Source organism: Hyperolius riggenbachi, chromosome 6 (genome assembly GCF_040937935.1).
Source record: "Hyperolius riggenbachi isolate aHypRig1 chromosome 6, aHypRig1.pri, whole genome shotgun sequence".
NCBI lineage: Eukaryota > Metazoa > Chordata > Amphibia > Anura > Hyperoliidae > Hyperolius > Hyperolius riggenbachi.
Window position 1 is genome coordinate 277,051,876 of NC_090651.1, and position 72,089 is coordinate 277,123,964.

A 72,089-nucleotide genomic window follows, 5' to 3' on the forward strand; every position below is an offset into this window, starting at 1 on the left:
ACAGGCTGGGCCTTGATTAGAAGGACTCGGCCCCCGAGCGACGCTGGGGTAGGTCCAGTCTTCTGTACGCCACACCACCCTGTGCTGCACTAGCCCCCCCTGAACCCGGCGAAAAGCAGGTTAATGGGGAATGGGCATCCCCTGCAGGAGAAGTACTCCTATGTAACGCCCCTTTCCTGTTTCTAAGAGCCTTCTCACTGGCTTTCCTCTGCCTGTTCCCCACCTCTTTCCCACCCCTACCATGCCAATCATCCCTTTGTGCTCTGTAGCGTTGTAACCCCAAGGGTCACAGAATCAAAAGTGAAGAAATACAACACATAGGAGAGGTGGGAAGAGGTCGTAAGGGATGGTGTCTGATATGGCCACCCCTCCCCCAAATTAGGTCGTATGCTTTTTTTTAAACTTTTGTGACCAGCTCGGGTTCTCTTTGAGGTCCTCTGGTGATTAAAGCTGCTGTGTATAAACATGGCAGGATTTCATGTCACTGAAATTACTTTTCACCAAGGAAATAACTGCATGAAAAAAATACATTCTAGGTGAGAGTTTCATAAGATAATCAAAAAAATAATACATTATATTACTGTGTACAGATGATCACATTAAAGTAATTAGAAAAAAAATATTTGGTGGCTTTGAGTTACTGCACTCTCAGTGGACTTTGAGCCACACAATTTAATACATTTAATGAAACTGTTTCTTTTCAGCATGTCTGCAAAAATATCCTGTGTCTTCCTTGTCCCTCCCTCCTACCATTCTCAAGGTTTGCAGCTGTGTTCCTCTTCATGCAGGAGTGTGGCCTTATTGTGCCCACGTGTGTTTGGCCACACCTGTGCAGTAGCATGGAATGAATCATGTCAGAGCACTTTTGGCTTACTGCACAGGTGCGGCCATACTCATGCAGACACAGTATGACCACATTTATGCATGAAGAGGACAGTCATGATAACAAATCCGACAAGCTCTTGTTGAATTTCTTTTTGGGGTCCACATGCGTCAAAGGTGGGGGCCAAGAGGACTTGGGATGCCTCTGCAGGATTCAGAGACTTCCCTCTTCTTAGGTAAGTATTTTATTTTATTTTTTATTGTTGTAACCTTGATTACACTTTTTAACGCAATATTTTTGCAATACTTGATTACAAAAAAATTTACTTGAAAAACAGTAGAAACATAATGTATTTATATACTAAAATCTATTGTGCAATCATGGATGTTCACATGCACCTTGACAGGGAGATTCTCAAAAGCCTGAAATATCTATGTTCGTGCATTTTTATATGAAGAAGCTGCTTTGATTTTGCAGTGTATACATTTTTGGCAGTTAATGTTCTATATCAGATGCACACTAGCCTTTTTCATGCAGCATGAGTTGAATCATGTCAGTAAAAGAAAAAAAGGAGCAAAGCAGAACAGCTCTGTCTAGTAGCTCTTCCATCTGTACCTCACTTCTTCTGAATCCAGGCACTTGATGACATTGTTTACAAAGGGTTCTTTGGAGAAGCATCATCAGAAGACAGACCTCATCTGACATTTATGGAGTCATGTGAAGCAGAACATAATGTTTGGTGTATGTCTTTCCATCAGGTTCCTTTTGAAATTTCATAAGTTGCAAAAGAAAATAGGGAAGGACAATAAAAGTATTTTTTATGGATACTGAGAAACAATGCTGACAGGGGTACATTTTGTAAGTGAGCCTAGGTCCAGGTTAGAAGCATTGACTATACAATTTAGGGATGGCCAGAATTGCTAAATTCTGAATTCGAAAAAATGTTGAAATGTCATACAAAATTCTGTGTGAATTTTGCAAATTCCGAGCTTGTATTGAAACATTGCAAAATTATAAGTTATTGTGCATATATATATATATATATATTTGCATTAACCATAAGATATTATGGTTAGTATAGATTTTCAGAAATATCTTGAGGGCCTGTCTCCACTTGTGCGTTGTGATCCCGTTGCGGAAAACGCGTCAACGAATCCACATGCGGGTGTGGATTCGTTTGCATTTCCATGCAGATTTTCACATGGAATCGCTTGCGGTTTGCGCTATGTGATATTAACCATGTCAATGCCGGCAAGGATTGACATGGGTTTTCATACGACCCCCCCCCCCCCCCGCAGAAACTCCGGGAAAACCGCAAGACTAACATGCTTGCGGTTTTCCTATTACTTTACATTAGCGGCGATTCGCGTGCGGGTGTGCGGCATGTGAATTCTGACGGCTCTACCGTGCAGATTTTTTTCTGCACAGCAGACCGCACAGAATTCCTGACAAGTGGAAACAGCCCCATCCACTTGCATTGGTTATGCGAATCTGCATGCAAAAACGCATGCAGATTCGCTCTAGTGGAAACGGGGCCCTCACAATAGGTTACAATTTTACTTTTGCATGGAATTTTCTCATTTGTGTCCCTTGAGCTTGCTCAACAGACTTGTTTCACTATTTATGTGAAAAAAAAAACATTTGTGCATTACACACACATAATTTTGCATTTTGTTTGAAATTTATATGTTGGATTTCTGTGAATCCCATCTGGAGCTCAAAATTGCAAAATTGTAGCTTACTTTTGTCTCCTAAGTTTTCTCCGAGGTAATTTTTCCTAGCGTATCAATAAAATGCCTTTCAAGCCACCAGCAACCAAGAAAATGCTCAGAATAATTTTGACAGTACTTTTTTTGCCTACTTTTTGGTATTTTTTAAATTGTATATATATTTAGCCACCTCCAAAAGTATAAGTTAACTTTTATTAAAATAAGGCAAGCTATAGCCAATTTCTAATACTTTATATTTATATTCACTATATACTAAAGATGTATTCCATTTTTAAGAGTTTGTGTATTGTTTTTATTTTTTGTTTCTAGTTGTGGAGAATATATCTCTTCATCATTGTCAGCTGTCAGAAAGGTAAAAACATACCTCTATGATCATCTCATCCAAAGATTTTTTTTTCTTTTCCTAGTTGCACACTGAAGCTTGTTTATTATAGGTAATGATATTCACCATACATAAAGTAGAAAAAAAAAATGGTAGGTTGAATTTTTATTTTATAAATTATTTTTGGCTGATTTAAATCGACCTATTCAGAACAAAATTAAATACTTTATGACTATGCAATTCATCCACTGCCGCAACATATAAACTATTTGGCATGGATAATTAATGTGGTCCAAGTAATGTCAAGTTACTCCCAGCCTAGACATGGACAATAGCGCTGTGTGGTTAACACAGTGAAGTGACACTGCAGAGAATTGATAATAGGCAAGCTGAAGGCTCCTCACCAGTAGTCTTTCCTGTTGTTCTCCTTTGATAAGCGTAGGAGTATATACATCAACACCCTTATGGGGAGCTTATTTAGAATTCGGTAGAAATGTAGACTAGAAATATCAGAAAATGTGAAATGATTGCATTAAAAACAATGTTTCATCCATATTTTGACAACTCAAGTAGCGAAAATGTGGGCGTATAATTTCACTATATAATTACTACATTTATTTCTTGTATGTACATGTATACCTTAACATCATTGCAGGCAATAACATAATGGAATTTTTGTATTGTTTATGTTTTATTGGCACTCTGTGAATGAGAATCCTAAGCTGAATAAGAGGATGCAGCTTCCACAATTTCTCTATTATTATATTGAGAGTAATTCTCAATAGTTATTAAAATGTGTATGAAAGGCAGCTGTCCATTTTGCATCACGTAGACGCTTCATGCTACCTCAGTTCATCCGCCTTCTGAAAGGTTCCCGTATTTTGGTACAAATAAAGTAGTAACGTACATTAGATATTTATACGTAAATAAACCATTTCTGGAGAACTTTTTTTTTTAAGTATTTTGCACTCGCTCTGATATTTGCACTCGCTCCAGCGATAACGCTAATGGAACTGATATGCTCAGGCAAGAATTTATAGTGAGTTGAGTGACTTCGCCAGTAATGAAATCCACAAATTTTGATGACCCATATAAAAACATTTGAGATTTTTATCGCTACATATACACAGTTTGTTTTTTCAATCCCTTATTTACTACATTATACATACACAGAATGTGCATGTGGAATGCATTTGTGCATTTGTGCAATGTGCATGCAGTGGCCTTTATGGACTTATAGCAGGCAGATCCACAAAAGAAAAGTGATAGTCTTACTTTATGTAAGGCCACCAATTATATGCATACTGGCAAACCTAATTGAACAAGTATTTCCAAATTTAAACAGACCAGTGTTTTCTCCACTCTTCCGTAATTCTGCAGAACCTTTGTAAATCCCACCTGTTGTTTTCAGTGCCCATGTGTTTTGGCTTTTTTCATTTCAAAGATTTTCTGTAAATTTTGCAAATAAATAAATAAAAAAGAAACACGTACTATAATAGTCTACTTAGTACCATATTTTTTACACAATGTAATTAATATAAATACATAAATAAATAAATGATTTGGTCAACTTACTGCAAAATAATTTAAGTAGTCATTTATTTTATTTGCTCTACTTTTAATGTCTGGATACTAAGAGGCTTTCCTCAGCACTGGGACGTAGCCCCCCCCCCCCCCCCCCCCCCCCAAAGAGATCCGCTTCTTGGTGCTTGTCACCGGTGCACACAGGCCCAGTAGTGGCTTTCCCCTTGGGCTCTGGAGGAAGTAGCCAAGCCTGATTAGATCTGCTCTACTGCAAAGATGACCTCATGCCTGTGCAGTAGAGCAGACCCAATCAGGCTTGGCTATTTCTGCTGGAGCCCAAGGGGAAAGCTGCTACTGCGCCTGTGCACACCGGCGACTAGTATTATTATTATTATTTACTTTTGTGTGGGGGACTCAGTGCTACATCAGGCTAGCTGAAAAGGATGGGGGGAGCCTAATTTGGTCCAGAGGCTTACCCCTTCTATGGTAATGTCTGATATTTATTTCAATTGAAGTTATAGGTTTACTTTAAGTATCTTTGGCTTGAGACTTAAAGCTGAACTATAAGTTATACTTACCCCTTTGTCTTTCACAAAGACATGCATGTTGATGATATGGATGAGCGCATACATTTTGCAGGATTCCAAATTTTGACTTTTGTATCCAAATTTCACAATTGCGAGTTAGTCGTTTTGAATCAGGATGATACCATTTTGAGTTGAAAAGCCAACATTTGGAATGTATGGCATTCTAATGTGTAAATTCTGAAAAGTGAAGCAAAAAATAAAAAAAGTTAAATTGCAATAATAATAATAATAATATAATTAACTGTAATGCATTGTGCATATATTTTTTGCACTAACCATAATTAATTATGGATAACACAAAAACATGTTCACAACAGGTTACAATTTTCCTTTAGGAGTTTAATGCAAAACCCATATTCTGTTTATTATGCTTTATTTTATTAAGTTTAGTGAAAAATACCTTCACAATAAATTAAAATTATTTCTCAATTTCACAAAGCAAATTTAGTTGATGACAGGATTAGTAGACACCAGTCTTCAATTAACCTGGAACATCTTTTCCTGTAAAACAGATACAATTGCAGCCAAGCATCTGTGCTGGTGGCCCATAGCAAGTAGTTCTATTTCCTGTTTTAGCTGCAGATTAGCACTGTAACAATGGTAGTTGGAAGGAGATCAAACATTTCAGGGGAAATTAAAAATGATTCCCTCAAATACATTATGTTAAATACAGGGCACCAAGTCACAGATTTCCTGTTCTTCCATGAGAGACTGAAACATGAATTGTGAAATCTGCAGTTCTTATTATCACTCCCTTAAAGAGAATCTGTATTGTTAAAATCGCTCAAAAGTAAACATACCAGTGCGTTAGGGGACATCTCCTATTACCCTCTGTCACAATTTCGCCGCTCCTCGCCGCATTAAAAGTGGTTAAAAACAGTTTTAAAAAGTTTGTTTGTAAACAAACAAAATGGCCACCAAAACAGGAAGTAGGTTGATGTACAGTATGTCCACACATAGAAAAATACATCCATACACAAGCAGGCTGTATACAGCATTCCTTTTGAATCTCAAGAGATCATTTGTGTGTTTCTTTCCCCCATGCACTGAAGTTTCAGGCTGCTCTTTTCTTCCTGCAAATAGCTTTGCCCTTGTTTGTAATTCCTCAGTATGTGAAAGCCCAGCCAGCTCATTGGACGATTTATCCAGCTTGTAAAAGATAAGAGAGAAGCTGCCCTAATCTAAATAACACACAGGCAGTGTGCAGAGAGGGGCCTGGAAGGGTGAGTTCATAGCAGAACCACAACACTGAAGAACTTGGCAGCCTTCCAGACACAGGCCGACAAGTCTGACAGGGGAAAGATACATTGATTTATTACAGAGACAGTGATAGTATAAAGTGCTGCAGTTAGCCAGAACACATTAGAATAGCTTTTGGAACTTGTAGAATGATAAAAAACAGGATGCAATTTTTGTTACGGAGTCTCTTTAATAAGTTGAAAGCTGAATGCATGTTCAAATACATTTAGCTGTACATTCAGCTTTCAACTTTTTAAGTTTGTTTTTGATATATGTTTGCTTCAACAGCTACTTCTCTTTTACTCTGCTATTAGCTTCAGTAAAGCCATGCTAAAAGTACCTAGATAATGATGTTTAAAGTAAAAGGTAAGTATTGTACTTTCCTTTCAAAAATAATCTAGGCCACATATAATAGGTCACATATAATAAGATTATTGACAAGCCCGGATTTACCTCACAGCAGCTTCTAGGCACAGAGGTCCTTACACCCTAGATTTCTCCCTCCATGAATGTACAAACCCCCGCCGAACTGCACCGCAAATGTGCTGACTGTCCCAGCTGTCACTTCTCTCTTACTTCATTTGCCCATCATAGGTAGTTACAGGTGCCTCTTAGTATTAGGTAGCCTTAATATTAAGTATACTGGAAAAGATTTTTTGAGGAGGTGCCCTTGGAATATAGTAAAGATATGTATATATATATATATATATATATATATATATATATAGATAGATAGATAGATAGATAGATAGATAGATAGATAGATAGATAGATACATATATATATATATATATATATATATACACACACATATATATATATATATATATATATATATATATATATATATATATATATATATATATAAAAACTCCAAGGGGTTGCAGCACACAGCTCTAATTTATTGAGCTCAAACAAAAGTTTCACAGCAAACGTTTCGGTTGATCCACAACCTTTGTCAATGCTGATATGTTCAAATCACATGACAGCTTTTATACATGCCCACAAAGGAAATGACATCAATAAAGTCACATGATCCTCCATCTAGGAAGTAAACATCCCTGAAATCACATGTTCTCCCAACCAGGAAGTCAACAAAACATATTAATGGGTACAATATATAGTATTATAAGTCCATAAGTGCACTTATCTGAGTGCAGAACATCATATAAGTATTCAGTCAGATCCAATTTCCATCACGTACAGTTCCTGTAAATATTACAAAAACAAATGCAGATCAAAATCACGATTGAGACCTCCAGGATAAAGACATCCCAACCTATCAATCCAATGAACTTCACGTCTTTTTAAAGCCAGTATCCGATCACCACCCCTCCTCAGTTTTGGGATGTGATCGATAACCTGGAATTTTAAATCTGTGTCTTTATGACCAATCTCACGAAAATGGCGAGCCACTGGTAAGTCAGACGTAGGACTTCTGACAGAGCTCCTATGTTGTGCAATACGATCTCTTACTTTTTGGGTAGTTTCACCTATATACTTAAGCCCACATGGGCATTGCAAGAGATACACAACATAGGAGCTCTGGCAGGTAAGATGAAAGCGAATTTTATATCCATTTCCAAAGGTGGATCCCTTTATAACATGCCGACACTCCGAGCAGCAAAGGCAGGGAAAACTCCCCGCCCGTGTCGGACCCAAAAATGTTTCAGGGCCCTTGGAAGTGGAAAAAGTGTCAGCCCTGACAAGGTGTGTACCCACTGTTTCATTTCTCCTATAGGCTGGTACAGGAGGAAGGGAAAATTCGGGTATTTCTGGATAGGCACTGGCCAGAATGTGCCAATGGCGCCTCACGCTGGCCAGTACCTTACCCGACATCCCATGGAACTGACAGACAAAGGGGAGGCGTGGAGTAACACTGCCCTTGATTTTGGGGGTACAATCTGAAACATAATTTAATTCTTGTTCTAGCAATGAACTGGGGTATCCCCGCTCCGAGAGCTTCTCACACATCAGCTGCGTCGCCCGTTGAGCCTGTGTCTCGTCCGAGACTATCCTGTTGACTCTCATCAACTGGCTCCTGGCAACCGAGCGAAATACAGCTGGTGGGTGGAAGCTCTCAAAGCGGAGAAGTTGGTTCCGGTCAGTGGGTTTACGGTATAAATCAGACGAGAGGGACCGGCCCTGACGTCTGATAGTGGTGTCAAGAAAGTTGATTTCGCTTTTGTCCCGGACAATTTCAAACCCAATATTAGGGTGACAATTATTAAGCTCCTCATGGAAGCACATGAGGGATCCAATGTCGCCCCGCCAGATCGCAAATATGTCGTCTATGTAACGCCACCAGACCAAGCAATGTCTGGCGAACGCTGCATTGGTATAGACGTATTTCATCTCAAAATTGTGCATGAATGCACCTGCAAAGGACGGAGCGACATTGGATCCCATCGCTGTGCCCCGTTGTTGTAGGAAGAAATCCTCCTTAAATCTAAAATAATTATTGTCAAGGACAAAGTGAAACAATGTCTCAATGAAGACCATTTCATTAGCACTGTACTCATCACTTTCTCCAATCAACTTTAGACATGCTCTGATGCCTTCCTCTTGTGGAATGGATGTGTACAGGGAAGATACATCCCAACTCACTAACCAGATACTCTCAGTATCTTCAAACTCAAGTTGTGAAACCCTGTTCAAAAAATCTGAGGTATCACGTAAATATGACCGTGTACATCTGACCAATGGGGCTAATATCCTATCCAATAATGTGGCTGATGGGGTAAAGATTGACCCTATACCAGCCACAATTGGACGTCCAGGTGGTGCAAGAGGATTCTTGTGGACCTTTGGCAGGGTATATAAGACTGGAATAACAGGATGCTGTACCATTAGATAATCACTTAAATCTTTTGATAATACACGTTTTTGAACAGCCTCATCCAATATACATCTCAACATGGTTTTAAGACGGGGGGCAGGGTCACCTGGTAATTTCTTGTATACACGAATGTCATTCAACTGAGAATAAATCTCTTGTTCATAATTCAGTGTGTCCATTATTACCAGGGCCCCGCCTTTGTCAGCAGGCTTAACAACAATGTCTTTGCGATTGCTCAGATCCATGAGTGCCTTACGTTCACCAATGGTCAAGTTATGGCTGCTATAGTCCCTGCAAGGAGTTTGAAGCAAACGTTCAATGTCCTTGGACACTTTAGAGATAAATGTCTCAGCCCCTGTGTAGGTAGTTGGTGGCGTAAAGCGACTTTTTGCATATAAGTTAAACCTGTTAGAGTTCAATGTAATAGAGCTGGCAGCTTTTAATACTCCAGGGCGAAGCAAAAAGTGTGTTTTCAGCCTAATTTGTCTGTATAACCTATACATATCCTGCTTCAATACAAAGCTATCCATAGATGTCTTGGGAGCAAAGCCCAGACCTTTATTTAACACACATACCTCTTCCTGGGAGAGAGTGGAGGATGAGAGGTTGATGATACTGTTCATCGCCGCTGGCTCCGAGTGACCCGGCGTTCCGGCAGGTCTTGGCGTGGAGTCACTGTGGAAGCGGTGGCGGCGGTGTTTCCTTCCGGCCCTGTGATGACCGGGCCTCGTTTGTTTCTGCGGCGTGTAGACGTGCGTTGATACCGTCCTAAAAAACGGGGGCCAGAGGGTGACGAAGATCCGGAAGTTGGTGCAGAAGAGGATGACGTCGGGCGTTCACCACGTGATACACGCCAGTTCCGCCCACCACTCCGATTCCAGTGGTAAACCTCGTTACGTTTGTAATCCTCCTCGTCACGCTCAAACTTGGCACGTTTGCGCTCTTGGATCACGCCCCTTAGTTCACCTAAGGTTTTCTCAATCCGCTCTTTAACGGCTGTAAACTCCTCCAAAGGGAGTGTCTTGCGTAACTCCTCCTCCACCTCAGCTGCACGGGCGTGGAGAACGGGCAGTTCCTTCTGAATATGCGCTATGGTAAGCGTAATTAAATCAAACGAGCACTTGTTCAAAATTTGTGCAAACAAAACTTTAAACTCTTCAGAGTCAGAGAATAAGGTAGGAGACAGTCGCACCCTGAGTCCACGTGGAATGTGGCGTACCCTATGATACTCCGCAAGGGTAACGCAATGCAATTCAAGGGTGAGTTGTTTCTTTAGTAGTTTCTCCCAGGCTCGAGTGTTGACGCTGGGTGTCTTATGTTGCAGGAAGTCTCTGGATCCTGATACTTCTGTTGCAATTTTATTGGCCTCCTCCTGTGTATATGAGAAGGTGCCACTGATAGGAACATTTGTGGCAGTATCCATGTAGAGCGGTGTAGCACGCTGGCCTAGGGCAAAGATATATAGTCCAATGGGAGGTCAGCAGCTTCCACAACTTTGCTCCAAGATGGAGAGGGTGCACGCAACCAGGGGTGCCCAGATCCCGGAAAGTATAAACAAAAACTCCAAGGGGTTGCAGCACACAGCTCTAATTTATTGAGCTCAAACAAAAGTTTCACAGCAAACGTTTCGGTTGATCCACAACCTTTGTCAATGCTGATATGTTCAAATCACATGACAGCTTTTATACATGCCCACAAAGGAAATGACATCAATAAAGTCACATGATCCTCCATCTAAAATTCGCTTTCATCTTACCTGCCAGAGCTCCTATGTTGTGTATCTCTTGCAATGCCCATGTGGGCTTAAGTATATAGGTGAAACTACCCAAAAAGTAAGAGATCGTATTGCACAACATAGGAGCTCTGTCAGAAGTCCTACGTCTGACTTACCAGTGGCTCGCCATTTTCGTGAGATTGGTCATAAAGACACAGATTTAAAATTCCAGGTTATCGATCACATCCCAAAACTGAGGAGGGGTGGTGATCGGATACTGGCTTTAAAAAGACGTGAAGTTCATTGGATTGATAGGTTGGGATGTCTTTATCCTGAAGGTCTCAATCGTGATTTTGATCTGCATTTGTTTTTGTAATATTTACAGGAACTGTACGTGATGGAAATTGGATCTGACTGAATACTTTTATGATGTTCTGCACTCAGATAAGTGCACTTATGGACTTATAATACTATATATTGTACCCATTAATATGTTTTGTTGACTTCCTGGTTGGGAGAACATGTGATTTCAGGGATGTTTACTTCCTAGATGGAGGATCATGTGACTTTATTGATGTCATTTCCTTTGTGGGCATGTATAAAAGCTGTCATGTGATTTGAACATATCAGCATTGACAAAGGTTGTGGATCAACCGAAACGTTTGCTGTGAAACTTTTGTTTGAGCTCAATAAATTAGAGCTGTGTGCTGCAACCCCTTGGAGTTTTTGTTTATACTTTCCGGGATCTGGGCACCCCTGGTTGCGTGCACCCTCTCCATCTTGGAGCAAAGTTGTGGAAGCTGCTGACCTCCCATTGGACTATATATATATATATATATATATACACATTACAGACTAAAAGAGTTTTCTTTATTTTCATGACTATGAACATTATAGATTCACACTGAAGGCATCCAATCTATGAATTAACACATGTGGAAGTATAGTACATTGCCAAGTGTGAAACAACTGAAAAAAAAGTCATATTCTTGGTTCTTCAAAGTAGCCGCCTTTTGCTTTGATTACTGCTTTGCACACTCTTGGCATTCTCTTGATGAGCTTAAATAGATAGTCACCTAAAATGGTCTTCCAACAGTCTTGAAGGAGTTCCCAGAGATGCTTAGCACTTGTTGGCCCTTTTACCTTCACTCTGCGGTCCAGCTCACCCCAAACCATCTCGATTGGGTTCAGGTCTGGTGACTGTGGAGGTCAGGTTATCTGGTGCAGCACCCCATCACTCTCCTTCCTGGTCAAATAGCCCTTACATAGCCTGGAGGTGTGTTTGGGGTCATTGTCCTGTTGAAAAATAAATGATGGTCCAACTAAACGCAAATAGCATGGAATAGCATGCCGCTGCAAGATGCTGTGGTAGCCATGGTGGTTCAGTATGCCTTCAATTTTGAATAAATCCCCAACAGTGTCACCAGCAAAGCACCCCCACAACATCACACCTCCTCCTCCATGCTTCATGGTGGGAACCAGGCATGTAGAGACCATCCGTTCACCTTTTCTGCGTCATACAAAGACACGGTGGTTGGAATAAAAAATCTCAAATTTGGACTCATCAGACCAAAGCACTGATTTACACTGGTCTAATGTCCATTCCTTGTGTTCTTTAGCTTAAACAAGTCTCTTCTGCTTGTTGCCTGTCCTTGGCAGTGGTTTCCTAGCAGATATTCTACCATGAAGGCCTGATTCACACAGTCTCCTCTTAACAGTTGTTCTAGAGATGTGTCATCTGCTAGAACTCTGTGTGGCTCTGACCTGGTCTCTAATCTGAGCTGCTGTTAACCTGTGATTTCTGAGGCTAGTGACATGGATGAATTTATGCTCTGCAGCAGAAGTGACTCTTGGTCTTCCTTTCCTGGGGCGGTCCGCATGTGAGCCAGTTCATCAAGAGAATGCCAAGAGTGTGCAAAGCAGTAATCAAAGCAAAAGGTGGCTACTTTGAAGAACCTAGAATACGACATATTTTCAGTTGTTTCACACTTTTTGGTTATGTACTGTACTTCCACATGTATTAATTCATAGTTTGGATGCCTTCAGTGTGAATCTACAATGGTCATAGTCATGAACATAAAGAAAACTCCTTGCATAAGAAGGTGTGTCTAAACTTCTGGTCTGTACTGTATATATATATATATATATATATATATATATATATATGTGTACAAAATGAGGTGGCTTACCTCTATTCTAGACTCATATTAGGTAAAACTTTTTTTATTAATTAAAAATAGATAGGTATACACATGTAGACAACGCGTTTCACGGGGCTCTGCCTGCTTCCTCAGATCAATAAAACACCTTTTCTATAGCAATGGTTTGAGTGGGTGCCTGTGTATATATATATATATATATATATATATATATATATATATATATATATATATACTGTACATATATATATATATATATATATATATATACAGACATATATCTTTACTATATTCCAAGGGTGCCTCCTCAAAAAAACCTTTTCCAGTATAGTAACACACCTCCAAGTGAGGTGATAATTCCCCCAAATTTGCGATCCAAGCAGATAGAGAGGAATAAAGAAGGAGAGCGACCGCCCAGCTCCGGTAGGGCCCAGGATACCGAGCAGAGGCGTTTTTTTCCGCAAGCGCATTTGGTAGTTGCAGGATAGCAACACAACATTGTGAGTATATGGTCCCACAAATACAAGCACTCAACCATATTAACGATACTGCACCATCAGACTCCTGTCCTCCCTCAAACTCACAGGTCCTGAGACGCCCAATCACAGAGAGGGATTATCAGATTGACCCGGCCCGCTACCTTAATATTAAGTAGCTAGAGGTGCCCACAAGTATTATGTAGCTAAAGGAACCTAAGTATTCAGGAGCTAGAGATGCCCCTAGCTGAAGAGAGATTTTGTCAGTGGAATGCTGAGTTAGGTAAGTAAACTCTCATTTACACTCAGGAATTTGCATATGGAAGGAGGAAGTCACTGAGGGAGGGGACTGAGCCGCCTTTCCATCATCAGGCACCTGTAGGCATGTGCCTACAGTGCCTTATGGTAATTCCGGCACTGATTATTGGCATGTAACAATGGAAGTTGGGTCTGGCCCACTTCATCAGGTGGTGTGCCTGGAAGGAGTGACATACCATGAGTATACAATACACAAGACAATGCATAAATACACATAGCTATAACATAAATATACTGTATATCTAGAAAAGAACTCCCTGAATGGCATTTAGACTCTCAGAAAGTGTTGTAATGGTCGAAAAGCATGTTGGGCTGCCTGGTCTGGAAAGAGGATCCCTGGGTTGATGCCCCCTGGATATTGGTCCTTGTTCACTCTTGGGCTAAGTATCAATCCTTATTTCTTTTGCACTTTTGTTCTGCCAGTACACTTATTCAAGTGCCAGTTCTATTCCAGTTGTGTTATTGCACATTTATTGCACGTATGAATTATATTACTATTACACTTTAAATTATTACCTGCTGGTACAGTACTAGAACCTGCCTATTTATTGAATAATCATTTGTGTATTATTAGATTATTGTGCACAATATAACCTGTAGCACTTTTTTGAAACCCGGGTTTCATCCGGACTGGAGTTTGCTCAGGAACCACTTAGAATACTACAATATATACACCTTTTGTTGATGTGCAATATTATTATTACTGTATTTTTCAGAATATAAGACGCATGTTTTCTTCCCCAAAAATGAGGGGGAAAAGTGGTACGTCTTGTATTCCAAAGATGCGGTAAATGTTGCCCCGGAATATACTTACCGGATCCTGTCGCCGCGATCCTCTCCTCCTTGTCTGGCTCACTTCATCCCAGGACGTCTTGTCATTCATTGTGAAGGTCTTCAGAGCCCCAGCTGCCCGCGCTCCTCTTTGCTGCAGTCTTCGTATAGACTGCAGCCTTGCGATATACACGTGCTGCTGCCATCCTTCCTAGTTACAGCGTCCTCCCCTGATGTCCTCCCTAGTTACAGCGTCCTTCCCGACGTCCTTCATAGTTACAGTGCCTCTGACATCACGCGCACACGCGCGCCGCAGATCAACCAGCAGAGGTCACTGTAACTAGGAAGTACGTCGGAGGAAGGTGCTGTAACTAGGGAGGAAGTTGGGGGAGGACGCTGTAACCAGGAAGGATGGCGGCGGCAGCACGTGTATATCGCAAGGCTGCAGTCTATCGAAGACTGCAGCGAAGAGGAGCTGGGGCTTGGGCTCTGAAGACCCTCACAATGAATGATAAGACGTCCTGGGATGAAAAGAGAAGAAGACTGCTGCTGAAGAGGAGTGCAGCAGCTGGGGCCCTGATGACCTGCATCCTGAATGACGGGGCACCCTCTGATGAAGAAAGCCAGATGGGGGAGGAGAGGATCGTGGCGACAGGATCAGGTGGGATGTTTCATCAGGGTTTAGCGAGTGCAGTGTATTTGGTGGTGGTAGAAGGGGTTGGTTAGTGTAGTGTAGTGTAGTAGGTGGTTACAGCAGCAAGGGATAGTTAGTGAAGTGTAGTGTAGTGTAGTGGGGGCATCAGGGTTAAGTGAAGTGAAGTGTAGTGTGGTGTAGATGGGCAGTGTAGCTTAGATAGTGATAGTTTTGGAAGAAAAGGTCAATAAGACGCCCCTGTACCATAGACGCACCTAGGATCAGTTTTTTTTTCTCCGATTTTTGCCCCCTAAAACTAGGAGCCGGAGTGTCTTATATTCCAAAAAATACGGTAAGTTAAATGCATATGTATACATTTGAAATATATTTGCAGGCAACACAGGATCAGCCATATTAATTTGTAAGTGTTTTTTAACCTTGCTATCCATATGTATTTGTTTTGTTGTATTAAATAAACTTTTGTACTGGTGCTCAGTTTTGCTATCTAATTGCCTTATTTCCCAAGGGAGTTATCTCTTCTTGTCTGAGGTTTATAGTACGCAGACTACAGGTGTTTGGTGCAGGTCTATTTGTTTTCTAAATATATGTCTGCTACATTTCCTTTATATATATTTTTTTTCTTTCTTTTTTTTTTATGGCAATTGATTTTACTCCAATTCAATAAAGATGGTGGTTCAAATGGTGCAAAACTTTGTGCAGACTGCTTTGTCAATATGTATAGAACTGTCCAACTTTTATAGTGTCAGAATATGAAGATGGCATATAATTTAAAGAATTCTATTTTACTTCTGTCTAAAAAATGTTTCATGCAGGACCAGTTCAACGCTCGATGGGGCCCTGGGGGCAAAGGCAACCAGGGTCCCTGAACGATAGTAGTACCGTATCTCACCTGTCCCATCTTCTTCATCCTGCCTACCTCTTGTGATCTAGTGCAGGATATGCATAAACAAACATATGACAAGAGGAAGGCAGCAGGGTGAAAACAGGGAGCACAAATGAACAGGACAGTGCACCAGCCGAAGGGATGGGTGAAATACAATGCTACTATCATGCAGGGACTCTGGGGAGCACATAAGATTTAGGAGGGAGGTCGGGGGCCCGACAGCTCAGGGGGCCCTGAGGTAATTGCCCCCCTTGCCATAATGGAAGCACCAGCCCTGATTTTAGTCATTATCAGTAAATACATGCAGGATAATATATATATATATATATATATATATATATATATATATATATATATATATATATATATATATATATATATATATATATAATATATTCATCTTTACAGTAGTTAATTGGACACATATATTTTAGTTGTATTTTAATACACTGTTATACTACAAAAGCAGACATCATATCCTAACAGCGATTTCTGGTGCAGATATTCCTGTATGCAGATATAAAGTAAAGATTTAAACATGCTATCATTTACACAATCACAAAGGACTCGGTTCATATATTTGGATAGCCCTTTGATTCACTGCTGCCCTGTATGGAAGCAAATTATATTACGCCAGTAATTCTTAGTGCACAAAGCTGCAGTTCCCTGTTTTGATAAAAATGTATACTTTACAGTGCAGAAATCTGTCAGAATCTATGTATTTCAATGATTTATAATTTTACTGATTCCAGCAGAAACCTTTTTGGCTTTGTAGCAGTTTTCTCCAGCACATAAACGCAACCAAACTATTGTGAGTTATATAAATAGATTTTTCCACTCTTGCAGTGTCACAGTCACCCTGGGCTTACATGCTTTTGCAACACAAACTGGTGACACGTGGATTCAAATGTCATGTTCTAACAATAATTTTGGCTAGAGATATTTGCGCAAACTGTTCTGGATGTTACATAAAATTATACCATGACACAAACTGTCGAACACCATTTTTTTTTACCTTGCTTAATTTATTGTTGTTTGAAGCAAAAAGATTTCATACTGTGGTTTTTGTACTACTTCAAGCAGTTTAAAACTCTGACAAAATGTTCAACAAAAATGTGTTTTCCTACTTTTTATAACCCATACAATTATCATATTTGCTTTTGTGCAGAAGTATTAATTTATTTTTAAAGGGAACCTTAACTGAATGGGGGGTAAAGAGTTTCACTTACCTGGGGCTATTACCTGCCCCCTGCAGCAGTCCTGTGCCCTCGGAGCCGCTCTGGAATCCTCTGGTCCCCTGCTGTCACTTAGTTTCGTTTTTGACGACTCAGCAGTCGGCCGGCCACCATGCGTATTATTGGACGCATTTCCTACTGCAATTAGCGCTGTTGCCGACTGCAACGCGTACAAAAATACGCGTTGCCGCATTCTGCACACGTAGATATGCGGCAACGCGTATTTTTGTACGCGTTGCGGTCCACAACAGCGCTAATTGCAGTAGGGAATGCGTCCAATAATACGCATGGTGGCCGGCCGACTGGTGAGCCGTCAAAAACGAAACTAAGTGACAGCGGGGGACCGGAGGATTCCAGAGCAGCTCCGAGGGCACAGGACTGCTGCAGGGGGCTGGTAATTGCTCCAGGTAAGTGAAACTCTTAACCCCCCTTTCAGTTAAAGTTCCCTTTAAAGCTGCTGGTGCATTTTATTCATAACTGTTGTAATTCTGTTGTGAATGCAGCCACCAGTGATTTCTGACCTGTGTTTCACCCCAGGACTCATCAGCTGAAGTACTGCACAGCCAGAGAATGTTTACATAAATGTATCAAGAAAGAATGTGTACACAAGATAAGCTTAACAGCAGTTCGGATGCAGGTTCTCCCTGCAGAACAAAGAGTCAGCCCTGTAATGTAACCCTTTGAATGCTGTTTTACTAAAAAACAAAACATTGTGTTAGTATATTATATGCTGTAAATAATCTTTTAGAGCAAAGAAGAAATTCTGGGTTATATTCCACTTTAAGCTTATCATTTTTGTTAACAGAGTAAAACTTTCAGTATACTTCGGACTTTAACCCCCTTAAAGCAAACCTGAATTGAAAATAAACTTATGAGATAATGATTAGTACGTGTAGTACAACTAAGAAATAGAACTTTAGCTGCAAAGAAAAAAGTCTCATGTGGTTTTCCAGTACAGGAAGAGTTAAAAAACTTCAGTTGTTATCTATGCAAAAGAGCTTCTATAAGCTATTTGACCAATGGGGTTGAATACAGTCCTGTTTTCCAAAGTATTTAAACAGCCAAGAAACAGCGAGAGACAGCTTGAGATCAGGTTTTACTGCAGGAAAGTTAAAAGGGTCATTATTTCTGCTTTGTTGTATAGCTTAAAAGACAGAGTGTGATTTCTAAACTGCAAATATGACAGAATGATGCAATATTATAAAAAAGCTATATAACTGAAAATAAAAAAAATATGCGACTCTTTTCTTTGCTACTAATGTTTTATTCATTAGCCATACTACACATACAATTAATTATTTCATACTTTTTTAACTTCATGTTTGCTTTATTCACATATAAAAAAAAAATTCTGAGAAACTTCAATACACCTCCAAAAGGTCTACATAACTCAATTAATTATTCCCTCTCCTGTAACGTCTTCATACAAGACAGAGGCATACACATAAAACTCAGTTCAATTACATGTATAAGTAAGTTTGAAGGAACTAAATATGATGTTTTTGTCCTGCACAGAATCCCAACCTCAACCTAAAAGAACACATTTGGGATGAATTAGAGTGAAGACTGCAATCGAGGCCTTCTCGTCCAACACCAGTACCTCAAAGCCTTCTCAGGAGAGTTCAAACTGTTATAGCTGCAAAGACTGGACAAGGCTCTGTAATTAAGCCTGTGGATTAAGAATGGGATTTCAGTAAAGTTCATGTGTGTGTAAACTACACGTCACATGAATCAACAGAATAACTTTAAAGGGATACTGTAGGGGGGTCGGGGGAAAATGAGTTGAAGTTACCCGGGGCTTCTAGTGGTCCCCCACTGACATCCTGTGCTCACGCAGCCACTCCCCAATGCTCCGGCCCCGCCTCTGGTTCACATCTAGAATTTCAGACTTTAAAGTCTGAAAATCACTGCGCCTGCGTTGCCATGTCCCCTCGCTCTCACTGACGTCACCAGGAGTCTATAGCACAAGCCCAGCATAGTCTGTGCCTGCGCAGTATGCTCCTGGTGACATCAGCGGGAGCGAGGACACGGCAACGCAGGCACAGTGGTTTTCAGACTTTAAAGCCTGAAATTCCAGAAGTGAACCGGAGGCGGGGCCAGAGCTTCGGTGAGTGGCTGCACGGGCACAGAATGCCTGCGGGGGACCATTAGAAGCCCCGGGTATCTTCAACTCATTTTCCCCCGACCCCCCTACAGTATCCCTTTAAGGGTATCAGGGGGAAAGGGCACCAGAGCCATCTGTGTAAAAAGGGTGCCACATTAGACTTCAATGTTATTTGCTGCGATTAGTGGCTATAATCGTTGAAAATAGCACCCATTATTTCATGTCTGCTATATCGTGTTTATAACGGCTATATCATGGAAATGTTTGCAGTTACAATAAAGGATTTCATTTTAATTATGCTTACTCTATTATTTATTTAACCACTTATGAGGTTGAAGATGGTATATCTACATCCCGCAAGACTTCAGTCCCTGCACAGGGATGTAGATATTTGCTTTTTGCGGCTGATGGCCGCCGCTCGCTCCTGCGATTACTCCCGCGCGGATACTCATCAACCCCTATTAGAGTGGAGATGAATGAATGGGAATGCAGTCTCCATACATTGATCTAAGTCCCTGTGTCAATGATTGCTGGCATCAATGTGTATTTAGTCATTTGTAACTTCCGAAGTAACACGTCCACGCATTACTTCCTGTTAGCGTACTCATAGTACGCTAATAGAAAATAATGCGCCAAGACATCTTGTGGCCAAATAGTAAAATTACACCTAAATGTATTTATTTTTATAAAAAGGAACTTATTTACATTTAAAATTAACCTCTCACCTCCCAACCTCTCTCATAGTTACCTAAATAAATGATGTGCATATTAAAAAAATGGCAAATAAAATAAATAAATACCTTAGTGACTGAACTTTTTTTAAATATGCATGTCAAAAGGGTTTATTAATGTTATTTATGAAATTATGGTCTTGTAATTAGTGATGGATGCAAAATGTAAAAAGTGCACCTTTGTTTCCAAATAAAATATTGGTGCCCTATATTGTACTAGGGACATATTTTAAAGGTGTTAATAACCAGGACAAATGAACATATAGAATGTGTGGGTTTCAATTACGGTAGAACTATTATCTTAAAAAAACACTGGCCGAAAACTAGAAATAATATTTTTTTCCTACTTTTTTCTTATTTCTCCTGTTAAAACGCATTTAGAATAAAATAACTTTTTGCAAAATGTACCACCACAAACACTGGTTCGCACGACAGTCGGGGGCTGTCGTGGAACCAGTGTTTGTGATTTTAAATTTCTGTTTTGCAGCTACCAGGATGCAGTTGACAGGTGAGTGGTTAGGGAGGGGACTGTGTGGGAGATGCCTACACGCGGCGGTCCCTGTAAAAGATGTAATCAATGATTATGTCCAACCAAGCCTCCCACCTGAATGCTAATTTATGCAGATCCTGCTAGATCGGTATGGCAGGCAAAGGGTGTATGACCGTGCACCTGATTGGCTGACTGGTGCCTGCTGACCAGATAGAGGTAGGAAATTGCCTGAACTGGTAGTGAGCAATTGTGTGTTTTGCAAAATGTACCACCCAAAGAAAGCCTAATTGGTGGCAAAAAAAAAAAGATATAGTGCAGTTCATTGTGATAAGTAGTAATAAAGTTATAGGTGAATGAATGGAAGTGGCACTGAAAGGTGAAAATTGCTCTGGTACAGAAGGGGAAAAACCCCTCAGTAGTGAAGTGGTTAATATAATAATGGCTATATTTCTCCAGCTACATCTTGGCCTCATTATTTGTTTCATTTTATTTGTGGCTACTACAATCCACACAAATTTTCACTTATTTTTATCAAATTAAATACCAGTTATATTTTTACCAGTTATACCTTTTCAATATTGCATCTACAAAGATTATTGTGCATACCGTTTATATCTTTGTCATTTAATGCAGCTACAACAATCAGGAGAGGTAAGCCAAATATACCTCTCCTTTTTAGATGGGTTTTAGCTATTTCATATATCATTGGGTGCCTCCACTATCAACTGTTACTCATTACATCTTTGTTGGGAGGTTGTATTTTTAGTGTAGTTCTTACTCCAGGACATACCTAACTACTGTGAGAGTACAACCTCCAAGAATCCTCTCAAGTGCAAACGGGGGCAGAAATGCCGCCATAGACTGCATTAGTGGTTGCAGGTTAATGCAATCAGAACATTGCAAGCGATTTTCTTTACACCTATATATCTACCCTGGTGTATGCATTACACTATTGTCTCCTGGGGCCATATGCAATTCACCTTTCCACCTGTGTTTTCTCCTAGATGATATTTTCACAACTTGTAACTAGAGATGGCCCGAACGGTTTGCCGGTGAACGGTTCCCGGCGAATTTACGGGGTTCGCGATCGCGGAGAACCGCATACTTTACCGGAAGTTCGGTTCGCCCCCATAATGCATCATGAGGGGCAACTTTGACCCTCTACATCACATTCAGCAGGCACATTGTAGACAATCAGGCTACACTCCCTCCCCCCCTTATAAAAGGCAGGCAGCGTCAGGCTTTTCACTCTCTCGTGTGCCTGCAGTAATTAGAGAAGAGAAAGCTGCTGCAGACTCTCATAGGGAAAGATTAGTTAGGCTCTTGTAGGCTTCTTAGCTTGCTCCTTGCTGATTCTTATTGCTAAAAAAGCACCCCACAACAGCTCTTTTGAGAGCTAATCTTGTTCTTGTGATCTATTTTGTTGTTTGTGTATGTGTGTCCCACTGACACTTGTGTTGCATAGACAGCCTTGGTAATTCCTACTGTGTGTGCCACTGCCAGGCCCAGCACATTCAGTGACTACCTGTGTGTGTGCCAGATGCACATTTTAATACCCATCACTGCATATACCTACCTACCTGTTGTTCACTGTGCACCCACCCACCTATGTGAGCTGAGTGCATGCACTGTCACTGTGCCTGTCCGGTACTTGTCTGTGTGTGACAGGTGCACATTGTAATACCCACTGCATATATCTATCTGTTGTTCACAGTGCACTCATCCACCTACGTGAGCGCACGCAGTGTCACTGTGCCTGTCCGGAACCTGTCTGTGTGTGACAGGTGCACATTGTAATACCCACTGCATATACCTACCTGTTGCTCACTGTACACACACCCACCTACGTGAGCACACGCAGTGTCACTGTGCCTCTCCGGTACCTGTCTGTATGTGACAGGTGCACATTGTAATACCCACTGCATATACCTACCTGTTGTTCACTGTGCCCCCACTTACCCATGTGAGCGCACGCAGTGTCACTGTGCCTGTCCGGTACCTGTCTGTGTGTGACAGGTGTACATTGTAATACCCACTGCATATACCTACCTGTTGTTCACTGTGCACCCACCCACCTACGTGAACGCATGCAGTGTCATTGTGCCTGTCCGGTACCTGTCTGTGTGTGACAGGTGCACATTGTAATACCCACTGCATATACCTACCTGTTGTTCACAGTGCACCCACCCACCTACGTGAGCACACGCAGTATGATATACCACTCCGTGCATACCTGTTAACTGCACCTGTGTGACTGCACATTGTACTAGTCAAGTCAGTGCATAACTTTCACTTCATCCCTCCCGATATGGACAAAACGGACAAAACAGGTAGAGGCAGAGGTAGAGGTAGACCCAGAGGAAGGCCACCCGGCAGGGTGCGGTGCTGGCCCAAAGTATAGTGCTCAGAAGAAGGCACGTCCCATCAACTCCCAAGATTGTCAGGACGTGGTTGACTATTTAACACAGAACACCTCATCTTCCACAGCCACCAGCGCTACTACAAGCACCACAGCCGCTGCATATGACACTTCACAGGAGTTAATTGGTGGGGAATTAACTGATTCACAGCCATTATTGTTACAACCAGATGAAAGCGCTAAGCAAGTTACACGACCTCATATGTCTGAGTTAGGCGGTGACACTATGGACGTAATGTGTGAGGATGAGGATGATGAAGTACCTGCTGTTGGTGCATTTTTAGAGGTGTCTGAGGCAAGCGAAGCTGGGCAGGATCATTATGACGATGACGATAATACGGATACCATGTGGGATCCTAAGAGACAAGATGACCAAGGGGACAGTTCAGAGGGGGAGCCAGAGAGGAGTAGGAGGAGACGAGTTGCTGAAAGAAGCAGGGGGAGCTCGTCGTCAGAAACAGCTGGTGGCAGTGTCAGCCAACATGCCCTTCAACTTCAGATACTGATGCCACCATAGTGTCATCACCCCAGGGGGGCTCAGCGGTTTGTAAACTTTTTAGTGTTTCATCCGTAGATCAGAGCAATGCCATCTGTTCTCTCTGCCTCCAAAAATTGAGCCGTGGAAAGGCCAACACCCACGTAGGGACAACTACCTTACGAAGGCACCTGCAGACAAGGCACAAACTGCAATGGGAAGAGCACCAGAGCAAAAGCAGCACACAAAAGCAAAGCCACCCTCCTTATCCTCTTCTTCCTTCAGGTGCAGAATCTTCAGCCGCTTTCTCCCTTGCACCTTCACAGCCACCCTCCTCCACTCCGCCTCTGCCCTTGAGCGGTTCCTGCTCCTCTGCCCACAGCAGCCAGATGTCCATGAAGGAAATCTTTGAGCGGAAGAAGCCAATTTCTGCCAGTCACCCCCTTGCCCGGCGTCTCGCCAGCTGTTACCATACCAGCTTGTGGACTCTGAGGCCTTCCGTAAATTTTTGGCCATCGGGACATCACAGTGGAAGATACCAGGCTGCAATTATTTCTCTAAAGAGGCGATACCCAATCTGTACCATGAAGTTGAGAGGCAAGTGGTGTCATCTCTGGCACACAGCGTTGGGTCAAGGTCAGGTCCACCTGACCACGGATGCCTAGCCTGCCAAGCACTGTCAGGGCAGGTACATTACTTACACAGCCCATTGGGTCAACCTGGTGACCGATGGCAAGCAGGGAGTACGTGGCTGTGTAGTGGACCAACTTGTGATACCTCCACGGCTTGCAGGCAGGCCTCCTGTCACCTCCTCTCCTTCTCCTCCTACTGCTCCTGCTACATCCTCTTCGCTATCATCCTCCTCCTCCTCCTTGGCTGAGTGGCAGTTCAACTGTACTGGCACTGCGATCTCCTCTCCAGCTACACAGCCCCATCTCCCCAGGGCCTATGCTGCATGCCAGGTACGATGGTGTCATGCCATCTTAGACATGTCTTGCCTCAAAGCGGAGTGTCACACTGGACCAGCTCTTCTGGCTGCTCTTAACAAACAGGTGGATCATTGGCTGACCCCGCACCAGCTGGAGATTGGCAACGTGGTGTGTGACAACAGCAGCAATCTCATTTCTGCTTTGAATTTGGGAAAGCTGAAACATGTACCCTGAATGGCACATGTGCTGAAAGTAGTCATGTCAAAGTACCCAGGCTTAGAGGACGTCCTGAAGCAGGCCAGGAAGTTGTGTGGGCATTTCATGCGGTCTGACACGGCCATGGCACGCTTTCCGGACATTCAGAGGAGAAACAACTTGTTGGTGAGACGCTTGATATGTGATAGTCCAACTCGCTGGAATTCGACCCTGGTCATGTTCTCTCACCTGCTAGAACAGGAGAAAGCCGTCACCCAGTACCTTTACAATTACAGTAAAAGGACACAATCTGAGGAGATGGGGATGTTCTGGCCTAACAACTGGACACTGATGCGAAATGCATGCAGGCTCATGCGGGCGTTTGAGGAGGTGACCAACCTGGTGAGTCGCAGTGAAGGCACCATCAGCGACTTGATCCTGTATGCTTACTTCCTGGAGCGTGCCATGCGTAGAGTGGTGGATCAAGCTGTGGAGGAGCGTGAACAGGAACAGTTATGGGAGGAACAGTTGTGGGAGCAATCTTCATCAGAACCAGATATTTCCTCAACACCTTTGGCAGCACAGAGGGGGGAGGAGGAGGAAGAGTCGTGTGGGGAAGAGGAGTCAGACTCGGATGGTGAGGAAGGTTTCTTTGGAGGAGGAGAAGGCGGTGGCAGAAGAACAACCACAGCAGGCGTTGCGGGAGAGGGGGGGGCTCGTGCTTCTCGACGTTCCCGTGGTATTGTTCGTGGCTGGGGGGGGTGATGAGGACTTACCTGATGTCACTGAGGAAGAGCAAGAGGAGATGGATAGTACGTCTGGATCCAGCTTTGTGCAGATGGCATCTTTCATGCTGTCCAGCCTAAAAACTCAAGGGGAATGAGCTGTACTGGGTGGCCACGCTGCTAGACCCTCGGTATAGGCACAAAGTGGCGGACATGTTACCAACTCACCAGAAGGCAGAAAGGATGCAGCACATGCAGAACAAGCTGGCAACTATGCTTTACAATGCTTTACAAAGACTTGAGACTGGGGCAGAGGTTCACCTTCCAGCAGGACAACGACCCTAAACATAGAGCAGGGCAATAATGGAATGGTTTAAAACAAAACATATCCATGTGTTAGATTGGCCCTGTCAAATTCCAGATCTAAATCCAATCGAGAATCTGTGGCAAGGTCTGAAAACTGCTGTTCACAAACGCTGTCCATCTAATCTGACTGAGCTGGAGCTGTTTTGAAAAGAAGAATGGGCAAGGATTTCAGTCTCTAGATGTGCAAAGCTGGTAGAGACATACCTTAAAAAACTGGCAGCTGTAATTGCAGCAAAAGGGGGTTCTACAAAGTATTGACTCAGGAGGCTGAATAATTATGCACACCCCACTTTTCAGTTATTTTTTTTTTAAATGTTTGGAATCATGTATGATTTTTCTTCCACTTCTCACGTGTACACCACTTTGTCTTTCATGTGGAATTCCAATAAAACTGGTTCATGTTTGTGGCAGTAATATGACAAAATGTGGAATACTTTTGCAAACCAATGTATATATATATATATATATACATACTTTATCTATCTATCACACTGTGTAATGTTCCTAAAAAATACAGGCTAGTAGCTAAAATACACACAAAATGTTTTGGGCTGAATTTCTCCACAAGCAAAGAAAGAAAGAAAAATACAAGTTGGAAACAAAGGGCAGACGGGACCACATTTTAGTTAAAAATAGAGGCAACTGGCTTCAGCGGCTGAGAAGGATTCATTATTTCAGATGGCTTGAATGTACTGTAAGCAAGCAGTGCAGAAAAGCAGTGGGAGACACCTACAGGATTCAATGCCTGACTTGTACAGAGAAAGTTATTAGCAGCAGAAAGACAGAGTTTGTAGGGCAAGATTAAAAAGCAATAAAGCCTCACTTAGTATAGCACACATTTCACAATAAGTGCTTAGTGTCCCTTCAGGCAGAATACAAAAAAAAAAAAAAAAAAAAAAAAAAGAAAACGCTGCTATAATATCCCAGAGCTAAAAGTTTTTTCTTTACTATGGATGTCTACATGTTATCGGTAATATTATATTGCTTTACATATGAGACATTAAAAAATCTACACAATTCTCTTTATTTGTTTACTGAGGTGAGATAAAAGTCAGAGACACACACTGGCCAACCAAGCAGGAAAATCAAAATAACAAAAATAAAATTCTATGTTTTAAAATGGTATTGCCATAAAGATTTGTATACCTAAACATTTTTACTGCATGCCTGGTTCTTGGACTTCTCTCTGCCTGGCTACTAGGTCGGGAATGCCAATTTCCAATTCTGCAGAGATTCCAATTTCTACTAATGCCAAATTTAAATTTTCCGATTTCCGAGGAGTTTTTTTTTGGCCATTTTTTTTTCCGCATTTTCTGATCGGACCAATACTCCCGAGTTGACTCGGCATTCTCTGATTGGTCCAATGCTTCTGAGTTTTGTGATTGGGCTAAAATTACAGAGTTGTGGTAATGCAGTATTTGTATAATTTGTATGGATATCCATAATATCTGCATCTCATTGAGCATCACTAGAGGGCAGTGATGCACTCTCCATTATAGATGATCAGTGAGATGCAAATGTTCCAGGTAAGCAGGAAAATAGCATGGAACATGAAACTGTGCCAAACAACAAACTTTGTAGCCGCTGACTTTGATTACCTACATTTAAAGTTGCAGGCACTTTGCATTTAAATCCAAAATATTTGCATCTTGTTGCTCAAGATGAGCAGTAGGAGTCATTTTCAGCGGCTGGTTCCACATAGCAAATGTGGGTTGTTTTTTCAGAAACAAATTCAGAAGCAAAATCACTGATTTCACCATAAAATGAGCTTTACCAAAATGACACATTCATCAAAATGATGGTTAAAGGACACCTGAACTGAGAGGGATATGGAGGCTGCCATTGTTATTTCCAGTTTCCTGGCTGTCTTGCTGATCATCTGCCATTAATTCCTTTAGCCATAGACCCTAATCAAGCATGCAGATCAGGTCTACTGACTGAAGACTGACTGCATTTGCCGCATGCTTGTTTCAGGTGTGTGATGCAGACTCTACTCCACCTAAAGATCAGGAGAAATGCTGGGCAACAAATATTGAAAAATTCCATTCATGGAGTACTGTGCATGTATGTTCCCATCCACGCGCCTGCTTGATCACACTTCCATCGCCAGGAGCATTCTGGGCATGCATGGTACAATTAGTTTGGGAACCACGCCTGTGCAGAATGCTCCAGGTGATGGAAGCACGATCAAGGAGGCACTCAGATGGCAACACGCATGCACAGAAGCCCGCAACTGAAGTTCTCTTGGCAGATCTTTTGGAGGGAGTAGTGGCACAACAGAGGGGACATGGAGGACACTGAGGCATTTAAAAAACTATGGTGGGCTGGAAGTAGCCCCAGGTAAGTAAAATCTTTTGGTAAAATTCAGACATGCTTTAATGGCTATCCCTCTATGGGCTTGATTCACAAAGCAGTGCTAACCTACTTAGCACGTCTAAAGTCTTTAGACGTGCTAACCAGGGTGCTAAGTAGGTTAGCACCGGATTTCTTAATCAGATCGCGCGCAAAGTTTTGCGCGTGCAAAGTTTTACGCGTGCAAAGTCCTATGCGTGCGCTAAGTCCCATAAGCTTTAATGGGTACATCGCGCTGAGCGCCCTGCGCTCTGTGCAGTGCGCGCATAAAGTTTTATGCGCGGAAAGTTTTACGCGCATAAAGTTTTACGCGCGAAAAGCTGGTTTAGACGTCCTAAGGGGGTTTTCACAGGCGTGCTAATAGTTAGATTCACACATACAGAGGTTGGCGCTCTTAGTGTGGTCCTGCACCTGTGAGTATACCTTTACTGTCCCCCTTGACACAGATGGCTGTACATACAATTAACCATCCAATAGGCTACCCACTAGCGGGCCATTGAATACATATACATTCGATTTTTTCAAATCAGTACCCCCAATGTTCAGATTATATGTTGTAGCAACTACCGCAACTACTACGGGTGCACAATTCAAAAGTCCTTCAAGCTTTATGTGGAAGCACATTAGCAAAACAGTTCAGACACTTCATATATCCTCTTGCCCCTGGATATAGTAAACAAACTCATCCTCACTGCTCCTTATATCATTTCCCAAGAGAGGTTTTATGGATAGTGAAGCCTTCACCACACCCCAGTGAGATGCACTCACCGTGTGTTAAGACCTGCTGATAGGTCAAATGGAGCCTTGGGACAGTTCCCGGGTCGTCCCCCACCACTCTGGCAATGTATCAGACCTCTTCACCTGTATACAGGTATTTTTTGTTCCCTTAGTACCTCAATAAAACAAATGCCTCAAATAGTGTAATACTGCTTCTTTAATAAAAAGGTTAAAAAATCCATTACACTCACAGATTAAAAGATGTCATCTGGCATAGAGTATTTTCCCACGGGCTCTCCCCCGTAATGTTGGCCGGTTGGCTTAGGCACACCCCAATGTATCTGCAGTCCACACCGCCGCGCGCTCGGTGAGTTCTCCTGCCCTGGGTGATGCCGCCGTCCGCGTGTGTATACTGGTCTCTTCCGCGAGCTGAGCTGTACCAGGGGAATGCAAAATAAAGATCTTGGGTTTAGGGTATTGATAGGAGGAAAATGGGGGGGGGGGGGAACAAGTCCTTTTAAGAAAGAGAAGAGCAAACATATAATGTATGGGGGCATGTAGGTATCAGCCCAGCTGCTGAAAGGTTCATTATAAAATGTTTGTTCAGTTATAAATTTTAAATACAGTTAATGGAGTTGTGAGATAGGATTATTAAGTTAAAGGTATATGTGGCGGGCCGCCTATCAATGTATATGCAGAGTAGAAATAACATCGGCATACGTAGAAGTGGTGCGCACGCAGTGGATAATGAATACATATGAGTGATGTGCACATTGCAGACAATGGAGCGCAGCTGGAATGCAAACAGGAAGCGAGTGGACGACGGAGCAGGACGCGTATAGTAATGCGTCATGGGAGGGGAGGAGTCGCACACGTAAAAGGTCTCTGGAAGCGTCCAGCCCCAGCTTCTGATGAGTCACGAGTGACGAAACATGTAAGGCGGGGCCTGGACGCGGAAGAGACCAGTATACACACGCGGACGGCGGCATCACCCAGGGCAGGAGAACTCACCGAGCGCGCGGCGGTGTGGACTGCAGATACATTGGGGTGTGCCTAAGCCAACCGGCCAACATTACGGGGGAGAGCCCGTGGGAAAATACTCTATGCCAGATGACATCTTTTAATCTGTGAGTGTAATGGATTTTTTAACCTTTTTATTAAAGAAGCAGTATTACACTATTTGAGGCATTTGTTTTATTGAGGTACTAAGGGAACAAAAAATACCTGTATACAGGTGAAGAGGTCTGATACATTGCCAGAGTGGTGGGGGACGACCCGGGAACTGTCCCAAGGCTCCATTTGACCTATCAGCAGGTCTTAACACACGGTGAGTGCATCTCACTGGGGAGTGGTGAAGGCTTCACTATCCATAAAACCCTCTCTTGGGAAATGATATAAGGAGCAGTGAGGATTGGAAGGAGGAGTTTGTTTACTATATCCAGGGGCAAGAGGATATATGAAGTGTCTGAACTGTTTTGCTAATGTGCTTCCACATAAAGCTTGAAGGACTTTTGAATTGTGCACCCGTAGTAGTTGCGGTAGTTGCTACAACATATAATCTGAACATTGGGGGTACTGATTTGAAAAAATCGAATGTATATGTATTCAATGGCCCGCTAGTGGGTAGCCTATTGGATGGTTAATTGTATGTACAGCCATCTGTGTCAAGGGGGACAGTAAAGGTATACTCACAGGTGCAGGACCACACTAAGAGCGCCAACCTCTGTATGTGTGAATTTGTTTTATCAAAAACAGAGGAGGCGAACTAGTGGTGTGCGAACATCTACCAGTCATATTAACCATCCGTGTCAGCGCGAAGTGTGTCTCAAGAGTTTGTGCTAATAGTTAGCACCGCTTTGTGAATCAAGCCCTATGTCTGTGATGTGATTTTTGAAATGTTTCTACCACTGCAGCTTTCCTATACAATGAATTTCTTTCTGTTTTTGAGAAAAGTTAAAAAAAAGTTGAAGAGGCTAAGAAATCTGCAACTACAATGTGTTGTGTCGAAACCTGTTTCAACAGAACCTTTCTACAGTAAACATAGAAAATAACTTCCATTGCCTATTCATGACCAAAAAATATATTAACTGCAAAGCCCTAAATCCCCAGTAACGTTGCTGCTGCAAAACAATGAATAAAAAGCAAGACTTAATATTCAGGTACCCGAATGTGCTGGCATCACCCTGTCTCAGCAGATATGGAGCATTGTTCACAGAACGCTCAAAAATGTAGCAAACTGCTAGTTCATAAAGACTTTCACTGTAAACTAAACCAAACCTATAAACAATGGCTTTAATTAATCTATAATTATACAAATATGTGATATAAATGCCACTCTAGCACACTGTTATAAAGACAGCAGGATCCAGGCAAATCATTATTATCAAACAGACCAACAGTAAGGACTGGTTCACACTGCAAGAGCTTTTCAAGCACTTGTTATTTAAAAAGCTCTTGCTAATGCAATGCTATGGGTGATTTTTTATAAAATACATAGCAAGGAAATGTATTTTAAAATGACTTCGCACAAGGGGGATGACACGCATAGCATTACATCAGCAAGCACTTTTAAAATGACATGCCCTTAGAAAATGCTCTTGCAGTGTGAATACGCCTTATGAGAATGATCTACAGCTCTCTTGATGGACAGATAAATTCCTGCTTTATTGAAGATCCACACAGAACAGAACTAGGAGCTAATGCATTTTGGACTATTATGGGCCCTAATGGTCATAAAATCACTGTCCCTGAGAACACCAGCAACCTTCTTTGACAATTTCTCCATAGTTTCACAGTTAGCTGTAATTGGTCCAATACCTACTGGAACCCAGCTGTTGGATCTGATGGGAAAAAAAGGCATATTTCCTTATTACTGATTTGAGTTCAATGCAGTTCATCTTACCAAGTATTTCCTATATAAGCCTTCCCTGCGGACCTTTATTCAGGTTGCTATTAAATATCATTTTACCCATCGTTTTTCCTGTGGTATGACGGGTTCGATCATCACATTTTAACTGTCCCTGTCCAACCTTTTTATGGGTTTTTAGAAGTAGCTTCACATGTTTGAAGATGCTAACCCCATTCTCTGCCACATTACTTGCTATGACAAACACAGCTGTTGATTATCTGCCAGGGTCGTGATATAATCCTTTAGTGTTTTTTTGGTTTATACTAATGATATTACAATTTGTCATGCCTACATTTTGTAAGTGCCAACTCTTCCCCCTAACAATATTGTAATCCCTGGCAGACTTCAAAACTGAGTAAAGCATGCAATGGAAACCATCTGGATTAATGTCACCAATCCCCCGAATTGAATTCCATTGAGTTACTCTGGAAGCTGTTGGATCAAGATCTGAGTAAAATGCTAAACCAGACACGGACATATATGTGTGAATCTTTGGAGAAAAGTGTTAAAGTATTTTACCTTAACCACTTAAGTACCAGCAGTCTCTGCCCCTTTAAGGACCAGAGACCGCTGGTACAGAAACGGCGGAATCCCTACGAATCACTGCACATACCCTTTGCAACTGCACATCAGAAACCTGGGCCACCCACTCTGCCATCTCTATGACAGCAGACTTCCTGTGAGCCATTCAGGAGCCGCTTTCATTGGCTCCTGGCCCTGTCTTTCAATGTAAGCCAATGGGAGTTGCTTACAGAAAGACAGGGCCAGGAGCCAATGAAATCGCCTCCCGACTCGCTCACACAAACTCTGCAGTCATAGAGACTTAAGAGTCGAGTGAACTGCGGTGGGAGACGGCGGGGATTCAGCGGCGAGATCGGCGGGAGCGACGAAAATGGTGGATGCACGCAGCGGCGGGGAATTTAAATCTATGCCCTCACAGTCAAATAGCCATCAAAACAGGGCGTAAATTTCAATTAGCAAGGTCCGGAAGTAGTTAACTAAATAAAAAAACAAAAAAATCCTTCAAAAAAACAAAACAAAACACAAATACAGAGGAAATCATTGAAGTAAGAAGATGCTGAATCCTCTATCACTTTCAGATTTAGTATAATGCAGCTTACACATAGACAGGTAAGCTATAGGCAAAATGAAAAGATTCTTCGAGCAAGGGGGAAAAAGACAAAATACATTTAATTAAAATATGACACTATGCAGTGGTGTCTGGCTGCTCACTTTACGGTAAAAGATAATGGTACTTATTAATACTTCTTTGCTGTGGTGGGGGTGCTTACCTGGTTGCTTTATTATTGGGAGAGTAGTGATGAGATAAACCATTGCTCCTTCATTACAGGCTAACTGCACATGGCCCAACCTCCTATGCCCACCATCAGTGAGGATGGATCTTGCTTTGAGGGGGCTGGGGTACATTTGCCACTCTCCTTGCCAGGGAGAATAAGACTTATAGGAATGCATTGCAGTTGTGTATGCCAATTTCTACGTGAATCTATGTACAGATGGTGGATTTTCATCACCTATGGCGATTGTGCATGATCGTTTTGAGTTAAAATTGTAATGTTAGTGTAGATGTCCCAAGACAGTACTTATGATGCTGATAGTGAATCACTGTATTTTGCCCAGCTGCTCTTCCTTGACCTTTGTACTTCTTTCATAGTCCCTGTTTCAAAAAGAGAAGAGATCAGGGCTAAGTTAAAGCCTTTGAGAAACTTGATGCAGAAAGTTGAGGGAAAGGATGACATGCCATTGAATATAACCTAGAAGGGAAGCTCAGATGAGATTAAAAAAAATCATGAGAGGGCAAAATTGTGCATGCCAAGTAATTCAAGGGTTTGGAGCAGCAGGTAATGGTAAACAGTGTCAAAAGTGGAGGACTGATCAAAAAAGTAAACAGGAAAAAAATCACCTTTCAATCTGGTTCTAAGGAGATCAATGGTTATTTTAGTGACTACAGTTTTAGTGCATGCACCATCCATAGTTAGCTGATAGAGATCTTGTGAACATATAACCTTCCATTCGCGAATGGCGAATGTGAACTTACGCAACTGTTCGCGAACATGCGAACCACAATAGACTTTAATAGGCAGGCAAATTTGAAAACCTACAAAGACTGTTTCTGGCCACAAAAGTGATGGAAAAGTTGTTTCAAGGGGTCTAACACGTGGAGTGTGGCATGCCAGAGGGGGATCCATGCCAAAAGTCCCACCAAAAATTACGGAGTTGACGCAAAGTCGGGCTTTAATCCCTAAAGGGCAGAAATCACATTATACACAGCTCTTGGTGTCAGTGGGCTGTGGAGTGTTACACACATAGAAATGCAATAGTACTATCAGAATACAGTGAAATAATAATGCACTGGAGTAATTCTGTGACTGCAACTTAATGGGCAACAGCAATAGCAGTATTGTGCACACCGTTCTGGGTGTCAGTGGGCTGTGGTGTGTTACACAGACACAAACAAACAAAAAACCAAAAAACAGGAGACTGATGTGCTAGCACTCAAATGGGCTGTTTGGGGTGCTTTAACAGTAAGTGAGGAACAAGAACACAGGCCTAGCTAATGCTTTCCCAATCTATCTGCATCAAGTAAGACCCTGCTCTCACTAACAGTCATCAGCCAGCAGAGAACAAATTCAATGTGGCCACCTCAACTGCTTTTTGATAGGGGGGTGGGGGTCCATGAAGGATGCTAGCTGATTGGCTGCCATGTGTCTGCTGACTGTGAGGTAAGGGGTCAAAGATTGTCTCCATGATGATGTATGGGGGCGGGTCAAACATGCCATATGTTTGCAGTTCATGGAGAATGTGAACAGCGGACGTTTACCGAATACTGTCCACCAGTGAACTGTTCGGACCATCTCTATTAGTTGACAGCAGCTGACTGTTTGCCATGGGAATCACATGCAGTGTGGATATTATACTTCAAGCAAAAGTTTTTTTCTTTTACCTGCATAGAATTCGTGGTGCTTTACAAAGTAAGAAACAAACATAGGGTACAAAAAAATACAGACATTAGTATACACCAATATACCAAATACAGTGTTAGTATAAAATACAGAATTGGTACAAAGTACAGAATTGATAATAACAGTGCCAAAATTAATGTGAATAAATGTGTAACAACATCCAGGACACTAAAGGGTGAGAGAGCCCTGCCCTTGTGATCTTAGAATCTTTGCTAGGTACACATGATGAGATTTTCTGGCAGATTTACTGCCAGATCGATTATTTCCATGTCCGTTCTGATTTCCCATCGATTTTCGAATGATTTTCCATAAAAGTGAATGCCAAACGGTCTTAAATCGATCAGAAAATGAACGGAAATTGAATGGAAATCAGATCAAACATGTTGGAAATAATCGATCTGACAGTAAATCTGCCAGAAAATCTCATCATGTGTATCGAGCATAGAGGATTCTAAATAGACCAAACACACCTTATTAAATACTTAGGTAGGGGATACACACAAATCAAATGCCCAGATTATCCTGGGAAGTTACAGACATTTACAATTAAGAAGGATAATCAAGCCAAATCTACACGATACGATTCTTTGTGCGATTCGATTACGATTCTATGTACGATCCAATTAAATCCGACATGTCCAATCAGGATTCGATTCAATTCAATTCGATTTGCCATTGCAAAACAATGACAAATCGAATTGAATCGAATCCCGATCGGACATGTAAGATTTAATCGGATCGTAAATAGAATCGTAATCGAATTGCACAAAGAATTGTATCGTGTAGATGGGGCTTAAGACTTTCTTTCTTTTTAATTGAATAATGTCAATCGGTTCTGCTGGTAGTTGTAGTTGTGATGGACTGAACACAGGCGCAGACATCCAATAATCGCTTCACTTCTATGAAAAGTCGCCTGTCACATCTCCTGCTAAAAGTGTCAGGGTGAAAAGTACAGATCTTTTAACCGCGGTTTTCTAGTAACATGACCCATATATTTTATCCAATGCAGGCTGCAAATCAGCTTTCAAAAGTTAGCGAAAGTTGTGAATTTTTTCCCAGTGTCTCAGGTCAGCGGTTCCCAAGAGGGAAGGTTGCTGCGGGACAAGAGTTAAAAAAACCTGGAGCGACTGACAGATCGGCTCAGTCAAGTTGACAATATCAGTCGCTGCTCTTTCATCCCACTCCTGCCTTCCCCATGAGTCTCCAACACGCCCTTTGATTTACAGCCACGCTCTGCATTTTCTGAAGGGGCCCCTTTTCCCTTTCAAATGCAAATCTTCGCAAGCCTTAATTAATCAGATTTCAATTTCCTTTAATTTGACAAGATAGCCATCTCTCTGCCTCTCTCTCTCCCTCTCCCTCTCTCTCTCCTTCACTGTAACCAGAGCGGCTGCCGCTGGGAGATTTTCCTTTTATTTTCGCTTTTTTTTTTCCTTGCTTCTCTGGTTCTCAAGCAGCAAAAGTCATTATCAATTAGTCTGATTTGCATATTTATTACGTTAATGGGTCCCATTGAATGATTTTGCTACAAGGGGTGGCTTGGGAGGGTTTTCAATGTATTTTTTTTGAATGGGTACTCAGAAATGTCAGGCTTAACCATGCTAGTGCTAGGCATCTGCCATTCCGTCAGCTCTGCCCTTTAACACTGATTGGAGAAGAATAAATGTGTGTCAGTTGTACTTAGTTCATAATTAACCAGATAGGAATAAATGCAGCGCAGGATTAATGGCGTGGCTAGCCAAATATGTATTGTTCTGCTTTCTTAGATTTGACTTGCAATGACAATAGTTTTTGCTTTTACAAAAATGATTTGCTGATTTCCCTTATATATTGGCAACGGCACAGTCTAATATTCCAATAATGACAGAAACAGCTCCAGTATTTATGCCCTTTAAAAATTCTAAATTTGATATATTTTTATGCTTTCCTTTCTACTCTAAACTCTCATGAAAACAAAGAATATTTTTCCAACTCGCCAACTCCCTTTCTTTTTATTTGACATAAAATAACAATAAATAAGGCCAAGTTCTCAGTGGCCGTTGCGTTTCCTGTGAAAGCAGGAACACAACGCAACAGTTCAGGATGGCGACATCGCACATCATCATCGTATTGCAGTCAATGTAAAGTATGCTTCACTTCTACTGTTAATGTGCACATTTACTGATAACACACTGCACCCGTTATACCACAACGCATTCACCGCACTGTGAATGTTGCATAGGTGGTGGTGCATTGCAGTGCAGTAAGCCGCATTACAAAGGAGCTGTTACAGTAGCATAACTACAATTCATGGTGCCCCATCACAACTTTGATGGGCCCTGTCAAATGTGCACACCCATTACCTTGCCTCCCCTTAGTGCATTTCAGGATCTTGGAGCCCATATCACAAGGGACCTAAAACCAGGGATGGTAGTAGTCACCCAACTTCGCTACGCTGGAACTACGCATAGTTTTACGCAATTACGCTTCGCCAAACTACAGGTTTGAAATCAAATATTCGCTTCGTATGCATTTCATAGACTAAGCGTTAAAATACGCAATTACGCGTAGTGCGAAGCGTAGTGTATGCAGATGCTTATGCCCGTATGCAGAAAATTTTACGCATTAATTTCTCTTTAAATGCATATACCGGGAACTCTTCTATGCATACATTCCCTTATCCAATGCGTAAATTTGGAAGCATACAATCTCACACGGAAAATTAGACCCGAGTAACGCATTTGTAGTTCACTACGCAATACACAAGTTAACTACGCATAGTGGACGTAAGCTACGAGTAGCTGTACTTCGCTACGCGTAAATACATAAGCGTAGTTTTGAAACTTCACCTATGAACTACGATGCGTAGATGCAAACTATGATGCGTAAATTCGCACTGGCGTAGTTTCTGCTCATCCCTGCATAAAACAAGTGTGGCTATCACAATCTTCCCACCCACAGAAGTGTAGCCACAAAAACACCTTATCTAAAGCATAATTCCCTGTATAAGAGGAAGGGAAGGTCAGTAGTTTGGGCCTCCTACAGCTCTGGGTCTTCTGTAAGGGGCCGCTTCCCTCTAGTTTCACCCCTGTGCTGTTAGAATGCACCACTGTGGACGTGGCCTAAGGTAAAACATTTAAAAGAGAAATTAAACTACACTAATTACCATATTTTCCGTCATATAAAACACACTTTTTCTCCCCAAAAATTGGGGAGAAAAAGTACCTGCGTCTTATACACCAGAGGCAGGGAATCCCCTACTTACGAACCCTTCCCGAATTGAACTCCCACCTCGCTGCCATGTCAGGGATTCCCTGCCTGTGTGTCCTCCACTTCATCCCCATTGTGCCTTTTGCACCTCCCCATGTGTGTATCAGTAGTTGCCTTACCTAATATATGTCGCTCGTGGGGATTGCAGACATCCGTCTCCTCTGTGTGGCTTGCTCTAGTGATAGGCTTGTACTTATGATGCAATCAATACAAGTCCTTCACTAGAGCAAACCGCATAGCGGAGACAGATGTCTGCAATCCTCACTGGCACCATGGATTAGGTAAGCCAGCTACCACTACACAGAGGGGGGCCAGTAGACACAGGGAGCGAGGCATGGGGGCAGAGAGCACACACTGGGGCAGAAGGGGACATGGGAGGACATATGTGGATACAGGAGGATGCAGGTGGACACATGTGGGAGACATGGGAGAAACAGAAGGACACATTGGGGATACAGGAGGACACATCGCGGGTACAAAGCAGAGCAATGCATTATACTCCCAAAGTAATTACACGACTGTATGGCCTCCAGATACCACAATTCATTGGTTGTGTGCCCCCAGATATATTTGTGTAGCCATGTGCCTCTCAGATAAAAGGATCAAGTAGCTCAGTGCCCTTTGAAAAAAAAATCAGTAGCCATGTACCCCGGATATACAGTAGAAACAAAGTAGCCACATGCCCTCAGATAAAATGAATTAAGAAGCCATGTGTTCCACGGATATTAGTATTCGGTAACCACGTGTGCCGCCTAATATTAATATGAGCCTCGATAGCAGTTTCAGATTGCCTTTTTGTGTCCAACATATGTCAGTATTAGGCAGTCTTTGTATCTTCTCAAGACATTGATACTGGGTAACCCTTTTGCCCCGATAGATAGCCGCCTTTGTACTTTTGATATAGCAGTATTAGGAAGTCTTTGTACCTCCCCTAGTGTATCTTTGCAACCATCCCCTTAAAATCATATCTTGTTCCTGATGGTGGTGGGGGTGGGGGGGTGGAATACAAGAGAATCAGGAAGCTATTACAGTTGATGTTTGGTGACACATCACTGAAGATGGTGAGAAGCACCACACCAAGCATGCTGCACTGTTCTGCCTTTATTTTACAGGAGGGGGGCCTAGTAGAGAGATGGAGGACTAAGTCAGACCCCCTTTCCACGTCACTACATTAATCACACACCAAGGCTAAAGCCTCTTTTTCCTTGCTATGCTCCTGGATGTTAAGCTCACACAGGGTGACACTCTGTACAGTTTGCATCACTTCCCCCTGTAATGCAACTGAGATAAGGAGCATGTTAGCAGCATCATGTTATGTTCAATGTGTAATATGGCACTTATTCACAATCATGAATGATCTCTTTCTTGGCTTGTCTCATGATGATTATCTCATTATCTCACTCTTGAAAGGTTCACTATTATGAAAAATTGTAAAATTGAAAACATATGTACTATGCACACATATAGGGCCTGATTCACAAAGCGGTGCTAACAGTTAGCACCCTGGTGAAAAGCCCTTTATCATGCCTAAACTCAGTTTAGGCATGATAAGTTTAGGTGTGATAAGTTTAGGTGTGATAAGTTTAGGCATGATAAGTTTAGGTGTGATAAGTTTAGGCATGATAAGTTTAAGCGCCAACTGCGTTAGCACCGCAGTGCACAGCTGATCAAAAGTTTTACGCTAGCAAAGTCTGGTGCACTTCGTATAAAGTTTAATGGCGCTGCTTTGCGTGCGGGACTTTGCAAGCGATCTAAACTTATCTAAACTTAGCATGCCTAAACTTATCACACCTAAACTTATCATGCCTAAACTTATCACACCTAAACTGGCTTTTCACCAGAGTGGTGCAATGGTTATCATGCTTAAAGTCTCTAACTGGGTTAGCACCGCTTTGTGAATCGAGCCCATAGGGCTCGATTCACAAAGCGGTGATAACCCAGTTAAAGACTTTAGGCGTGATAACCATTTTTATCATGCCTAAACTCAGTTTAGGCATGATAAGTTTAGGCATGATAAGTTTAGGCATGATAAGTTTAGGCATGATAAGTTTAGATAAGTTTAGATCGCGTGCAAAGTCCCGTACGCAAAGCAGCGCCATTAAACTCTATGCGAAGTTCACCAGACTTTGCTAGCGCAAAACTTTTGATCAGCTGTGCACTGCGGTGCTAACCCAGTTGGTGCTTAAACTTATCACGCCTAAAAACTTATCACACCTAAACTTATCATGCCTAAACTTATCACACCTAAACTTATCATGCCTAAACAGAATTTATCATTAAATATTCTGCAAAGTATTTTGCTATTTATTTTCATAAGGTCCCATGAGTCCTTAAGCGCACCCTGCACTTTACTGTACTAGATTCTATAATTTGTGTGGTTGGGGAACCACAGCTCAGGGTAGCAGCTGAGAGTGCATTCATTTTACTGATATTATATTCACTACGGGTGATCCAGAGCGCAGGAACCTAGTACTTGTTTCTAGAGTTTAGGGGCTCGATTCACAAAGCGGTGCTAACCCAGTTAGAGACTTTAGGCATGATAACCATTGCACCACTCTGGTGAAAAGCCAGTTTAGGTGTGATAAGTTTAGGCATGATAAGTTTAGGTGTGATAAGTTTAGGCATGATAAGTTTAGATAAGTTTAGATCGCTTGCAAAGTCCCGCACGCAAAGCAGTGCCATTAAACTTTATACGAAGTGCACCAGTCTTTGCTAGCGTAAAACTTTTGATCAGTTGTGCACTGCGGTGCTAACGCAGTTGGCGCTTAAACTTATCACACCTAAACTTATCACACCTAAACTTATCATGCCTAAACTTATCACACCTAAACTTATCACACCTAAACTTATCATGCCTAAACTGAGTTTAGGCATGATAAAGGGCTTTTCACCAGGGTGCTAACTGTTAGCACCGCTTTGTGAATCAGGCTCATAGGGCTCGATTCACAAAGCGGTGCTAACCCAGTTAGCATGCCTAAAAGACTTTAGGCATGATAACCATTGCACCATGCTGGTGAAAAGCCAGTTTAGGCATGATAAGTTTAGGTGTGATAAGTTTAGGTGTGATAAGTTTAGGCATGCTAAGTTTAGATAAGTTTAGATCGCTTGCAAAGTCCCGCACGCAAAGCAGCGCCATTAAACTTTATACAAAGTGCACCAGTCTTTGCTAGCGTAAAACTTTTGATCAGCTGTGCACTGCGGTGCTAACGCAGTTGGCGCTTAAACTTAGCATGCCTAAACTTATCACACCTAAACTTATCATGCCTAAACTTATCACACCTAAACTTATCACTCCTAAACTTATCATGCCTAAACTGAGTTTAGGCATGATAAAGGGCTTTTCACCAGCGTGCTAACTGTTAGCACCGCTTTGTGAATCAGGCCCATACTGTTAAAACTACACTTTTCAGAATAAAATGTACTATAACTTACCCTTTTCCTATGTTGCTGTCACTTACAATAGGTTGAAAAAAATCTCACAGCTCTTTAAACTAGTGACTTACTTGAAGCACAACGTGAAATCCAAGTGATCTACCCCGACCCTGTCAGCAGTTCTGGGTGCATGAGTCTGGTGATGGGCACGTCTAAACGAGCTTTTCGGGTGCAAAACTTTACGCGCACAAAACTTTATGCGCGTAAAACTTTATGCGCGCACTGCACAGAGCGCGAAGTGCCCATTAAAGCCTACGGAACTTAGCCCGCGCATAGGACTTTGCATGCGCAAAACTTTGCTCGCGATCTGATTGAGAAAACCGGTGCTAACCTACTTAGCACCCTGGTTAGCTAAGTAAAGTCTAAAGACTTTAGACGTGCTAAGTAGGTTAGCACCACATAGAGAATCAAACCCAAGGTCTCGTCACCTGAGTTTTTTAAAGCCCCTGTTTACCTCCAAAGCTTATTACCTTAATTCCTCCTACCCCATGACAAACATTACATTAAATTTTAAAGTCTTAATAGCTCATTATGCGCCTGAATATTTTAGCAGCAGTAGCAGCAATCATGGACCCCCAATTTTTTTCTATGCTATGCTGTCCTCTGGAAGATGTGGAAAGACATGGCCAAGCTCTTTTGCAGTCAAAATATAAGAGGGAGGTCGGGAGGTGTGGATAGGATGTCCCTCAACCCTACTCCAAGAGAGGAAGGGGTTTGGATGACAAACTCTTATGCATATGAGAGCCTGCCCATGATTGAGAGACAACAAGGATCCAAAGCAGTCACATGACACTAGTGATGATCATAATCTGCTAATTATGAGACATTTCACATAATGTTTTGCAATTATAGCCATACATAATTACAGTTTAGACATGCACTTGATTTTGCATAATCCATTCTTAATTTCACATAATTTTCATGTAATTTTGTGCCGACTTTAGCATTTAACCTCCTTAGCGGTAACCCCATGCTGAACACGGGGTAAGCTGCCACGGAGGATTTCTCAGGCCCTGCTGGGCCGATTTGCATAATTTTTTTTCAAACTCGCAGCTAGCACTTTGTTAGCTGCGTGTTTGGTTCGATCGCCGCCGCTCGACGCTGATCCGCCGCTACCCACCGCTATACAAAGCCCCCGGCATACCTCTTGCACAGTCTGGCCAATCGACGCCAGGCTGCGCTATGGGGTGGATCGGGACTCGATGACGTCACTCCGTTCATCGCCATGGCGACGGGGGAAGCCCTCAAGGAAATCCCATTCAGAACGGGATTTCCTTATGGGCAAGTGTGCCGGCAGCGATCAGAAGGTAGGGAGGGATGCCGCAGGGAGGGGGGAAGCATGTAGCTAGCGCTAGGCTAGCTACATGCTAAAAAAAAGGTCAAAGAAACCGTCCAGCGGCCGCAAAGCTAATAGCAATACCCCCATACATGCTATCACTACCAAAATTGCTATGTTGTTAAGGGGAATATTGTGAACAAGTCAAACTTCTGGGAAGGAAAAAGGGTCTTAAAATTTTAACGATCTTTAAAAAAAAAATCATTTTTTTAATTGTCCCCAGTATTCCCCTTAACATCCGTAGATAGAAATTTTGGTGATAATAGCATATATGGGGGCTTTGCTATTAACTGCTAAATTCGACATGAAATTACGCAAAATTTAATGTAATTACGATCCATTATAGATGGATTACTTTTACATGCAAAATTCATTATGAATTTTCCTGACTAGAGACGGGGAAACCAAGTTTTAGTGAAATAAACTTTAAAGATGGACAGTAGATTTAAAAAGAAAGCTTTTAACTGGGGTGGAAAAATATCAGCGCTTTGTAAATGCATGGCAATAACATGTGCATGTTGGTGGAGCTGATCAAACAAGTTTTTTCTTTTTTGTCTACCTTGAGCTACATTAGCTGTACATGTAAAAAAAAAACACCACATCCCCCCCCCCCCCCAAAAAAAAAAGAAAAGAAAGAGCACAACAACAAAAAAAGATGAGACAGACAGTTCCAAAGCAATAGGTAAGAGAGATGGTTTGTCATCTGCTCCATGTAGATAGCTTTTGAGGGCCCCATCACTGAAAAAGACAAATAATCAGGAAATGACAAATGTAACCAAGAGGAGAAAATGGCTTACTTTTACAGGAACAGTGAAAAGCACTTTATGTCTTTTGGTAATGTCTTTGAACTGGATTGTGATTCTGGATATGAAGGTATTCAGCATAGTAAGTGATAGTGATTGGCATAATAGCAGAACATTTATGGAGCATGAGCTGCAGTGACATCATAAAAACGATTCCATGCATTGCCAAAAACTGTTTACAACTCTGTTACAAATGTTATCCTCCAACCCCGCAACTTTGAATTTTTTTACTGGTTTCAATCACATGCAAAATGAATAAAGGGAAGTGAATGCATTCTGTGCAGTGTTAGTTTTTCAGGGTTATTATTTAAGTTATTTTGACCTGCAAAATATCTGAATGCTTGGTTGCTGGCCTGTGTGATGGTAGTTAGGGACTGGAAGAGAAACTGTTTATTATTCCTAATTAGCCAAGTGAGTCTCTTTTATCCCTAATTGCTACAAAATATAATCATCTCTCCGCCTGTAGTGTCACTTTCCCATTATGTTAATGAGGCTATCATAGTAGCTTGTTGAATTAGCTCAAGATATCTGCACAACTTGGATCACACTGATCTCGTACTCTGGAAATGTACCGGCTTGAAGGATTCTTGGAATTCACAGGAAGGAATTAACACCATTTATTGCTACAGAAGACAGACCAGAAAAAAAACGTTTGCACGGTAATATAATTATGTGAAAAAGAAGAGCGTGTTAGTAGGAATTATATGCAAGTTTAAGTGTAAGCTAAGTTACATGAAATTTAGGAATATAAAAGCTGTCATTTTTATTTTATTTTCTCTGCTTTATTTTGCCCCACCCCATGCATTATTCATGAGTGAGAGTCATGTATTGGGGGGGAAGGGACCTAAATACCCTTGTTAAATACTTAGGAAGTGATCACAAGCAAACATCTTAAAGCCAGCTGAGCGTGTGTAATTGAAAATATATAAAATAGAGTGGTGGGGTTGTCTTCATTGCTTACCCAAGGGGCACTGCCCCCCCCTCCCCATCATATAGGATCTGCCATCTTCCTCAGGAGAGACCACAGCTGCCACATTTTGAAGCTCTTGGTGAAGTCACGTGCCCGCAATGCCCCACAATGTATGCTGGGAGATGTAATCCATGGATGCGAGTACAGAGATATACAGCTGCTGCGGTCTCTCCTGGGGAAGATGATAGATCCCATATGGACTGGGGACCAGGGGAGCAGTGCACCTTGGGTAAGCAATAAGTATAACCCCCACCAATGGCACACTCAATTATACACCTCTCTTATGGGGAGGTGGATTTTATATATTTTCAATGACAGGTGCTCAGTTGCCATTAAGAGATGTATGCATGCAGCCCGCTGTAGGTAAGTGATGATGAACCTACCCATCGGCAGCCCACTCTATCATAAACCTCCTTAATGGGGATCATTTTATATATTTTCAATTATGGGTACTCAGTTGCCTTTAAGGTGATCGGAATCTGATCAGAGGCAAATTGATTACTACAACACACAGCACATCAATATTCAATAGATTTCCTTAGATTGTAAGCTCGCAAGGGCAGAGTTCTCTCACCATTTTGTGTCTTGGAGTGTGTTACACTTTTTATTCATGTCACTTTTGTCACTGTAATTACCAATTCTGTATTATGCACTGATTCTGTGTTTTGTACCAACTCTATATTTTTTGTATATTGGTGTACACCATTTGTCTTTTTTATTATGTACCCCGTGTGTGTTTCTTACTTAGTTCATCACCATGGAATAATATAATAATTATAACAGACTTCAGCAAGAAATGTATATTGAAAATCGTTTAAACCGCAATGACCCCCACAAATGATGCAAATCTACAGTTTTTTTTCCAATTGATAGAATCAATCAATGTTACATCAAAATCAAAATTCTATTGATTGGACATGTTAGGGTCATTTTGTGTTAGACACTTTTTTAGAAATCAGTAAAAAAAAAAATCAGCACCATCAGGTAATAATAACTTATATGTCCACCCAATATAGAGCTGTTTGCCTAGTAAGAACCATTGAGCTGAATGGTTGACGGGCACATCTTCTTCTGGCTTTTGGCAACATGCCAGTTTTTCTTGCATTACTCATTAATACGTATTTTGCTCATCTTCCTGGCTGTTTTCTTCACTGGCAGACAAGGCTAATAATATTACGTTATCATAGAGGACAGGAAAGCAGAGAAGGAGCAGCTTCACACATTACTTTCATCCAGCAAAGCAGCATGTCCTCCTCATACCTCTCTTCTCTGTACATTCACATTGCAGCTCTTGATGCACATCACATGACATGCATGGAGACAGCCACAATACAGTCTTCAGAGAAGAAAGGAGTGAAAACAGACATGTCACTCCACTCGATGAAGATAATGGGCTCTATTCTCAAAGACCAAACTTTTCTGCAAAATTTTACCGCTATATTTCCGCCAGCGGTAAACTCCGCATTTTTTCAGCATTCTCTAATATTTTCTGCATGTTTTCCGCATGCGGAAAAAAAGATGCGGAAACAGCCATTATTCATGCGGGAATCATGCGGTAAAAAGGTCGCATGAAAAAGTGTATAAAAAAAAAAGTTAAAGTCCAGCAAGCACAGCCCTTAAGCCTCCAGACTTCATTAAAGTCAATGGGATGCGGAATATATCACCTACTACTTGTAGGTGATAAAAAATCGGTAATGAACGACGAAATGATGCGCCTGAACATTTTTGAGAATTGATCTTTTATTGCGGAAAATACCGACTTTTGCGGAAATTTTTCCGCATGAATTCCGCACTTTTACCACACTTTTTCCGCATGCAGAAAAAACATGCGAAACATTTTGAGAATTTCAATGTGGCGGTGTTTTGGTCGGTAACTTCCCGCATGCACTTTACCGCATACGGGAAGTCTTTGAGAATAGAGCCCATTGTATGATGCTTTCACTGCTCTGCACCCCTCAGCCCCCCGCCCCTTTCTGCACCCAGGGTGAACTAAACCATTGCAATCTTGTATGGGGTTAAGCAGGCATCTAAAAAAGGTATTTTACATCTAAAAACATTTAACAACTCAAAAACTAAAGACAAGGTGGGTGGGTGTGACAATGTTACTTAACAAGAAGCATTCTGAATAAACCCTCCAATCTGCTGACAGCTATCTTTATACTGTATAAAAACAAAGGCTGTCTATTCACAAACAGAGATTCTTGGTATTAGCTTATTATCTGGCCCTGCATAGATACACATTGATTCACAAAGCTGTGCTAATGCATAGCACGGCTGTGCTATGCGTGTAGCGCGCAATGTTACTCGCACAAACTTTTACACACGCACGCTAACAAAGCTCTTTGCGTGTTAATGCATCACAATGTACGCATTTTGCCACGTTAACACGTGAAGAGCTTTGTTAGCGTGCGTGTAAACCTGTGTGTGGGTAAAACTTTGCGCGAATAACATTCTGAGCTACACGCATAGCACGGCTGTGCTATGCATTAGCACAGCTTTGTGAATCAAGGCCAAAATGTCTAAACATTTCAAAAACCATCCCTCCCCAGTCCCTAGCACCAGTTTTAAATATATCATTAAGTAATGGTGTGAACTCAGATTGGTTTGTTTTTAGTGGATGGTGAAGTTGCAAGACCTGAGCTGTTATATAATATCCTTTTATCATACCCTGGCCCTAAGCCTGGCCTGAAATAGAAACTGTAGTGAAAATAACATAATCAATAAAATTGCTTATTTTTTACAATATTCATTAATAGATTATTCAGTGTTTGCCCATTGTAAAATCTTTCTTCTCCCTGATTTACATTCTGAAATCTATCACATCTTTAGTTCTGCCAGGTGATTCTATGCCCAGAGGAAGATGTTGCTTGCTTGGCAGTTGGAAAAAGCTGTTATTCTCCACAATGCAATGAGGTTCACAGACAACATACTGTCAGGACCATGGTCATGACATCACACTGTGGGAGGGGTTTCACCACAATCTCAACCACACAGACACCCCTGATGATCTATTTGAGAAAAGGTAAATATTTCTCCTAGGAAAGGGGGTATCGGCTACTGATTGGAATGAAGTTCACTCCTTGGTTAAAGTTCCTATTAAAACCTGGCACATACCTTCAATTTTGTAGGATAGTACCGAATCAATAAGGGATCATTTTGATGAAATATTGACCAGCTTACATGGTTATTACAATAATTCTAACTAAGAAACACTGTTTTTAAACAGAAATGTTTAGACAATTATTATTTTTATAATGGGGAAGTTATTTAGCTAATATAAAGAGTCCCTGTTTTGAACAGATGTGCCTAGTCAGTCCCTTTCTTATGCAGATACACCACCAGAGTGCAGAGGTTATTTGTTTATAATATATGTTTCTGTAATATGAGACTCTTTATTAGTGGTGTTCTATAACTCTGTTTGGCTGCCAAACCTGAGCAGAGTAAAGTGTAACCTCTACACTCGCTCTGTGTTAGTAATTTAGAAAGTATTGAAAGAAGTGTCTCAGTACTACAACCAGGTAAACAACATTTATTACAAAGGAATTACAGATTAAAGCCATGAGACACAGAATAAGAGCACTGAAAGTCCCCAAGCTGGTGTGTAATATTTCATCCATGGGAACACAATAGGTGGTGACATAAAAAAAGCATGTGGGTTTACATTGCCTGGCACCCAGGAGCAAGCATGGGATATGTGAAATGACTCCAATACAATATACGTTAAACCCCATAGGCCTCCAATGCAATTAAATGGGAGCCGCTGGTTGTAAAGCATGACTTCCACACCCTAACCAGCAATTGTAGAACAGCAAAATAACAAAAGTGAAAAGATCCGGGGATCGAGATCCCTTTTTTAACAGTAGAGTATACTGAATAGAAGGATAAATGCAACATTTTTCAGGCTGCCTGCCCTTCCTCAGGTGCCCACTGCCCTCCAGTGCCCTGGTTAGTTTATTGCTATACCTTTGCTGTTGAATCACTTCCCAACGGGGTTAATTGAAATTTACGCCTTGTTTATGTCCACTTATCTCTGCCAGGGCCTTCTATGCGTACACGCTGCTCCCGTCATCCGTGCTGATGCTGCAATGCTGTAACCTGCTCGCTCTGCTGTATCTCGGTCAGGAGCCAATTTAATTGGCTTAGTGATCACTGTTAGCCAATCACAGTGATCACTGCTCATATTTGAGAAAAAAATGGTCTCTGGTCCTTAAGGGGCCAGAAACCCTCAATACGTAAGGGGTTATTGTGTGAGTGTTGTCCTTAAAAATCAGTGTCTCCAATTTATTATTCCATCTATGGAAAAACAACAACTGATAAGAGTGGAGAGTGTAACAAACAACCATGTGGAGAGTAACCTGACAGTCATTTCACATATTATAGATCAATAAAATAGACAGGGCTCAATGGGTACTGTAATCCAAGACAAAAGTAATTGCTTATTAAAGGTTATTCTCTAGGGCTCTTTAATCTCTATATATAATTTCCAAGTGTCCCTATGTCCATTCCTTGTGTCAGTGCTTTTTTGAACTGCACAGATGCAGGGACAGACGCAGAGACACTGCCGAGAGTCGGAGGAGGACAGGGCCAGAAGGGGCAGGCGTGTGTGTGCGTGCGCAGGGGGCGCACGACGGGCACTTGCGGTGATGGATTTCTGACAGACCTAGCCCATTTTCAAACGGGCTAAGGTCACTAGTATTCTTATATTCTGATACCAAAAGGGAGCCCCACCAAAAGCATATTTGAAACGCCCCGTGTGACATAGTTTTGATTAGGTAGCAGAGTCCAATAATCAAAGGTCAAGCAGCCCTGGTTAATACATGCCTGCATGGGTTATTACACCACATTCCACCAGGAAGGAGAAAAAGGCTATCATTCATAAAGCATTTCCGCATGCGAAAATGCTTAAAACAGCTGACTTTACCGAACACTCGGCAAAGTCAGCATTCATAAAGGCTCTTTCCGCATGAAAAAAATGACACTACCGAGCAGAGTGATAAAACACCGCCTTGTGCGGTGATTATCGGAACAAATGTAGCAAAATGTTAATTCATGAAGATCACCGCAAGCGGTGTGAGGACGGGAAGTACCGCTCACTCTGATGTGGCGATAATAATGTAAGTGAATGGAGACACACAGACCTCCCAGGCAGCTGCAGCAGAGCGGAACACGGAGAAATGTATCAACTTGGCAGCTTCCGTGTCTCCGCAAGCCTACCGCCAGCCTAGTTCGGGGAATCTCCGCACTGCTACCGCACATGGATACATTTTTATGAATGCCCTCCCATAAGTCTAAAATACCGGCAGCGGTGTTTTCCCGCATTGATTCCCTTTACCAACAGCTCCTTTATGAATGACAGCCATTACAATTATTATAGCATTGTCCTGCGCCCTCACATATCCCAGTTGATTAAGGGTATAAAGGTGTAAAAGAGGAAATACATTTTTTTTAAAATATATAAATATTTTAAATATTTAATTCTATTAACACAATAAATATGTGTATCAACTTACACACACTTGCATACAAATGCAAAAACACTGGTGTGGGATTGTTCAGAAGGCTTGAATGGCTGACATATAGACAAAGCAACAGTAGCAGTACGTATGAACACCAACCATGCTGTTTACTTAGGAAAACCTAAATCTATCCTTTTACAAATTCAGTAGATGAATACAGAAATTATCTTTTGAAATAAAGCACCCTCCTACTTTACTCACAATTAGAAGAACACTTCTCACTAAGTTAAGTTTCCAACAGATGTTACCATGGGTTATGGAAGTTCAAGATGTTGTGGGTTCAAATTTTTTTTTTATTATTTCTTTGTGGATCACTATAGTGAACATTTGTAAACTTTAAAATGCATGTGTATAAGTTGTATATTTGTTACAAAGTAAATTGCACTATAAATTATTTTTCCCTGTGTTCCAGCCCGGTTCCAGCCACTTGCAGTAGGCAGTGGAAATGTGACAGATTTGACAGATTTTGACTTGTCTATCTTCTCACTAGGCATTATCAGGAATTTATTTATTTTTAAAGTGGTCTGAAAGCCAACATTTCTACTTTGCCTTAAAAGATTCCTCATAGCTTGAAAGCTACTATCCCAGATTTTCTTTTAACAGAACATCACTGAAATGGTTAAACAAAGCATTTTGTCATGCTATTCAGCTTCAAATCCACATTCAAACTGCAGATAACAGTATCTATTTTACTTGTTAAACACAAATGTATCAACACTGAAATGTAAACAAACACTCTCTGACAAAACTGTCTCTGCTTGAGGCACACGCAGAGTTCAGAATAGCTCATTAGAAGATGTTAATATATAATAAAAAGCAGTATGAATAAAATGCAATGACAGCTTTTAGGACACAATAAATTACACTTTGGAAACTTGTTATTTTTAAACAGACAATATTACTTATGACAAAAGCAAATATGATAGCTGTATAATTAATAAAAAGTAGGAAAAAAACATCTTTATTGAATTTTATGTCAGAGTTTCAGACCACTTTAAAGCTCTCCCTGGATGGCAGTGGCACCCACCAACTGCCAAAATTGTGTGTACAGGAGGAGATTGGTTCCCCAGCACTATTGTAAAGGTCATTTCCAGGGAGTGCTTTTGAAAAGATGAAATTAAGTATTGAAAATCCCCCATGAGGAGATGGGCTAGTCCAAAACCTGTTATCTATATATCTATATATATAATAGAGTAAGTGCCTCAACCTTCAAGCAAGAAGAAGAAGTAGCGCCCTGCCCCCAGGGCCGGTCCAAGCAAGAAGAAGGGGCTGGTCCAAGCAAGAAGAAGAAGTAGAGTCATATCAAAACAAGGGCAAAGAGGGATCATTTGTATATTCAGTAGCAGTTTTTGTGGGTAACCACAAATGTTCACTTATAGCTGAATTATTGCAGATTTGTTTCTGTTTTAAGAAGGAAAATTGCACCAAGCTTTGCTTTTTTTATTAGGAGGGCTTTTTGGTCTCTTTTATCCTCTATATCTCATACAGCCATATGAATCCCTGCTATGTATTGATGAGGGCCACACGGCTGAAATAGGTTGTCACATGTGGGTTTGATATGACTGTGTAAAACTTAAAGCTATATGCTTGCTTGACTTACCAAGGGTGAAAAGGAATAATTTGCATATTTAGTAGTGGTGTATTTTGGGTAATCACAAATGTTCACTTATAGCTGAATTATTGCAGATTTTCTTCTGTTTTAAGAAGGCAAATTACACCAAGCTTTGATTTTTTTAGTAGAAGGTCTTTTTGGTCCCTTTTATCCACCTATACATTCTGAGTGGTTTAGGTCACCCTGAGCTGCTTGGTTACTTTGTTGCACTGGTCCAAGCCCTATCTCATACAGCCATATCAATCTTTGCCATGTACAGATGAGGACCAAAAGTCTGAAACAGGCTGTCACATGTGGGTTTAATATGGCTGTGTAAAATGTAAAGCTATAGGCTTGCTATACACCAGTGGTTCTGGATGCTTGCTTGGCTTACTAAGGGTGAAAAGGAATTATTTGCATATTTAGTACTGCTATACTGTGGGTAACCACAAATGTTCACTTATAGCTGAATTATTGCAGATTTCCTTCTGTTTTAAAAAGGCAAATTACACTACTACAGTGTGCGGCATTGCAGGAAGTGATGACAGTGGAACGCATGATGAAACATGGAAGAGGTGAGTCATCCCTGCCCGCTGCCTTTTACTAATAGTGGCGCCTGCTACTGTGATTAAGCAGGAAGTGGAGCGCACATGGGGGACCCAGGTGAGGGGGGGGGGGTTCCTGCTGAGCTTAAGCTGGAGGGGGAGTGCACATGGGGGACCCAGTTGAGGGGGGTCCAACCCCCCTTCCTGCCGCTGTGCCCAATACCCCCTTCCTGCCCTCTACCCTCTTATGCGGCATATGCTACGCCGCGGGTCAGCTAGTCTGTTATATTTTACTAGCTACTGTGACAGCTACATAAGAGGCATACATTTACAGTGCATTTTACACTGGGATGAATATACAACCAATATACATGTATTCCAAATGTTGCAAATATTTTTGTGATAGTTGTTCTTTAATTACATTTTGAGTAAAAATACAAAAATACATTTTGGGCATGAGGTCCCACATCTGCAGCCATTATTCCTGACCACTTGCACTTGTACACTTGGAGAAGAAAGTGACAAATCTGGACACATTTTCATGGTTGAAACACCAAAAACCCACCTACACTTGTAGTTTCTTTTACCCAGGCAGATAATTACAATATAGAAGTCATGCCTTTCCCTGCACATATACTATAAAGGAAAAGAGACAACAACTAGCAGAACTGATGTCAGAAAACACGAGTACTCTTGAAAGGAAGAGATGAAGCACAGAGGTCTTCTTGCAGAGATCAACTTACCATTTGTTACTGACACACATACCATTACCCCTCACCATGTTATAGCAGCATTCTCCCCAGATAGTTTTGTCTGGGCACTGTGCCTGACTTATACTGCAAGTCGTTTGGCTTCTCTGACAGGTGACAGCTCCATTTTACAGCCTCCTCTTTTGCTATACCTTTTTCTTATAACAGAAAACAGACTGCAGGAACAGGAAGTGAATGTACTTTCCACTGGCCCTGCTTCCTCATCTTCTTCAAATAGTCCCTCTTCCAAACTATACTTTATGCTGATAGATTCAAATAAGTCTGAACCAATGGGAATCCTTTGGACCTCCAGGGTTACCATACTTTCATGGCAAATGCAATAGGAACAGATGACAAGGCACAAATGATCCAATAAAGCATGAAGACTCTGGTTTTGGCAAATTTATTAAACATTAAAAAACTGAGAGATCACATGTACATAAGTATTCACAGTAGCCTTTGCTCAATACTTTGTTGATGCACCTGTGGCAGCAATTAAAACATCTTTTTTTTTTTAAATATGATGCCACAAGCTTGGCACATCGATCATTGGCTAGTTTTGCCTATTCCCCTTTTTAGTACCTCTGGGCTCTGGCTGGACCACTTAAAGAGAAACCGTAACCAAGAACTGAACTTCATCCCAATCAGTAGCTAATACCCACTTTTACATGAGAAATCTATTCCTTTTCTCAAAAAGATCATCAGGGGGTTCTGTATGGCAGATATTGTGGTGAAACCCCTCCCACAGGAAACTGTGAGGAACATGGTCCTGGCAGTTTCCTGTCTGCAAACCTCGTTGCATTGTGGGAAATAGCTGTTTACAGCTGTTTCTGACTGCTAAAAAATCAAATAGCAGCTACCTACAGTTACATCACCTGCCAGCAGTAAAAATATCACCATTGTAATAAATGTCAGAATGTAAATCAGGGAGAGGAAAGATTTTACAATGGGCAAACACTGACTAAATCATTTATACATAATTAGTGTAAAAATGAAGCACTTTTTTTATTACATTATTTTCACTGGAGTTCCTCTGTAAGGACATTCACGGAGTTTTCCTGAAGCCACTCCTTTGATATCTTAGCTGTGTGCTTAGGGTCAGTGTCCTGCACTCAAGAGCACTCTGGACCAGGTTTTCACCCAGGATGTCTCTGTATGTTGCTGACTAGTTCCTGCTGCTGAAAAACATCCCCGCAGCATGATACTGTCAGCCTGTCACCAGGGATGAGTGAATATGCTGATATTCTTTTCACTTTATTTTCACAAAAATAAGTACAATTTTCTTTTGTAGCAAAAATGCACTCAAATAATTTAGCCATTTTTTTGCTTTAATTTTCTGTAAAAAAAGAGCAAAAAATTTAGTTTTGCACTTTTTCGCTTTGATTTTTTTTTTTTTTTTTGCTTTCTGTAGATGGGGAGAGAAGACACTACTTCCTATATATATTTTTTTTTCACACAAAGCACATTTGGAATATGGCAGTTATTTTCATAAATTGCTATTTGGTAAAAAATATAGCACTTGTTTTTAAATTCGCTATTTGGGCAAAAACGCTAAAAAAAATAAGCATATTTTTGCAGACAAAAAGTGAAAATGAAAATGGCATTTTTTAGCGAAAGTGACTTTGGCGAAAATTCACAAGCAACACTGGCTGTGACAGCTTTCACCATGCTTCTCTATAGGGATGGTATTGGCCTGGTGAGGAGCGGTGCCAGGTTCCCCTAAATGCGACTCCTGGCATTCACAGCAAATAGTTCAATCTTTGTCTCATCAAATTAGAGAATTTTGTTTCTCATGATCTGAGAGCTATTCCAGTGCCTTTAGACAAACTCCAGGCGGGCTGCCATGTGATTTTTACTAAGGAGTGGCTTCTGTCTGGCCAATCTTTCATACATGCCTGATTGGTGGATTGCTGCAGAGATGGTTGTCCTTCTGGAAGGTTCTCTTCTCTCACAGAAGACCTCTGGAGCTCTGACAGAGTGACCATAAGGCTCTTGGTCACCTCCCTGATTAAGTCCCTTCTCCCCTAATCACTCAGTTTAGATAGCCAGCCAGCTCTAGGAAGAGTCCTGGAGGTTTTGAACTTCTTCCACTTATGGATGATGGAGGCCACTGTGCTTATTGGGACCTTCAAAGCAGCAGCTTCCCTAGATTTGAGCCTCGAGACAGTCCTGCCTTGGAGGTCTACAGACAAATCCTTTGACTTCATGCTTGATTTGTGCTCTGACATGAATAGTTAACTGTGGGACCTTAAATAGACGGGTGTGTGCCTTTCCAAATCATGCCCAAGCAACTGAATTTACCACAGGTGGACTCCAATTAAGATGCAGAAACATTTCAAGGATCATCAGGGGAAATAGGATGCACCTAAGCTCAATTTTTAACTTCATGGCAAAGGCTGTGAATACTTATGTACACATGCTTTCTCAATATTTTTTATTTTTAATACATTTCTAAAAATCTCAAACTTTTTTCATTATAGGATGGGCTGTAACATAACACAATGTGGAAAAAGTTATGCACTGTGAATACCTTCTGAATACACTGTACATAATATACATTGACCACTTTATCCACCACTACAATATATCTACCTCCTCTGTGACTTCATCTAAGGCACAAGAACGTAGATATACGCCTTGCAGGTAAAGCACAGCTGTGCACAGCTGAGCTTGCTCATGTGCATATCTCTGGCACTATCTGCTTCAGCACTAATTGGTGAAAGGGAATTCCCTGAGCCAATTAGATTAATTTTTACCATTAAAAAAGAATTTTCTTTTCTCAGTTCATAGTGAAAAATGCACACTGTAGCACTATTTCATAATAAAATATCCTCACCATAAATTGTGACAGGAACATAATCTAAGTTTTTGTGATAAAAAGATAGAAATAGCCAAAGAAGATTTGTGCTTTTTTATATCTACAGTAGTGTTTTTTAATTTTAAACTGGAATTGGTGAAATTGAGAAATATTTTTTTTTCATGTTTTCCTCTTTTTCCCATTAAAATGCATAGAAAACAAGATTGTTTGTGTGAAAACAAATGCCATACAATGAAAGCCTAGTTTGTCTTGGAAAAAAAAAGATATATATTTAAAGTATGTGTCATAAATAGGCATAAACTTATTGCTGATTAAATAGAAACATACAGTAGCTAAAATGTCTAAACTGCTCTTGTCCATAAGGGGAAAAAAAGCTCTGGCTGCAAAGGGGTTAACAATGCAGCTGGGAAAATATATGAAACATACTCTGTATTATATTACAATAAAATGCTGCCATCTACTGGCTGAAAAAAATAACATAGCTCATAAATCCTGTAACACGATTAGATTTGCCATCTTATGGATGAAAGGCACCACAACATCAAAGCTACACAATCCAATGAAATACATACAAAAATGTTGTGAAAACTAACAACAAAGGAACAATACAGCAATAAACAATGGCCTCGATTCACTAAGATCATGCTGGAGATAATAAGGCAAGAGAAAACTTACCTCCACACAGTAAGAGAGTTATCTTATCTCTTCATTCCTTACGTTACCTCTTCTGTAGTTAATTTACCTCCTCTGTAGTCAATTTACCTCCTCTGTAGTTAAGTTACCTCCTCTGTAATTAAGTTACCTCCTCTGTAGTTATTTTCACACGCAGTTAATGAACAGCCTGTCTTTAACTCTGGAATTATTTTAAGGATTAAAGAGTTAACTTAAAGACAGAAGAGTTAACTTTAGGTTTACCTGAGGTAAAATGTTTCCTGAATACTACGTGCCTTATCACCATGGTAGCAACTCTAGAAGAGTTATTAAAGACAGGAGATAAGCTTAGTGAACTGAGGCCAATGTGTAAACCATTAGGATGATATACTAAATATAAATATATATAATATAAATATATGCACAAATATGTTTGTTTTAGCTGCGCTTATTCTCTCCATCCCCGAGGAAGCAGTGGACGCTGTGATATGCTTGAGACAGGTATGGCGGGCAGCGGTTGGCTAGGTGTTGGCTAGGTATTGGCAGTGATCCCTGGGTAAGCAAATTCTCTCTACATTTTTGCTGATTGCAAGGCCACTGATTTCTATTGCACAGGCTGTGCTGCAGCATTATATAGGAAGTCTGGTTTTCAGTGTTGTAGCGTTTTTCATTATTGATTGGTGAGAGCCGTTTTCCAGGTTGCTATCACATCCTTCTGTGACTCTTAACATATGTTATTGTGTGCTCCTTACATGTCTGCTGTCCCTTGCTATGGTTTTAATTGATTTTATTCAGGAACATGTCTCTAATAAAGATTTTGTATGATTTTGTACAAACTATTTGATTTCTGTTTGTTCTATGGATGCCTTTTCTTCAGTTTATGAACATCTATGTTGCATCCATGGCAATTTATTTGATGCTGCTTGTTAGGCTCTACATTTATGTTTGGACTGTATGCAATCATGATCATAGGAAAACCACAAGCAAGCTGTTTGCAAATTATGATCTTGATTCTTATTAAACCGGGACAATAGTATACTTTTTGCATAGCTCAAAAGTGCTTCATACAGTATTTAGGAAAATGGGATGATTTCTGGTTGTTGAGATTCCAACTGCCAAGGTTCCGTAATGAGAGAGACCAGGAGCCCGACGGTGCAATATCGTTAAGTGAAGTTGGTATGAGTAGGGTAGTGAACTATACTCACAAGGGTGGATTGTATTCCTGCAACCCCGACAGAGCCTATGGGAAATTAACCATTCCTGTTCGGTATCCCAGATCTGCTCGGCAGGTACTGGGCAGTCGTTCTCCTTAGGTATTTGGACATGTGGTGTACCATATAGTACCCCGAAGGGTTGGACTATAACTGAGAGAACTTGGAGGAGGCCAGAATATAACTTCTTACTGATCTTAAATATTTTTCAAAGAAGAGCCGCCCACACATGTGACTGCTACAGATTTAGGCACTTTGTTATTGACCTGAGTAAGCGGGCCCGTACCCGTGAAATGCGTTGTCTTTTTTGTACATCATTAAAATTATTTATACCCATATGGTTTGTCCATTCATGGAGGTAAGATCTAATTACTCCTATACCTTATGATTTAAGATATTTATATTCTGGGTGCCTCCAACAAGTTCTCTCAGTCATACTGTATTTTAACATCAATGGCCAATTATCTGTAGATTTAATTTGATAATGGCTAACCAATCAAATACTACAGTCTGTGTTATAGTCTCTGCCCTTCACCCTTAATTGTTTCTGGGACCTGCTCATCTAATCAGGAAATAATTTGCTTGAACATCATTAACCATAAAACCTGCCTTCAAGTTTTCATACATTTTTCAGTCTTTCAACTTGTTTATGACATCCATAAAAACCTAAAAATCAACTTATCCTCTGAATTTTGAGCTGTAGTTATAAAAACTCACATAAGTAGACAATAGTGATGAGCACAAATTTTGCACTGGTGTATTTTCGCATCGCAATTACTATGCAAATTCGTAATGCGAAATTTATGGAAAAATCTTAATTTATTTTGCCTGTAATTGTAATCATTTGTAACTCGTAATTTGCGTATAACTTGGTGCCCACTTTGGTGATCAATAGCAAAGCCTCCATACATGTTATTGCCACCAAATTGCTACATATGTTAAGGAGAATTGTGGGTACAAGTCTTTTAAAAAGGCCTTGCAGTTTTTGATAAAATCGATTTTAAAAATGCAAAGAAAAAATGGTTTTTAAACTGTCAGTTTTCTGATTTTAAAAAACAATTTTCCTTTGCATTTACATTTTTTTTAAAATCGATTTTCTCAAAAATACAAGGTCTTTTTGATTTTTTTTTTTTACTTTTACCCACTATTCTCCTTAACATAGCAATTTTGGTGATAATAGCATTGTATTTACAAATCGTAATTATGTATGGGCATAACTGAAAATGTGCAAGAAATGTTGTGTAATCCTAATAAGCTGATTGCGATCATCAGTAGTACACAAGGGGCTCGATTCACAAACATCTTTGGACGTGCAAAATAGGGTGCTAAGCAGTTTGCAAGTCTAAAGCTGTTACAGATCACGCACAAAATTTAGCGGTGCGTGCGAAACGTTGCACCGGTGCGTGCAAAATTCACGTGCGCTTAGCACGCAAACGGTGCAACATTTCGCTCACGCCCTGCGCATCGCTTTAAACTTTGCGCACACAAACTTTTGCACGCACAAAACGCGTGAAGTGGCCGTTTTCGTTGTGCCTTTTCACTGGCGTGCTAACACTTAGCACCCTTTAGTGAATCAAGGCCAATACGTATTTTTAAGTGACTACCTTTTAATGCACAGTAAATAGGTGATTATATAGTTTGTCATTAATTTGTAAATTCATAAATCTAAAGGAAAATTGAAATCTGATTATAAACAGATATAAACAGTCCTAAACAGAGAGCAGTAGCAATTAAAGAGGTACTGTAGCGACATACAGTTGAATGCAATACAATATTCAGGAACCCCACTTTTATGGTAATTTTCCTGGTTTCAGCATCAGAAATATTTTTTATAACTACATAGTACTGTATATTTTTATGTAGCCCCACCTTCCCCGTGATTCTTAGCGTAGGCTGATCAGCTATGCAGAATTCCTCTCTTACAGCATTCTTGGAGACCACGCACTATTCATACTGGCTTAGAAATTCTCCGAAACAAACATTCTGCTGAGCTGCACCTGTCAGAACTAAAGATGTTGCCACCTGTAATACATTTCAGAATGTAATCCGGGTGAGTAAAAGGTTTTACAATGGCCAAACATTGACTAGATAATGTATAAACAAACGTAAGAAATAAACAATTTTATTCATTATGTAATTTTCACTACAGTCCCTCTTTAATGACAAAAAGAGTAGTAAAGTATCAATACACAACCCTGTCATAAACACCAATAAATTTATATCGTACAGAATATCCTATCAGCCGGAGTGGCAATAATAACCTAGTGAGGGATATAACAGGATGCAGAGATATAATTACATGGTGAGGGATATGATAACACGCAGTGAGGTAATAACATGCTGTGTAACATAATAACAAGCAGACAGAGAGAACAACATGTGGCACTCCAGAACAACAAGCAGCATGTGTATTCAGATTAGGCTTCTGTGCATGAATTTAACGAATATGCAATGTTGTGAGTTTGCGTAAGAGACACGTTTCTCATTACTTAAAATGTTTGCCTGTTGACAGCTTTTGCCATTTAAATACAAATTATCACAGCAAACTTTCACATAAATTGAGTGTTGAGTTACTTAGTGGTATGTTACTCCCTGCAGACACAAGTTTATCATCTACAAAACAAGACATTACAATAAAAAATGATTTCAACTGTTGGGAAGAAAAGTGTCCCAAATGGATACTTACCTCAGTAGAGGAAAGCTCCTGAAAAGTCCAGAGGCTTCCCCTGCCGCTCCTCATTAGAGGAAAGCAAAAGGAATAAAACAAAGGTTTCCCCCAACCAACGAGTTTTAGATGGGGCCCTCAAGCTCTTTATTGATAGGGAGTACCGAAACCTACAAAGGACATCTTCAGTGTAACAGGTGTAATCAGAGGAAGGAAACCATTTGTTAAAGAGAACCCGAGGTGGCTTCCTAAGAATAAAATCCCCAGAGCCCAGCCTCTGTTGCTATCTAGATTCCCCCTAATCGTCCCCTGTGCTCTGCGAGACCCCATAAATCACAGCCGCGCTGATGACACACAGCGTGTCTGACAGGGCTGTGTTTACCTCCTCCTGTCAGTCTTGCCGCTCCCCCCGCCTCCTGCATCGCTCCGATCCCTGCCCGCGTCCCTTCCCTCCAATTAGCGGAAAGGGAAGGGACGTGGGCGGGGACCGGAGCGATGCAGGAGGTGGGGGGAGCGCCGGGACTGACAGGAGGAGGTAAACACAGCGCGGCTGTGATTTATGGGGTCTCGCAAAGCGCAGGGGGCGATTAGGGGGAATCTGGATGGCAACAGAGGCTGGGCTCTATAGGCATACCCAATCTCTGTATGGGGATTTCATTGTTAGAACCCTGCCTCGGGTTCTCTTTAATGAAACCACTATTCAAGGCACACATAGAGGCGATCAAAAGCAAACAAAATACAAATTGAGGGTTTCATGGCCTAGTAATTTTATGCATAAAACATAACTTCTAATGGTAATGCCAATAAATAGTCGTACAAGTGATATAGCATAAAAAGTCCTTAATACACGTTGGTCATAATGTCAGGCTACTGTTGGATTATTGCACTTCATACATAGAAATGATAGTAACCATATTGTCTCTCTTATGAATACATTGTTCAAAATCTCCCCTATTGAAACACTTATGGCAATGTTTTTGCACATAGTTTAGTGCACTCATATACCAATGTGAACTATAGAGAAAAGAACAACAGTTATTTCACTGTAATCACTTCAAACACAACCAGATGCACAGGGATTTACCTATGCTGAGAATGCAGTTCTCTCTATATAAGCTGCTCAAAATTAATACTTTTTAATCAGAGTATGGCATCGAGTCAACAAAACATCTGGGATATCGATCTGGTGAGTTTAGTAGCAGAGGGGCTTGTTAATCAGTTTCAGCTGTTTTAGTGTTAATGAAAATAACAACAGGTGTACTAGAGGGGCAAAAATGAGATGTCTGCCAATACAGGAATGGCTTAACAGATGGAGGCCACTGACATTTTTCCTTTCTCATGGTTTCTGACTGTTTTTTGTTTTTTTTATTTTATTACTATTAGTTTTGGATTTGGCTATGATCAGTATCCCTTCTGCTAGCATGAGGCAATACCTTGACTCTACAGAGGTTGCACAAGTAGGCCAACTTCTCCAGGATGTCACATCAATATGTTCAATTGTCAGAAGGTTTGCTGTTTCTTCCAGCCAGTGGCGTAGCTAAGGAGCTATGGGCCCCGATGCAAGTTTTACATGTGCCCCCCCCCCCCCCCCCCCAAGCACTCTATACATCATATGGCACAAAAATCTGTCAAGGACAATCAGAGTGTCAGAGTTGCAAGAAGGGGATGAGGAATGGTGTGTTAATGATTACTACTTCTCAAAGCATCTATAGAAGTGATTATTACAAGCACAGGACCAATAGAGAGCTAACACTGTGATAGAGGGTGGACCCTTTGGGGCCCCTCTGGCCCAAGGGCCCCGATGCGGTGGCTACCTCTGCACCCCCTATTGGTACGCCACTGCTTCTAGCATAGTGTCAAGGGCATGGAAAATATTACAGGGTTACTCCTGTCCTTAACCCATCATTGGCACTTGTATCTGCTCCTCTGGGCAAGGAGAAACAATGAGCACTTCCAGAGCCCTCCAACAGGCCACTGGTGGGAATTTATCTAATCAAACAACAAGACATAGATTTCATAAGGGTGGCCTAAGGGCCTGACATCCACTATCCGCTCTGTGTTCAGTGATCGGCACCTTAGAGCTTGATTGGCTCTTGCCATAGAATACCAGAACTGGCAGGTCCACCACTGGTGTGCTTTGCTCTTTACAAAGGAAAGCAGCTATGTTGCCTGCAACATCGATTAGCATGACCACTTTAGAGGTGGGTCAGTGACAGTCTGAGGAGGCAGTTTTTTTTGTTTTTTTTTAGGGGGAAGACCTCTCTAGACTAGACAACAGTACCTTGACTGCCAATTTCAAGATAAAATCCTTGGACCCATTTTCAGACCCCATCCTGATGCAATGAGGCCTGGGTTCCTCCTGCTGCAGTAGAATGCCTGATTACAAGTGGCGAAAGTATGCAGGCAGTTCTTGGAGAATGAAGAACTTGATACCATTGACTGCACCCCCCCCCCCCCCCACACACACACACACACACACACCATTCACCTTACTCCAACAGAATGCCTCAGGGAAATTATCTTCCTGCCTATCCGACATCAAGAGGTTGCAACTTAGACTGTCCAGGAACTCGGTGATGGTTTGGTTGCTCTGTGTTGCTCAGTGATGCTCTGCAACCTTGGACTTTCCAAATGCTCAGTGAGGCCCTGGTTGATTTAATTGTTTTTTTTTGTGTGTGTGTGTGTGTGTGTGTGTGTGTGTGTGTGTGTGTGTGTGTGTGTGTGTGTGTGTGTGTGTGTGTGTGTGTGTGTGTGTGTGTGTGTGTGTGTGTGTGTGTGTGTGTGTGTGTGTGTGTGTGTGTGTGTGTGTGTGTGTGTGTGTGTGAGTGCTTTGCGTAACTATTATTTTTGTCCTTCTGCAGGAATACTGTATATACTGACTGTGCTTAATTAAATTAGCTGTGTATATTCACATCAAGTCAAGTAAACCGAAGATGAGATTTAATACACGTTGGGCAGAAATTAGCAATAAGGTAGTCCTCAAAAGTTCCAAAAGACAGGAAAGTCAGAGTTCCTGAAAGAGGATTGGAAGATAATCAGAGTGCTCTATTTTGAGGTAAAGAGACATTTTGAAAATAATAATCCACCGACTGTAGAAGCTCATGAAGCAGTTTGAAGAGAGAAAACCTTACCATTTTGCTGTGTTTGTTCTGTCAGAGCCTAACCAGAAGTAAGTACTAAGTACAATCCACCCAAAAATGTCATAATGAAATAAATGCAACTTGTGTAAAGACAATAAGGTTGTCCTCCTCAACTCAGCAAAAAAACTAAACAAAAAAACATTGAATTCAGGAATCACACCCTGGTGCTTATTGAGGGCTCTGAGGTCACTAGTGCTCGCACCCTGGGTACCACCATCTCTAGTGACCTGAGGTGAGAAGCAAATGTCTTCAACATGCAAAACAGTAAAAAACAAACAAAAAAAAAACAAAAAAAAACTATAATGGCTGTTCTTTCTGCACCAGCTTAAAAAGTTTGGCTTGTCTTGGACCATACTGATTTGCTTCTACTCCACCACCATCTAGTCAATTCTCTGCTCCTCCATTATTGTATGGCACACAGGCACCTCTGTTAGGGACAAGCGCAAGTTGCAGAGAGTCATCAAAGCCACTGAGAAGATCATCAGGATTTCCCTCCCATCTCTTAACCTCCTGTACCTCTTCAGACTGCAATCCAGTCTAAAAAATCTATCCCACTCCTGCAACCACTTTCTCAACCTACTCCCATTGACATGCCATTTCAGGACTGTCTCCCACAGGCTCTCTTGGCACAGGAACACTTTACTACCCCATGGCTCTTATCCCAGCACCCCCCCCCCCTCCAAAAAATGACAATCCCCACTGTGTAATGTAAAATGTAATAAGCAATCCTCACCATGTAATGTTAAATTGTCATTTGAGCAAATCCCACACCCATGTGTTATGTATACCCGTGTATGCATGTTTTTGCCCATGAAGGTCTGTTGTGCTGTCTCTGTGCCAAAAATAATTCCTTGCACAATACCCTGTACTTGGTGAAAAAAATCTATTCTAATATTCTTATTCTGATTAATTCAGGGGAAGCCTAAATCTACTCCATCTGTTTGCCAGCGTGGGTAGAAAGGAGTAATTTGATAATGACATCTGATCCATCTGTATTAAAAGGGCGCCTCAATAGACTTTAATGTTATTTCTGCAAATCTCAGCTACAAGGGGGTGAAAAGGGCACCCGAGTTCTTGTTTAGGCTACAATGCTTTCGATTCAGCTATAAAAGGTCACCCCTTTGTAGCCAAGCTTTTTGATTCGGCTACAAGGATTTTGATTCGGCTACAAAAGGGTGCCCCTTTGTAGCTGAGATTTTTGATTTGGCTACGAGTTTTTAGCTTGGTTACAAAATTTTTGATTCTGCTACAAAAGGGCCTTAGGGTTAGGCACCACCAGGGGGTTTTAGGGTTGGGCACCACCAGGGAGGGGTTAGGTACCACCTGGGGGGTTAGGGTTAGGCACCACTCGGGGGTCTTAGGGTTAGGCACCACCAGGGGAGGGTTCTGTGTGAGAGTAGGGAGAAGCTAGGTCATAGTAATCACCAGATGGGATGTTAGGGTTAGGCACCTTCAGGGAGGGGTTAGGGTTAGGCACTAGTGTTGGGCGAACACCTAGATGTTCGGGTTCGCGAACGTTCGCCGAACATCGCCGCGATGTTCGGGTGTTCGACCCGAACTCTGAACATAATGGAAGTCAATGGGGACCCGAACTTTCGTGCTTTGTAAAGCTTCCTTACATGCTACATACCCCAAATTTGCAGGGTATCTGCACCTTGGGAGTGGGTACAAGAGGAAAAAAAATTAAGCAAAAAGAGCTTATAGTTTTTGAGAAAATTATTTTTTTTTATTATGTGGTACTACTGAGCCATTGCCCTTTGAAAAGATGTGAGATTTTGGAAAGTGAAATAGGGAGGCAATGAAAGTCTATGGGGGATTTTACCAATTTTGGACCCCTGTAACTCTGGTTTGCAGAGATGTAGGGACCCCATCTTTGGAATCCAAGTCTAACAATATGTCTTCTACCTGCATGAGACATTTCGTGAAATTCAGACGTTGCTAACGGCCATGGCTGAGATTTATGTACGTCACCATCACTACCATTGAAATAGCCCAAATAAACAGGTTTTTGTGACCCTAGGCTATGACCTCTTCGGCCTAGGACTGCATTGAACGCGACCCACGCATTGTGCGCATTCTGGACAACACCAATTACTGGGTTTATACCCTTCTGGATCCACGGTACAAACACAATGTTCCAAAACTGCTTGAAGAAAGAGTCCGACAGGTCAAAATGGAAGAATACCAGCAGGCCCTTGTGGAGACTTTAAAGAGGAGATTGACATCCTCCCCCTCCTCTAGCCAGTTGTTCGCCGACAGACTGACTTCCGCAAACCCAGGACGACCAGGAGGGCAGCAAACAACACAAGCCGCAGCTAGTGCCCAAAAGGGAATGGTATCGGCAGTGTCCTTGGAGTGGGAAAATTTTCTGACACCCATGCAGCAGCACACAGAACAGCAAGCGTGCAGATCCACCTCCAACACCGATCGCCTGGAGAAGATGGTCAAGGACTACATGTCAGATGGCATAGCTGTGTTGAACAATCCATCTGCACCCTTCAACTATTGGGTATCGAAGCTAGACACCTGGCACAAACTGGCAATGTACGCAATAGAGGTGCTGGCTTGCCCGGCAGCCAGCGTTATGTCGGAACGCTGTTTCAGTGCTGCCGGAGGCATTATCACAGATCGGCATATCTGCCTCTCCACAGAAAATGCAGACCGTCTGACTCAAATTAAAATGAATCAATCCTGGATTGGAAACGACTACGCAACACTCCCGGACCCCAACCAAGTAACATGAACAATGAACATCTGTGATGGGTTAGCGTTTCCGGTCCCTGTTTATTGAACCTCTCATCTGTATTAAATTTATGACTGCATGGCGACAAAACGCAAATTGCTATCCGCACGCTTCTTGTCCTCATGCAAGGCCTGGGTTGTTGTGTCTCAAAGCGTGGCCTTCTCCTTCTGCGCCACCCTCCTCCTGTTCCATCATGTGTGCTGCTGCTGGGTTAGCGTTACCGGTCCCTTTTCCTGGAACCTCTTATATGTATTACATTTATGACTGCATGCCGACAAAAAGCATGTTACCTGTGCAAAGAAAACAGACATTTCCCGCATTTAACCACCCTGGCGTTCTGATTAAATCGCCAGGGTGGCTGCGGGAGGGTTTTTTTTAAATAAAAAAAAAACTATTTCATGCAGCCAACTGAAAGTTGGCTGCATGAAAGCCCACTAGAGGGCGCTCCGGAGGCGATCTTCCGATCGCCTCCGGCGCCCATAATAAACAAGGAAGGCCGCAATGAGCGGCCTTCCTTGTTTTGCTTATATCGTCGCCATAGCGACGAGCGGAGTGACGTCATCGACGTCAGCCGACGTCCTGACGTCAGCCGCCTCCGATCCAGCCCTTAGCGCTGGCCGGAACTTTTTGTTCCGGCTGCGCAGGGCTCAGGCGGCTAGGGGGGCCCTCTTTCGCCGCTGCTCGCGGCGAATCGCCGCAGAGCGGCGGCGATCAGGCAGCACACGCGGCTGGCAAAGTGCCGGCTGCGTGTGCTGCACTTTATTTGATAAAAATCGGCCCAGCAGGGCCTGAGCGGCGACCTCCGGCGGTGTTGGACGAGCTGAGCTCGTCCAGACCGCTCAGGTGGTTAAAAGACAGTTTTCCCTTTGAAACTTTAAAATCGATTTTCTCAAAAACTATAAGCTCTTTTTGCTAATTTTTTTTTTCCTCTTGTACCCACTCCCAAGGTGCATATACCCTGTAAATTTGGGGTATGTAGCATATAAGGAGGCTTTACAAAGCACGAAAGTTCGGGTCCCCATTGACTTCCATTATGTTCGGAGTTCGGCTCGAACACCCGAACATCGCGGCCATGTTCGGCCCGAACCCGAACATCTAGATGTTCGCCCAACACTACACATGACCCGTTCGGCCAATCACAGCGCTAGCCGAACGTTCGGGGAACGTTCGGCCATGCGCTCTTAGTTCGGCCATATGGCCGAACAGTTTGGCCGAACACCATCAGGTGTTCGGCCGAACCCGAACATCACCCGAACAGGGTGATGTTCTGCAGAACCCGAACAGTGGCGAACACTGTTCGCCCAACATTATTAGGCACCACCGGGGGGGGTGTTAGGGTTAGGCACCAATAGGGGGGGGGGGTCATAGGGTCAGGCACCACCAAGGTAGGGCTAAGGTTAGGCACTTCCAGGGGCGGTCTAAGGGTTAAGCACCACCAGGGAGGTTTGAGTTAGGAACCAGCAGGGGAAGGTTCTGTGTGAGAGTAGGGAGAAATTTGGTCATAGTAATCACCAATGGGGGTCTTAGGGTTAGGCACTACCAGGGAGGGGTTAGGGTTAGACACCACCAGGGGAGGTTAGCACTATTAGAAAACAAAAAATGGACACCGATCTAGTGTATTGTCACTTATAAAGCAACACATTGATATGAATGTAGATTATACTCAGTTACTCACAAAGGAGGGTTGCTACAAAGGCAACCACTCATACGAGCATGTGGGAAAGTACCATCCCCACTCGGCCTTTCAGATAATGCTCCCCGTCGCAGCTCCAAAAACATTAATACCCACAACCAAGTTGTGTGGTATGCACTGTACCCTACAGGCGCAGGGTGCTGGAACAGGAACAAGGGTAGGAGGCGCCCAAAGAAAAATATATAACAACCAAAGGTAGATTTGGGGTCAAATTTATCAGAAAACAGACTCACAATTAGTTTTAATGAAAAAAAGGTTATACTTTTATACAATTAGAGCACTACGACCTCACATAACATCATTCACCTCAGTGTACACTACAGTAGTCGCCCACGCCCTTCCTTTTCAAAATATTTTGTTTCTCCTGCTTCACATTTTTTAGCTTATGAAGACCACAATTCCAAAAAAGTGGAAATGCTGTATGCAATTTAACCACTTGAGGACCGCGGGCTTTACCCCCCTTAAGGACCAGAGCCTCTTTTTCCATTCAGACCACTGCAGTTTTAACGGTTTATTGCTCGCTCATACAACCTACCACCTAAATGAATTTTGGCTCCTTTTCTTGTCACTAATAAAGCTTTCTTTTGGTGCTATTTGATTGCTGCTGCGATTTTTACTTTTTATTATATTCATCAAAAAAGACATGAATTTTGTCAAAAAATGATTTTTTTAACTTTCTGTGCTGACATTTTTCAAATAAAGTAAAATTTATGTATACATGCAGCACGAAAAATGTGGAAAAACATGTTTTTAATACAAAAAAAACCCATTCAGCCTATATTTATTGGTTTGGGTAAAAGTTATAGTGTTTACAAACTATGGTGCAAAAAGGGAATTTTCCCATTTTGGAGCATCTCTGACTTTTCTGAGCACCTGTCATGTTTCATGAGGGGCTAGAATTCCAGGAAAGTATAAATACCCCCCAAATGACCCCATTTTGGAAAGAAGACATCCCAAAGTATTTACTGAGAGGCATGGTGAGTTCATAGAAGATTTTATTTTTTGTCACAAGTTAGCGGAAAATGACACTTTGTGACACAAAAGAAAAAAAAAGTTTCCATTTCTGCTAACTTGCGACAAAAAAAAATGAAATCTGCCACGGACTCACTATGCTCCTCTCTGAATACCTTGAAGTGACTACTTTCCAAAATGGGGTCATTAGTGGGGTGTGCTTACTGTCCTGGCATTTTGGGGGGTGTCTAATTGTAAGTACCCCTGTAAAGCCTAAAGGTGCTCATTGGACTTTGGGCCTCTTAGCGCAGTTAGGCTGCAAAAAAGTGCCACACATGTGGTATTGCCGTACTCAGGAGAAGTAGTATAATGTGTTTTGGGGTGTATTTTTACACATACCTATGCTGGTGGGAGAAATATCTCTGTAAATGACAATTGTTTGATTTTTTTTTACACACAATTGTCCATTTACAGAGATATTTCTCCCACTCAGCATGGGTATGTGTAAAAATACACCCCAAAACACATTATACTACTTCTCCTGAGTACGGCTATACCACATGTGTGGCACTTTTTTGCACCCTAACTGTGCTAAGGGGCCCAAAGTCCAATGAGTACCTTTAGGATTTCACAGGTCATTTTTGTTTCAAGACTACTCCTCACGGTTTAGGGCCCCTAAAATGCCAGGGCAGTATAGGAACCCCACTAATGACCCCATTTTAGAAAGAAGACACCCCAAGGTATTCCATTAGGAGTATGGTGAGTTCATAGAAGATTTTATTTTTTGTCACAAGTTAGCGGAAATTGATTTTAATTGTTTTTTTTTTTTTTTACAAAGTGTCATTTCCGCTAACTTGTGACAAAAAATAAAATCTTCTATGAACTCACCATACTCCTAACGGAATACCTTTTGGTGTCTTCTTTCTAGAATGGGGTCATTTGTGGGGTTCCTATACTGCCCTGGCATTTTAGGGGCCCTAAACCGTGAGGAGTAGTCTTGAAACCAAATGTCGCAAAATGACCTGTGAAATCCTAAAGGTACTCATTGGACTTTGGGCCTCTTAGCGCACTTAGGGTGTAAAAAAGTGCCACATATGTGGTACCACCGTACTCAGGAGAAGTAGTATAATGTGTTTTGTGGTGTATTTTTACACATACCCATGCTGGGTGGGAGAAATATCTCTGTAGATGGACATTTTTTTTTTTACACAATTGTCCATTTACAGAGAGATTTCTCCCACCCAGCATGGGTATGTGTAAAAATACACCCCAAAACACATTATACTACTTCTCCTGAGTACGGCGATACCACATGTGTGACACTTTTTTGCAGCCTAGGTGCGCTAAGGGGCCCAACGTCCTATTTACAGGTCATTTTGAGGCATTTGTTTTCTAGACTACTCCTCACGGTTTAGGGCCCTTAAAATGCCAGGGCAGTATAGGAACCCCACAAGTGACCCCATTTTAGAAAGAAGACACCCCAAGGTATTCCGTTAGGTGTATGATGAGTTCATAGAAGATTTTATTTTTTGTCACAAGTTAGTGAAAAATGACACTTTGTGGAAAAAAAAACAATAAAAATCAATTTCCGCTAACTTTGGACAAAAAATAAAATCTTCTATGAACTCGTCATACACCTAACAGAATACCTTGGGGTGTCTTTTTTTCTAAAACGGGGTCACTTGTGGGGTTCCTATACCACCCTGGCATTTTAAGGGACCAAAACCGTGAGTAGTCTGGAAACCAAATGTCTCAAAATGACTGTTCAGGGGTATAAGCATCTGCAAATTTTGATGACAGGTGGTCTATGAGGGGGCGAATTTTGTGGAACCGGTCATAAGCAGGGTGGCCTTTTAGATGACAGGTTGTATTGGGCCTGATCTGATGGATAGGAGTGCTAGGGGGGTGACAGGAGGTGATTGATGGGTGTCTCAGGGGGTGGTTAGAGGGGAAAATAGATGCAATCAATGCACTGGGGAGGTGATCGGAAGAGGGTCTGAGGGGGATCTGAGGGTTTGGACGAGTGATCAGGAGCCCACACGGGGCAAATTAGGGCCAGATCTGATGGGTAGGTGTGCTAGGGGGTGACAGGAGGTGATTGATGGGTGTCTCAAGGTGTGATTAGAGGGGGGAATAGATGCAAGCAATGCACTGGCGAGGTGATCAGGGCTGGGGTCTGAGGGCAATCTGAGTGTGTGGGCGTGTGATTGGGTGCCCGCAAGGGGCAGATTAGGGTCTAATCTGATGGGTAACAGTGACAGGTGGTGATAGGGGGTGATTGATGGGTGATTGATGGGTAATTAGTGGGTGTTTAGAGGAGAGAACAGATGTAAACACTGCACTTGGGAGGTGAACTGATGTCGGATCTGCGGGCGATCTATTGGTGTGGGTGGGTGATCAGATTGCCCGTAAGGGGCAGGTTAGGGGCTGATTGATGGGTGGCAGTGGCAGGAGGTGATTGATGGGTGATTGACAGGTGATTGATAGGTGATTGACAGGTGATCAGTGGGTTATTACAGGGGGGATAGAGGCATACAGTACACGGGGTGATCAGTAGGGAGCAGGGGGCAGTTTAGGGCATACAAAAAATAGCGTTTACAGATAGTGACAGGGAGTGATTGATGTGTGATTAGGGGGGTGATTGGGTGCAAACAGTGTTCTGGGGGGTGGGCAGGGGGGGGGGTCTGAAGGGTGCTGTGGGCGATCAGGGGGTGTGTGTGGAAAAAAAATGTGTGGTGCATACTCACTACTGCTTCCTCCTCGCTGGTGGTCTCTGGAACAATGAGACCACGAGGCGAGGAGGAAGCGTGTATAAAGCACTTTGTTTACCTAACAAAGTGCTTTATACGCTTTAAATGCCGGATATCTGTATTCCTCCGCCCGCCGGAGCTGCTAATTGGCCAGTGGGCTGGAGGCTAAATCCCCGGCCATCGATCCCCGGCGGAGGATCGCATCACGGATGACGCGATCGCTCCTCCTATGCCCATACAAGGACCGCCGCCTCTGTGCATGAGCTGGTCCTTGGGGCATCCACTTTCCGGCCGCCCCTGTGCAGTGGGCGGTCGTTATGTGGTTAAGTATAACAAAATGTGGAAAAGATTTGCAAATCATTTAATTCTTATATTTAATTGAAATAAGTAAACATAACAAATGTGGAAACTGAGAAATAATGTTTTTCCAAAAATATATCCTGTCCTGCTGAATTGAGAAAGGCATGCCTTGAAAAAATGTCTTATCATTGTTCCTCCTGAAGCAATAATAACACTTGAAAATTACTTAAACTAGTGCTGGCTTTTGCCTCAGCATATGTCTGTGGGTGGCATCGTCCATACATCTTTGCCTTGTGCACTCCATTGCCT